This window comes from Pygoscelis adeliae, unplaced genomic scaffold (assembly GCF_000699105.1).
Source record: "Pygoscelis adeliae isolate BGI_AS28 unplaced genomic scaffold, ASM69910v1 Scaffold423, whole genome shotgun sequence".
Taxonomy (NCBI): domain Eukaryota; kingdom Metazoa; phylum Chordata; class Aves; order Sphenisciformes; family Spheniscidae; genus Pygoscelis; species Pygoscelis adeliae.
This window is the reverse complement of record NW_008824415.1, coordinates 31,811-102,794: the sequence shown is the minus strand read 5'-3', so window position 1 is coordinate 102,794 and position 70,984 is coordinate 31,811. Positions and strand designations below refer to the sequence as shown.

At 46.2% G+C, this 70,984-nt stretch overlaps 1 protein-coding gene across 1 annotated transcript; it reads right to left on the bottom strand.

The window, feature by feature from the left end:
• Positions 1-12,267: 12,267 nt before the first annotated feature.
• On the bottom strand, positions 12,268-44,708 carry DAGLA (diacylglycerol lipase, alpha). Its single transcript, XM_009320869.1, has 19 exons — positions 44,614-44,708; positions 43,865-44,076; positions 41,351-41,452; positions 40,610-40,748; positions 36,761-36,848; positions 32,236-32,370; positions 31,463-31,540; positions 30,090-30,214; positions 28,753-28,909; positions 28,346-28,429; positions 28,138-28,215; positions 24,053-24,133; positions 21,693-21,835; positions 20,051-20,119; positions 18,893-18,965; positions 17,605-17,801; positions 17,108-17,237; positions 15,719-15,900; positions 12,268-13,195 (listed from the first exon to the last, which is right to left on the bottom strand). The coding sequence occupies exons 1-19, from the start codon at positions 44,706-44,708 to the stop codon at positions 12,268-12,270; spliced, it is 3,096 nt and encodes a 1,031-aa protein (XP_009319144.1).
• Positions 44,709-70,984: the final 26,276 nt, after the last annotated feature.

The following is a 70,984-nucleotide window of genomic DNA, read 5'->3' as shown; positions in this document are numbered from 1 at the left end:
ACTTGTACAGGTTTCCAAGTTTTCCCTTACGCTGAGGCAGACTGACCTGGCTCCTGCTCTCTTTGTACTAATCTGGCCTGGTAAGACAAGTGAGCATCACCCTGTAATTGCAAGTAGCGCCTCTATTTTCTCTATTGTACTGTTAATTGAAAGCACTAGGTTAACCTGCATCAAAGCACTGAGAGCTAGAGACACCACCCAGCTAGAAATCCTTCCATACGTAAATTGGTTTTATTGCCCTTAAGCTTAACAGCATTTCCAAGAAAAAATCAGTTAGTCAAGTGAGGTTTTGTGTAACACAACTGACCAGAACATTACCTCTTCTGAGAAGTACAGACTAATTAAATAACCTTTCGTGGCACGATTTTTTAAAATATGCTTTCTGTACAATCACCTTCAGATCACTTTCTTAACTTTTTCTTTTTTCCCCCCTCTTCTAACTGAAGTACAACCTAGCATCCTTGAAAAAACTGATGAATTAGTTTGTGCAATGCTGGTTTCCATTTACAAGTAATTAACAATTAGATCACAGCTTTAACTACTTAAATATTCCCATTAGTTTTCACTCATTTTCTTTGCTTGCTTGGGAATGCGTCAGTCTGGCTTACACATTGTTTGAAAAAACTACACTCTTTTCTGGTGTAGTTCTGGATGCTTTATGGCCGATGGGTTGAAAAACACTTCTCTCAATCAGCTGGAAATCTCTCCTACAGCCACCAACATACCGAACAGCCAGAGAGTCTTCTTGGAAATAGCAACTACAGCCCTAGCTACATTCAATAGCTAAGGCTTTTAATAGTAAAAGAGGTTTTAAAGCAGCATCCACAATACCTGCTGTGTACACATTCATATATTTTTCTCCTTAGTAACTGTATTAAAACAGTCACTCCCAAGCGTGGATTACTTTATGTTTATACAAGGGTAGTATCCAGAGTTTTATGTTTTTCTTTCCCCATGAGAGGAAGCGTTTATAGAAGAGGCAATATCCTTTTATGAGACTGATAGAGTTAGAGGTAGGAAAAAAAACCCACAAAACAAAACCAAAGCATCAGGCAGGCACTTATACATACCAGCACTTTTTATAGGCATTTTTATAGGAACTCAGTAGTTCAGCCACCTTTGAGCTCTTAATTCCCTGATAGTACTTAGTCTCTTCAGGAGCAACCATAAAAACTGTTCCGTGCAGCCATTAATAGGATTACTTTCTTCCAGGCATTCCTTTTCCTGCCTGTATTTCTCATGGCTGGTCAGAAAGCTCCTGTGCCTCTCCTGAAGCTGTTCCACCGGCTCCCCTTATTCTCCTCCTCTCTGACCCTGTAAACCACAATTACCGCTCTCCCCTTTCCAGAATATGAATTGCTATAGCCATTATTCATCTGCACTGTAAACAGCACCAGGCATTGAGATCCTGCTTTACAGACCTACACAAAGATGTGTCCCTTGCTCTGCCAGGGCACTTACTTCTGTGAAACTCTTGCTCACCAATTTGAACTCACCTCCTTTGCTATTTTTCCATGGGTTAAGCTTCTACACTAGTCTTGCTTGCACTCAGTCCCCCTCTTCTCTCCCTGCCACCTTCTCACACCCTTCCAAAGAGTCCCTTGTAATCAACTGCCTTTGTTTGCACTGATGTAATTCTTTTATATGGCATGTTGAATTCAAGTACTTGGTAACTCAAAGCATCAAGTTTCTTCCTTAACTCTCTTCTCCACTGAAGAAGAGAGGTTGCTACAGCTGAGCCTCCTGCAGCTTCCACCCTTGGTTGCACGGGGCCAAGCGAGCAAGCGCTGCACAGAAAGGCAGGGCGTAGAAGCGTCAAGCCGATCTCAAGGGACAGATGTTCCCCAAAGCATTTTCCCCACTCCATCAAAAGCCGAGATCCATAACAGACAGAGCTAGCAAGGTGACGATCGGCCCCAGCGGCAGGCAGCTAAATTGTTCCCCAGAGCCTTCCAGAGAGCTGTAGCGATGCACCAACGCCATATTCTCCTCGTCCCTCTGCAATGAGAGCGCACAGTGCAGTTTCTTCCAACTCTCAAACTCACGCACCATCCTTTAGGACATAACCCCAGGCAAATCACAACTACCATTCTCCAGGTCAGACTTGGGAACAGTCACATACACCAGTCATGCTTCTACATCCATTTTATACACAGTGCCATACAATATACAGAAACTTTTATATACATATATCTTTATATAATATGCTATATTAATCTGTATCTTTCTTTACAGCAATATTAGTTTGGATCTTTCATACATAGGTACAAAAAGTCACATGAGAATGGCACATGAGGAGTGCTTTAGTTTCCTTGTAGTCTTCATGCTGGGGCAGCTCGGAGCAGGGATTCGGAGGGCAGCGTTCCCAGGACAGGCAGTGACCTCTCGGTTGAGCATGGGGACACAGGATCCTGTGCCGTCTCCCCCCGATTGCATATGCAAGTGCTCTAAGCCCTGCAAGAGGCAGTCAGAGCAGCTCAGAGCTGCCTTAGAAGGGCTGTTTCTCCCATAAACGCAAAAGGCTTTAGCTATAAAGAGGCAATTGGGGTCAAAGAGTTAATTCATAGCTACCCTACTCTGAGCTGCCCCAGCACACGACGTGAGATAGGTGACAGAAACAGGCAGAAGGGCTTTTCCATAGAGGCATTGGTGTCCGCTGACAGGGAGAGAAGTGGGAGGCAAGGGAGTTATTGTATGCCATTGCTGCGTGGAGCCCCCCACCAGCAGACAGCTCCTGTCACATGGAGGCCATCCAGCTGGGCTCCACCCAACACAGCTGGCACTAAAGAGCACAAAAAAGTGAGAAAGGAAATAGTTTCCACCAGTTCCTCCGGTCTTGCTGTCTCTGCTCGTTCACAGCCATAAGGGAGGACAGGCCAGACCGGTGGCTGTCACAGCAGGACACCGGAGCAGACAGCTGAGCCAAAGGAAAGGGTCTTAAAGGGCAGAGCGCTCCTCTCCTGCTGCCCCATGCACGCAGGCAGGGAGGCGCAACCCATCACCAATAATCCCTGTGTTGACATTAGTAATTAAGTTTATCACGAGGACAGGAGCTTGAGACTATTCCCTGGACATCACCTCTTCAGTCAGCTGCAGCATTTGTGGAGGGAAAGCTGGGAAGCTGTAGCCTCAGTAGCCGCAGATGATGCCACTTTGCCACCAGACAGTGGCCATCAGCAAGCGCTGTGGACATACCGATAAAGGAGTTAAGACCCAAAAAGGTGTGTTGGCAGTGGTCTAGCAAACACACCGTGATGTGATCGCTTTGCACACACAACATCCCCCAGAGTAGTGCATCAAGACAGGACAGACCGTACAGGCACGTGCCACCAAGCCAGCCCGAGCGCTGAGCGATGCACGCGCCGAGTTGGACTGCTCCCTCTTCCTGGTACTGCCACGTGCACCAGGTACCTCCGACTCTGAGCCATCAGAACTGCACAAAGCCCGTGATGTTTGAAAGCAGGGCAGTGGAATCCCAATAAAAACCAAAATGAAGGCTTGTTCCTGTGCTGCTCTACGTTTAATGATTTTGCAGAAATAAATAAGTAGCCAGATAGAGGTCCCCTCATCATACAGGTATGCTGAGCAGGTAGAAAACTTCAGTAAATGAAAGAGAGCACAGGATGACACGGTGAGGTCAGAGGTCTCAAACACAGCAATGAAAGCAGCAAAAATGCCCAACTCTCTAAAAAGAGAGCTTACCTTTGGAAGATGGCTGTTCCAGAGCCAGCGAGAGAAATGTCAGTAAATCAAAACCGCAGCGGACAGTTCAGAATACGTTAAGTCCCTTTCAGCATAAGTTCTTGCAAAAACAGAGTCAGATCTTGAAGAGCAGAAAGAGTTTTACTCATGAATAGACCTGAGAGGAAGTTTTACTCATGAACAGACCTGTTAAACACTGAGGTCACACACCCCGAAGGGAAGAAGTGGTAGGAAGTCTTCCCTTCCCACCACACAAAAAACACTCGCTTTGCACAAGATGAGGTTCTAGATCAGAGGGGGCCGGCAGGGTAACTGCGGTGTGCGTTCGAGGAAACAGCCTGCCTCAGGTCAGGCTTTGGCACTTGGATATGACCTGAGGCAGCAGGGGACGGGGTGGGGGGGGGAAGTCTGGCAAGTCCTAGCTGAGGCAGAAAGGGAGGGCCCGGCAGCAAGGGCAACTCTGAACCAGTCCTTGGCCACGCTGCATCCCCCTTTCATACACCCAGAGAAGAAATAACGCGTAGAAGTGGGAAAGGAAGCTGGCAGGCATCTGGTCCCAAGCAGGAGGCTTGGACCTCAAAAGCCAAAAGGAAAACAAAAGGCACAACAGGTATGAACTCAAGAAAATAAGCAAAAAAAACCCGCAACAACAACAGTAACGGAGACCGCAAAGGGCTTGGAGACAGCTGATGCTTTTTAGGACTTCAAGTCCCTACAACAAAGCAAGGAATTGCTCTCTCCTTGGTCATTTCAAATTTCCAGGGTGCACGCCCTTAAGCAGCCTAAGTTTAGGCTAGCAACATCCCGCGCAGAGCGTAACTGCTCTCGGGGAGCGCTGGGCGCAGATACAGTAGGGAGATGGGGAAGAAAGAAGCGCAGCAGAAGTTTGGCAGTTTGCAGTACTCCTGCCACACAAGGGAGCCAACGGCCTTGCTGCTCTGCAGAACACACTGCCCTCCGCACAGCGGGCTGTTGTTACAGTGAAGGATTTCCTTCCTAAAATGTTTCTCCGCTCTAATGACGCCGTTTACAAATTAATAGGGGTCAGGTTTTGGGCTCTGCCTGTCACAGATCTAACACCCACCCATCTCAGCAGTGAAAGCCCCGACTCTCAGAAGCTGGAATATAAAACTCGGAAGCAAAGCACAGGTCCCCAGGCTTGTCCCTGCCATCTAACCTGCCAGATCTCACTGCAAGGCGCAGGGGCTCCTCCCTTGAAGGGAAGAGAGCAGACACACAGCCCGCTCGGGAGCTGGCAAGGGGGAGAAGGACATCCATGAATGCTGATACACTCTATTTCACATATCTCTCAGACCTGACCCGTAACACCAGTATGACCATCTGACTGGAGAGCAAGGAACTCCCAGACCAAAGTCCTACCTCCCAGCTGCCATCTTGCTCTCATCCTTCCCGCAGCTGCCAAGAACAGGCAGCGTTTGCCTCCAGCAGGATGCACTCTGCCTGCGGCATGGAGCGCCGCCTCCTCCACGCAGGGGCACCACGAGGGAGCTTTGGCACAGGAGATGCAGTTCTTCCCTAAACCCAGCGCTGCAGTTCAGTACTGCACAGGCTCCGAGAAGAATGTGCAACAAGCCTGGTTCAGCCAGTGCTTTCCAGTACTTCAGGGTGATATATTCCTTCATTCAGAGCATCAGAGCAGTCCCGTGCAAAAACCGCTGCTGCATTTCCAACCCTCCCTTTCCTTCAGCAGGCTGAAGAGGCACCAGGTACACCTCAAGCAGGGAAGAAGCTGACATTTCACAGCTAAGAAACAACGACCATTTGTGTTAAATCTGTCTTGGTTTTTACACTGAGCTTTCAGGTTCAGTGCATTAGATATTTGGCCCATTTCCCTTTTACTTTCCTGTACTTCTGTAACTCATTACTGTTGCTGCTACAGAACTCTTAACGAGGGAGCCCTTAGCCAACAAATATCTACTCACCCTATGCTTTTCCAACTAGAAAGAGGATCGCAGAGATTGTCTATATACTTCCTAAAGTGCAGAGAAGCTCTGTGAGAGTCTGTTGGCAGCAGCATAATTAAACAACAGCTCTCAGCAAAAATCCAGCTTTAGCGGGGTGAATTTAAACAGAAGGGATGACAAACAAGTGACAGCATGGAAGGATTGTCAGCAAAAGCCATCTGAGGCTTCAGTTGTCTAAGCAGAAAGGAACAAGTGTAATGCTGCAGATCGGAGGAAAGCTGAAGGAGCTTTTAAGCAAAAAGCAAAGCTGCTAGGTTTGTTGAGGGCTAGAGGTTATTTTAAGTCTCTGCCAGTATTTCTGCATTACATTTAAAGACTTACAAACCACTTTATCAGCAAATTACTGACCTGCATGGCTTACATGCTCTGCAGGCAGTAGTTGCAACCACCATGCCTAAAAAAAATGGAAATCAAATGCTACTGCTACCCTTGCTGCAAAGCCAGAGTGTCCTCCTACTGCCAAGGGAAGGCAATATCCCAGCGGTGGGTACGCATAAGCACAAAGTGAAGCCAGCACCGAGCAGAGCTCCAGCCCAGCCGATTCCCAAGGCAAACACAGAAGGGCTTCTGTTGACCACAGAAATGCAGCAAGGTAGGCTAGAATGCCCTCCAGCATCATCGTTCTGTCGGGATTTAGATGCAGACCGCGTTGATGAGTATATGCAGTTCTTGTGTGTGCACGCGGCATCCACTCACCAGCAGAAACAAGGAGGAGCTCGTAGCTCAGCAGCTAAACTTTAAGACACTCCAAATTTCACCACATCTAGAAACCCATTCGTTCAGCTTGCAAAACGTGTAAAGGAACCCAAGTACAGCTTGCAGGGGTAATATGGATCCTGGTTTGCTATGAGAAAGATCTAACAGCTATCCTAGGAAAGGGGCAAGTATCAGGGCGCCGACACAACGGCAAATGACAAAGCATGTGTATTTTGGGCTAGCTAGAACTGATGCTCCTTCTCCCAGTCTTCCCCGTAGGGATATAGCCACAAAAGACAAACTCTAAACACACCAACACATGCATTTCAGCAATTATTAACCCCAACTAATCACCACTGCAAGGGATAATTCTGATTATTCACATGCCCCAAGTTGTAAATTAAACTGGGTATCTGTGTGGGCAATTCGATGAAAATATTGGTCTTTGCCTACAGGCAGATAAAAAAGCTGAGAAAACATCTAAGTGCATAAAGAATATATTAGAAGAGGCCATTTTACAAATCAACAGGATGCTCTCAAACACGTACAGATCTCATCGCCCTGTCTAAAAGCAGGATACGGGAAGGATTAAAATGAATTTAAAAGTGGGAAGCAGTAGTAACCAGAAACGTGGAAAAGCTTTAGAGAGCGAGCATTAGGACTGGGGCCCACATGAATCTAGAGCAGTGAAAAAAAAATCAAAAGAGACACTTGATAAAGAAACAAAATCACTTAAGATATTAAGGGAAGGTTTAAAAACCCCTCTTAATTAGGCCCAGATTACAAACAGTGAAACTAAGCAGAGGGGAACCTTATTAGGAGATGATATTTGAAAAAGTAATGCCATATTCATCCAGTTTGCTGCACTTGATACAGATCAGCCCTGTTCTGTTTCTTTTGATAGAGACAGGACACGGCAACAAGTCAGACTCCCACGGCAGAAGCAGCTCCAAGGAGCACACACTGATCCTGTATCCCCATGCTCGGTGCTTTTCCTTCTTCTTACGTGCCCTTGTTCATTGACAGCAACACCTACTTCCCACCTAAATCCTGTTCGGGACCTTCAGCTATTATTGCAATCTAAGCAACTACGTCCTAAAAGTATAGAAATAGGAGTCACTGGATTTGTGTATCTACACTCACAACCAGCTTTGCCATCTCAGTCCTCTGTAGAGAGCAAAATACCTCAATACAACTCCCATTTACTTTGAATAAAGTTCTTAAAAAGTTGCAGGAATTATGAACAGTGAAATTACTGACCACAGACCAGGTAAGCAAAAGCTAGAGACAGCTAAAGAACCTCTCGGTGTTGACAGTGCTTTGACCTTTCTAGATAGCCTTATCTGCCACAGAGGGCAGCAGCTCTCTCAAGTGAATCAAGACAGGAATCCCATTCAACTGTTCTGGGTCATCATGAGACCACGGGGAATAGCTTTCCCACGCTTAAGTGGTGCTATCGAGGATGTGAACTAAGACACCATCATCCTGAGACACAGCAACCAGAAGAGAGAGATAAGTTAGCTCCTGATTAGGCGACAGGAATAGGGAGCAAAGAAAAAGAGGAAAGGTTAGAGGGTGGCAGTTTTAGGAGAAAATGCATGTTCCAAATGGAAACAGCAGCTCCCCAGAGAAGGAGGGGGGAAAGTGGTAAGTATTGGAGAAGGGCTCTCTCTCTTCACCACTTGTACATACTCAGCACAGCAGGATCCTCTCTATGTTCTTGGCGCTGCTGCAATTAAAGCAACAACAAAAGCAATTATTATTGGTGCAGAAGAGCCTCCAAAACCACAGCCAGCCAACATTACACGCTAAGGGCTTGACAATCAAAACTCACTGGGATATTACCAATAGGATTATTTTATTCCACCTTGGGCACACCCAAAAGGGTCGGAGTGCAGCTTATAGGTGCAAAAAATGGGCAGCAGTACCAAACCCTTCACACCTTGCGAGTGCATTCGCAGCAGGGTCAGAGGCCGTCCCTAAGCTGCTGGATGGAGTTCAACACGCACCTAGTTAAAGGCCTCCCATGTTGCCCCCGAACGCTTCAAGGCTTCAGGATTACATCCCGCTACAGTCTGCTGAGAGTATCACGAACGAGCATGCAACAGCAAGCGCCAATTACACCGTCAGCTGAAATCTGCCGCACCAGGGAATCGTGGAAAGGGCAGAGAACCCGGATAGACTCTTTGGCAAAGCTGCATTGGTGTAGAGGGTTTCACTGACTGCGCTTTAATTTTAAGGCGCACAAAGCCCACTCTCTGCTCTCCAGGAGCTTCGTGGCCTCAGCTCCACTCCTCCACCAAAAAGCTCTTAGAGGGGATTTTAAGGACGTGCCATTGAACTGGGTGAACTGTTGGCAGCTTAGCTGGGGTATAGAGCGTCAGGCACTGTGAACTGCACCTCCAGCACTGCCTCAACGTGGGGTGGAACATCCCATTGAAATATCAAGGGAACATATAAAGATTAGAAGGCACGAAGCTCAAGAATAGGAACCAGAAGCCAAGAGATTAAGAAATCTGAAGACGCTTCATGTTTCCAAAGACAGCTGCGCATCAGAGTGGAGTGAGGGCAGAGAAAGCAGGCGATAGTCTGCAGTACAAACGAAGGAGGTAGCTATAGGCTTAGCATTTATTTCAACTTTCCAGATATGCTCTTCCAGGAGGAAATAAGAGATCAGCCTGTCCAAATGCTCTTATAGCAAAGGAGTGATGAAAATCAAGACGGACATTTAAAGCAGAAATAATGCAAAGAACGTGGATTTACTTTGCGAGGACTGGGAAAAGATCTGTTTGTCAAGAGAGCGCAACGGAAAACAGGAATTACCCATAATGTGATGCAGTAAGAACCTTAACTAAAAGGGCTCTTTTGCACCTTTGCTGCCTCGATCTACGACAAGCCCAGGTCACAAGCATTAGGTATCTCCAAGGCTTTTCAGAAGAAGCCTAATAAGAGAGTACAAACAAAGGGAAAAAAAAAATGCAGCATGCCAGGCTGTTTCCTGCTACAGCTGGTCAGGGCAAGGTAACCCCATTCCCCCAGGACACAGTTCCAATGGCACAGAGAAGGAAACAGTCACGCACAACGACTGCGTGTTCCAGGACATAGCGGAGGTACGCCCAGGTCAGAAGTGACTTTATAGTGCAATATTGCGACCCATTAAACATCATCAGGTCACTAGCGAAACAACAATTTTTTTGTTAAGAGGGAGGTAATCCACCTTCCTCACCTTGAGGCATCTCCCCACCATCCTCGGGTAGGGCACCAGTAGTTCCACCTAGTCTCAGAGACAGCCTTCTCCTAATACCTCACTGCCAGGGACAGAGATGATTCTTTCATTAACGTTTGTAAAGTGCTTTGCAGATATAAAGCTCTGCCTAAGTGCTAAGTGTTATTACTACCCATCTTCTGCCGACGATTAAAGGCAGAAATGAACTCCTTTTCCCCACTCTACCAACATGTGTCAGCAGTCTGCATCAGGAGGTGAGCTAGCCTGCTAGCCTCAGCCTCCCTACACTTCAACTCCCCTTTCCCCCTCAAAACTACCCAGTTTATTGTGCGTATTCCTGGACACCACCTTTTTAGTGTTTCTTGGGCGTGTGCAGCAATTCAGCCTTACCCTGTGGCCTGCAATAGTGGATGATCTGATGGCACTTAGACAGCTGTTCTGTATGAGCTCCTGAACCATACAAGCTCTCAGCAAGGGGAACAACACTGCTCTTTTCTGAAGGACCCACAAAGAAAAAAGTAACTTCTTGTTGCTCAGAATGAAAGCATTCTTTTACACATTACTTTGAATTCCGAGGGGCTTCTTCCCTTCAATTCAAGACAGTATAGAAAAGGTCACCTTGGGAACCTAAACCACAGGGACAATATTTTACTGCCCATTTAACAAAGCCCCTGCACTTCTGAAGGCCCTGTAAGGAGCAGGGGACACCGTATCCCACACTGAATTGTTGAGTGGGAGACCAGCACTCAGACACAAAGTCCAGTTCACTTCTGTGCACCCGAAGTCATTTACATCAATGCACACTGGCTATAAAGTGCTCCCATTCTGACTCGATGGCATCTGATACCACCCGTGCTCTGTTTGCGTGGCATCCAGGACAGCACAGCCCTGACCCATGCCTGGGGCTTCCAGAAAATACTCAATGAACACAGCTAGAGGCTAGGGATAACAGGAGCTGAGGGATTTGTCATGAGCTAAGCTCCTGGGAAGCACAGCATCCTCCCACAATGGAAATACCACAGTTAAGGAAGGGAAAGGAGGGCAATAACATCTCTGTGATTATACGGAAGTTAAAACAGGAACTTCTTTTCCAGTGAGGGAGGACAGAGCTCCAGTGAGACTGATTGGTAACTCCGCTGAGCTTTGATATGAAGGTGTTTTGTCAATTAAAGGCCTTCTACAGGTCACAGTACGTTTAGCTTTCTAGATAGGTAGTTCCTCTCCTGCTTCCATCATTGGAAAGTCCCTGCCTAGATAGGTCTATAGCAGGCTCCTCCGGGCACTGAGGCTCTGCACAGCAGTGCTCAGGTAGTTTTACTAGCAACTTGGTCAAGCTTTGCAATGCTGTGTTGTGCAACGGGGAGGTGGACGAGGGAGGGTAGGCAAGGGATGCACAGGGCTTCCCCCAGACTCCAATCCACTTTAAAAGCAGGGGACTTGCAATCACACCTGCCCATCCTCTCTCTCCCCTCAGTCCCCGGAGGGAACAGCACAGGAAGGAGAGAATGAACGTGCTTTTTGCTTAGGGAAAGCCTCCCTGTTTGCTTAATAAATACCTTCCAAAAAGCTTAGCAGCTCTGTAAACATACAAGAGATTTCAATACTTAGTAAAAGTTCATCCTTTTCCCTGAACTCCCAATGACAGAGGCTGGCACTGATCTGTGATTACTGCATATGGGTGGTGTGAGGACCCAGCGGAGTCCAGGAGAGGCTCCCAGGCTCCGCAGGGGCCTGGCAAATAACACTGGGTGTTGAGAAGCCTGCTAAATTTTTAAGTTGATCCATCCGTGCAGCTCTGAGATGAGAATCCTGTCAGTCCTGCAGGAATGTCGCCAGCTCAGAGTGGTCCAGGGAACTGAGAAGTGATGATGGTGACATCCAGGAGAACTTTTTCTGGCAAAGGAGGGACGTGGCAGAGGGCTTTGGCTCTTCAGAACAGTGTCCTTCCCTCTCAGAAGCAGCCTGGTGGTCACTCAGCACAGAAGTACCCAAGGGGAGAGAAAACACAGTGCCAGCCCCATTCTTGCTGCGCCTGGCCAGGGGAGGGGAGACTGCATTTGGGGAGAATACAGCCCCAATGGCTTTAAAACAGGAGAGTGTCCTACAAAAGCAATCCCCATGGAAGTGTGACGAATTGGATCTTGGGCCAGATCCGACATGGTAGTGCAATAGGGCCCAAAGTCTCAATCCGCTCATTTCCAAAACCACTGACACGGTACCAAGGGGGCGATCTGGCCTGGCCCCCTTGCTTCTGTCTATCCAATCCTCGAGCTTCAGAGAATCCACCCCTTCACCCCAGAGGATTCCCTGAAGGAGGGTATCTCACTCCCAAACTCAGCAGGTGCCCTAGGGCAAGAAATCTGCCTCTTAAATGAAATGAGACAGGCTGAGGTAGGGAACGTGCATCTACCTTTAGTGACTCAGACCCTCTTAGTGTAGCAGGCCTCGTGAGGCAATGCTTCTTCTCCCAGCTGCAAGCATGGGACTCGAGCACAATCCATCCTCCAGACACCAGTGTGCGACCACTGTGTCACCCCAGAAGGAATGTTTCCAGCTGTCTCCTCCGATCCGAACTGCCTGATGACCACCTCCTCCAAGTATTATCCCAGCACTCAGCCTACAGGATCAGCTCTCAGAGCTGCACCCCTTTACCCTGCACTAGAGGGCCGAAATCATGAGGTCGTCCTGCTTGGCAGGGCTGGTTACATGCCCAGAGGGGGTGGAAGTCCGGATTTTATCAGTGGCCAGGCACTCCTGGCTGCTCACGCCTGTGGGAGTGATGTCCATGAGTTCTCCGGATGAACTAAGGGGGAAAGAGGGTGAGACAGAGATGCCCGACGAAGGATCTGTTGAGCCTGCAAACAACCTCGGGGGCTTTGGGACTAGGTTGGGTTCATATTGTGCCCTCAACAGGATCTCCTGATCACTGACAGACTTGGGCATCTCTGCAAAGTCACTGGAGCTGTCCGACACCATCATGCAGTAGATGTCCTGGAAGGAGCTGCTTTTGCTATCCAAATTAAAGAGGCTGTCTATGAACTCAGCAAACTCCAGCACTTGGGGACTGGGAACATCAGTGAGCCGTCCGTTCTGGAGGGACAGCTCCTCACGAGGGGCTAAGGAAACGCGGTCCCCCTCACTGCTGGCCCCCTCCTCGCTGCAGCGTCGCTGGGGGGTAGTGCCACCACTGTTGAGCACATTGTCGGGGGGCTGAGTCTCCTGGGAGTGCTTGGAGAGGCTATCAGCAGCCAGCAGCTCTGTCCGCGAGCTGAGGGAAGGGTTCTCCTCAGGGATAACGGGGTCTATATAAAAGCAGTGCGTCTCATCCTTCTCCATGACAGCATGGAGGCTGGGGGAGCCCCGGATGCTCCGAAAACCAGAGGAACGCCTTGAATCAAAGCTATAGATGGATTCATTGTCCGAGAGGCTCTCCATGGTCGCGAGAGGGGCACGACGGTCCTGCAGCTCCACAGACAGGCGTTCCTTTGTATCCAGGAGAAGCAGCTCCACAGGGTCTTTCTGCACAGGAGAAAGTGGCTTTGTCTCATAAAACCCCTCCAAGCTAATTTCAGAATGGGACTTGCTCCTGCAATGAGAAACAGACAACGTGAGGCTGCACCACTCTGCAGAACTGCAAGCGGAACCAAGTCATGGGCACAGAGTTCCTCATACACACTACACTGAGGGCACGTGTTGTTGCTTTAACCAAAGCCATCCACAACTGCAAGAAAACTCTTATCTCTCCGTCCTCCCAGCTGAAAATATTAGGTACAGTTTCTTCCCTCTGCGAACTCAGCTTCTTGCCCTTCTCCCTTTTCTCCTGGCTAAAGGTCTTCCCTCCCGAGCACCATTTTCACTTAGGACCACGGTTCTGTTCCCAGTGAAGCTTGCAGCGCTTCTAACTGAAGTGCCCAAAATCATGGTGCAGTCTCCACACGTGCAGACAAACCCCTCTCTCACCCAACACCTCTGTATTAGAGAGGATTGAGGCAAGAGAGGTTGAAGGAGTAGCCTACAGTTAACCTACTACTTTCTTTCTTCTCGTACTCTGAACCACTCCAGTGTCATGCCTTCCCCTCCTTCTCCATAGTGGCAATCCCTACCTTACTACCAACAAATGCCAGGAGGCTGTTAGAGCATTGCCCGTGACCAATTAGGCTACCATTTCAGGTAGCAGACTTTAAAATAGGTAAAAAAGCAATTTACTCAGCTTAAGACAAGTAAAGATCTTTAGAAAGACCCCAGTCACACTAAGACTTTAAAGGATCAGGCAGGCTCCTCCAGAAAGACACTGTGTCAAAGACACAGGGAAGGAGCTCCCCACACCAGGCACACACAAAACCTGGGATTAGCCGCAGCCAAAGCAACAGCCCTAAAGACAAGAACTTAAGGAAATATCTGGGAAAAGAGCCTGAGCTTGGGAGAGGACTGCTGCACCGGCCAAAAGGACATTACGTATAAGGAAAGGCTTATAAGTTCAGCCAATATTTGATCCCTTTGTAACTTCAATAGAGTAATAGTGATCTGAGAACAGGTTTCAAGAACCCCCAAGAGAGGGAGTCTGACACAGTAAGCTGGCTCTAACCTTGAATTAAACACAACCAACCTACAACTGTTTCCACTCTAGCACCTCCCTTAAGCCTCTCTGCCCTCTCCCTCGTTCCTTTCCCTTTCATATCTCAGAATTCTCCCTCTGCTTTCACTCACCTCAAAGGGAAGCAGCTCCTTGGGTCTGCTCTGGCTATGGCACAGAAACCACCACTCCTCTCCCTGCTGCTTGACCTAGTTTGTCTTCTCAGTCTTATTGTAGCCTTCACAAACGTGGGCCGATCCCTGTTCCTGCTGTTTCATCACAGCTGCGGCTCTGTTTCTAAGCTCTCCTTCACTGTCTCTGACCATTCGCTCTCTCTGTGACAAGAACCTTACCGTTATCATATTATTTGCTGTCTTATCTTTCTTCTAAATTTAAATCTCACTCATGTTATCTCAAGGATACTCAGCTGTCCATCACTGAGCACAGACCATCTCACCCTGCCTCTTCCCACGCACACAGAGCTTCTTGTTGGGTCTCTCTACCTGAAATCTCCATAGAAGTGCTTCCCTTGCAAAGAAATAATCCTCTCCCACCCACAATGCCGTCTTCTGTTTCCACTCACAACTCCCATTTGCTGTCTCTGACTACAAACCATCTTCTTTCTCTCATCTTCCCTGTTTTGTCTGCAAACTTGCCCTATAAAATGCAATTCTGTGATAGAAGCCACGTGTTCCAACTTTGAAATACGTCTTTGCCCACATTTTTATATTTACTTTCTTTGTTTCTTGCAAGTCTGTGGTCCTGCAATGCCTCAAATGTTATCTGAAAATCTGCAAGGAGTCTCTGCCATTTGCTCCTGGAGGAAAGCTGTTTACGTACACCACAAAGAACGAGCTCTTCTCCAAACCACTCCTTTGTATACCTTCTCAGCGTTCCTCCACCTTTTGGCCTTTGCCAGACTACAGTGCTCAGTGATGGTCCGAGCTTTCAGAAAACCACCCCTTCAGCACTCAGAACATGCCTTTTCCCCTCGCCTGCCTTCCACTGGACTGAGCTTCCTGCTCTTGTCCTTCAGAAACAGGACACCAACTGCTCTCCCACGTTCCCAGATTGTCTTGTTTATAAGATTACACAAGTCACATCATAAGTAGCTTTAAATACCTATCTTCTGGTAAGCTTATGGCTTTCAATGCTTCTCAGCTTTTGAGAATCACCATACAGGCTATCTTTGGGCACATAAATCACACAGGCAAACAGAAATTTGGCTGCAAGATTGCAAGCTCTGCCTTTACAACAAACGGGAAAAACCCATTTGTCTCGATAAGGAGAAAAGGAAGTTTCTTCCATACCCTCAACTTCTAGGTTCCCCGACCTTGCTGCACTCAGATTCTTGAGCAACACAAAGGATTTCCCCCCCCCCCCAACATGACACGAGACATACTGAAGCTAGAGTCCCACAAAGGCAGCCCTTGGATCTATCCTTCCCACAAACATTGATCACAACGCCCCAAGAGAAAAAGAGGGCCCACACCTAGAGCCAGCAATCCTTCAAAGAAATCAAGGATATATCCTTACTTAGTACTGCTGTTCCTTCTGTCCACTGTTACGGCTCCAGTTCCGATCTGCACTGAGGGTCCACTAGGCAAGGGCTGACTCTGGAAGATCAATTCTGGGGTGAGATCCACTTCTGTAGGACTCACCATCACTTTGGCTGCAGAAAGTAAAGCTGTTTTCCCCTTGTTATAATTCTCCAAGACCTATTCAAGGCAAGCAGAGGAACAGTAGTGTTTTACTGGGGATGGCAGCTTTGCTGTTCTCAACTCAAGACTTGCAAACTCCTGGATTTGCCTCTGTTTATTACCAATGCCTTCCGCAATTCTGAATATGGCCCCTGGCAAAGCCGGGCTCTTCCAAACCTGTGAAATTATTGAACTGACAGGGCCAAACGGCCAAAAATCCTCAGTGCCATTCACAGGGCTCGTACACTTTGAAATTGGGACTGCCAAAGGGTCTGAAAAATTTGGGAAAATGGAAATGAAGGGAAAGCCGGGAATTTTAGCCATCTCTGCGCTGACAAAGATGGGGGTGGTGGTGGACCTGGCAAACCGAGTGCTGTTACACTGCCCCCAAAGTGATGCGCTTGTCATCCCGGCGAGCCACAGGGTGATGTCAATGAAAGCCCCCGAGCTCCTAGTCCACCCTGAGTGGGAGCCCGGAGTAAAACGGGTCACGGAGCAGTTCCCCCAGGTCTGGGCAAGGAGCAAGCTGGACTGTGGACAGATTGACGCTGTTGTGGCAGCCAAAGGGGCAGATCCCCCTCCTCCGCCGGAGAATCACCATATCAAGGTCTTGAGATAAAGGATTATATCAATGAATTCTGACATACGCTGGGGAGGTGACTGGCAGGATGCTGCCCAGAGCAGCCTTCAGACCAGCAGGGCAGGGGAGGCTTGGCTAAATCTCCACGGTAGGACCGCATGGCTAGGAACTGTAGCTTAGTGGCAGAGATCCATTCTACAACCATTACACATAAGCTCAGTCGCCCTTCAGACTAACAGAGGGGCTGCAGCCGCAGCGTGGAGGACTTCTGTTGCAGCTTGGATTTCACCTGAACTGCGCTCTGTAATGGGCAGCTTCTGAGAGAAGGAACCAAACAACACCCAAGCTCACATTATTATGACATTAAATTTGGAAAGACCACCTAGTCTGGGACTCTGGGTATTGGGTTGGAGATCTACATTCCGTTTCCAGACCTCATCATATTCAACAACTAATAGCTTGTGCATGACTGGTCCAGGGCACAATCTTATTTCCTCCTCCCCTCCAGAGTAAATGGTCTTGTGTATTTAAGCAGCCAGCGCTCCTGGGCAAGGACTACCTATCCTGTGTACATAAAGGCCCATGACAAAGCATTCATTTTATTAGGGCACCCAACTGCCCCTTGATCCTAATTCTCTGTGTTACCTTGTTGAGCCCTTCCATGACCACATACGGGAGGTGTTCATGCAACATCGCCGGCGAGATGATCACTTCATTAAACGCCTTATTGTCGCCCCAGATAGCAAAGTAAGTGGGATCCTCTTGCTCGCAGCAACTGGAAGAGGAGTTGGGATCCAGAGGGGGAAACAGGGAGCAGGGGATGAAAGAGCAGGCCAGTATTTTGGCATGCAAAAGGAAGAAACAGCAGGATGCAGAGACAGAAAAAGCAACAGGAGGAAAAACAGAGGGAGAAGATATTAAAGTACACATGCTACTGCCATTGCTCCAAAACTCTGCGCTAGCCAACAGTGACATGACTATCCTTCTATTCTGACAGCACAGACACAGTCACTGTCACCATAAGACAGCAAGGCAAAAAAATCACCTCCTTCATAGATGGGTTCCTGTCTTCGGGAGTCTTTTCCAAAAGAAAATTTTCACCCCCACCCATGGGCTGGCTCCGCAGCTCTGCTCACACTCACCAGCACTGCTCTGCAGGATGATTGTGCACCACGTGGATGATGCGGCCAGGCGGGTAGAGCGGTGTGCTTGCAGACAGGGCAATAGTCAGATCGCTGGGATGGGTCCAGAGGCGATTACTCGTTACTGAGTTTTCTTCCGTCTCTTCAGGGAGCTCTGACTTGGGTATGCACTTCGTAGCACCCACAATGATTCGCCACTGTCCAACACAAGAGAAAGGAGGGAGAATATTGAGAAGAGAAAAACAAAGAGCAGAGTCATCTCACAAGACACTTGGTAGGTTTAAGCTGAATACCTAATACCAGAAGAGAGAAAAACAGGTCTTGTGCCCTGACTGCTTCAATAACAGACCTAGAGACAAAGATAACCCTGCCCAGAAAAGCTGTTTCTTCCTTTCCCAATTTTAACCTTAGAAATGGCAACGTCTTCGTCCTTTTTTTGTGCTGGAGGTTTTTGTAGAGTTAGGGACCTAGAGCAAGCACCAACTTGTCCACCAACTGGTAACTTAATATCTTCCAGGATAAACAAGGTAGATAGAATCTGAATTTTTAAATGTACAAAAATAAGCAAAAGACTATACAACATAAACAGACAAGAATTCTGTTTAGACCTTTCTTTATGCACTAAAGGAAATTCTAAAAACCCAAAAATTCACCAAAAAACCCGTAAGCCAAAACACAAAACCCATAGAGTGCTAACAAGAAAAATAAATGTAAGCTCAGTTTTCTCCCTCTACAGGTCACTTCTATAGTATTTCACTCCTAAAAATCTTAACATCTTATGTTTTTTCCATCTCAGTGTAATGGTAAAGCAGCCTGGGGAGGAACAACTTTCCACATTTCCTATCTCCAAAACATTAACAGACCGCTTATCCTAGAACAGCACCACCCAGACAGCACACAGCAGTGTCTATAAGCAGACAACCGTTGTACTTCCTAGCCTGTTACCATTTGTTACTGGCCAAGAAAAGCTGCAGTTGGAACACAGACTTCAAAACAGGCTCAGATGAGAAAATTTCCTGCTCAGTTATTTTAGACCTGTGATGGTGAACTTACAGCACGTGAGCCAGAATAATCACGCAGCCTGCAAACAGAGTGCAGCCCTTTGCCCCGACCTCTCTAGCTGCCTTCCAGCTCTTGCCGTCACTCCTCTGGTTACCTAAATAGTAGTCACAGTAGACCTGAGGAGACCTGGAGGGCAGGAGAAGTCTGCAGTATTGCTATGTGACAGAAAGTTTACCATCACTGCTCAGAGACTCACCTTCAGGTGTCTGTTCATCTTTACTCTTACCTTTGGTTTGTTACTTCTTTGAAGAACATCCAGAAGCTGCCGGCGAAATCCCTCCAGCTGAGAGAGACCGATTCTGGAAAAGAAGGTGTGTTTACAATAGCTGGGCAGGGAACAGCAGGCAGGTAACAAGGACGGTAGGGACACACAGCACAGAACAAGAAACTATGCTACGAAAGATACTACAAGAATGCAACAATGCCATAATGCAGATCATTTCAGGGGTGGGTTGTGGCATCACCCAGGACCAGTAACCAGGGTTAAGAGGCCACAGGAAACCATCGTGACAATAAACAAGTATGAAATATAATAGCAGAATCAGATCAGTGAAGACAGATATGAGAGAGGTCAATGAACAGATAAGGAGGGAGATGATGCAAGCACAGAAACAAGTGAGCAAGAAATAAGTATAGGATGACACCAAACAGATAAATTAGAAAGGTGGCACAGAGCTATACGACACCACTAAACAGATTACAGGACGGACAAGATTTTGTCATATGGGTTACCAGAAGGCACATTCAATACCATGTAGTACTTTCCCTCCACTGAATTCTACACATTGTTACAGACAGAAGTGTCACCATTTATCTGAGGTCACACAACAGGGCAGAAGCAAAAGTAAAACCCAGGTTGTCTGGCTCCTAGTCCAATGCCCCGTTCAGCAGAACATGTTCCAGGAGACGATGAGAGGTGAGAAATGCCAAGACACAAGAAATGAGGGAGCTGGTTCAGAGATGAGAGATGATATGGAATAGGTATTCAGGGACAAACAGCACAAAATGAGATGACAGCACATCTAGTTCAGGGCAGAGCGTAAAGAGGTCCGAGATAACACGGGCAACCAGGAAGATGGCATCGACATGTCAGATACCACAACGAGTATAATTACAGAGACAGGATATGCACCCTTTTCTTTCATACAGGCAGCTGAGAGACAGGGAGGGATATGCCTATAAAAAGGTGTGCGAAACACCAATATAGGTGTCCAGGTAAAAGACACAGCAATACAGGTAACTAGGAAGACAAGTAAGAAGCATACAAGGACAGGTAAATGAGGAACCTGGAGACAGAGATGATCTAGGTGTTTCTGATAGGAAACAGGTGACTTTGGTATAGAACAGCAGATACTCATCAAGAAATAGACACTTCTCAACTTGCCTGGGCACTAGATCTTTGCCAAGCACGACTGCAGTCACAAACTCTTTTGAATACTCCATGGCATCCTCACTGGAAGAGAAACAGGACCAAGAAGAAGCAAACAGTGTTTCACTGGCAGCAAACTGCACTTCATTCCCAGTTTGCCACTGTGTCAGAGAGGTTACCGAACAGTGAACCAGGGTCATAAAAACCACAACCCAAGCTGCTCAAGGCTTTTGGGACTTGCACCCTGATAAAGAAAAGCCTGATATTCACATCCCACACCCCAAGCAACATTACCCTGCATACAGCTCTGAACATAATTGGAAAAGGAAGTACTCTAACTCAATGCCTCATAGTCATTTTCCAATAGTTTGGGAACAGCCAGGACAGCAGAAAGGAAGAAGATATTCCGTGCTCCTGAAACGACTTTACAAAGACACTGTAGAACTAAGATGGCCACTTTCTGCAGCAACCTGAGTACCAAGATAAGAGGGAATTAAGGCTTCCACTCTATGAGCTTGCTCTGCAATCAGCTATCTTCCTAGAGACCTTCTTCTGAACCAGCTACCACAGGCAGAAGCTGCATCATTGACCTACATATGATCCTGGGCATGACACACAGTGTGGCAGTCAGAGGCACCTCCTTGAACTCTGAAGCAGTTGAGTTAACACAGCACAGCTTGGCCCAAGCTATCAAGGGATCTTGGGAGTGGACACTGAGCAGAAAGCTGTGAAACTCTCACGAAACATTCTACAGAGCAACTCCTCTCTAGCTGCAGAAGACCAGGGATTACTATCATAACAAGGCATGCCAATATCCAGATTCATTAGTAGGATGGTTTAAAACCCTTGGCTGCTCTCCTGGAGCATGATGCAGTAACTATCACAAGAAGGTTCTGATAATACATAGCTGCTTTCAAGTGCCCCCATGATGTCTGTCACAACTAGAAAGACCTTATCTCACTTCATAGCAATCAAGTGGGATGTTTTTGTTTGGCTGCCATGTAAATAACATGACCAGCAGCTCTGTTCCTATTTACTGTGGGAGGAATTCACCATACCTCTCTTCAGAGATCTCTGAGGCAGCTACCCTAGATTCCCCCTATAGCCGAAGGAGAGAACCAGGCACCCAAGAAGCACAATCCCTCTGACCTATTTTAGGCAGCCACTTTAGAATGACAGAAATCACACCCCAGAAGTGCCAGTTTCTTTGTCAGCTGCAAAAGGAGTCCAAACAACTAGATCAACTGATTTGACTGAATGTAGATGCCTGCATATCTCCCTTACCGTACATCTATTGACAGCAGATGGGGAGAGGACACCCTGGCACCGTGCAGAGAATAAGGAAATTGCACCCTGTCCACTCAACTTGCATTTTCCACTAGTTGGGGTGAAATCAGAGCTATCGCCACAGACAACTAAGCCATAAACCAGAATATTTGGGAGAGCAGCCACCTACCATCATAACCTAAACTCCAAACTATAACACAGAGCAAAGGCTGCCAACAAGCCTCGGCTCCTATAAACTGCCCCTCCATTTTTCTGCATGCTTCTCAGGGCAGAGCCTTGTCTTACTGCTCCTCAAAGCATCACAAACAGGCTCTGATCCAGCTACAACTTCACCCCCCTCTCTCATCAGTCCTCCTGCCCCAACACCTACCTCAGCAGCCCACCTGGGGGAGAATAGGCAAAGCACTTCAGTGATGGGTACTGCGGACGCAAGAGGAAGGACAGGATGGCGGCTGTGCCAGCCCCTAGGGAATGACCAACCACAATCAGGCCATAGTGTTTTGTTCCTCTCCCCTGGAAACAAAAAACAAAACAAGAAGTTGAGGTCAGACTGAAAGGTAAGTCTACAACCCTCAAAAATCTGTCCCTTTCCCCAGCTGAGAGTCTTTCCTATACATGAGCACTCCAGACTCCAGCTAACCAGCTCCTCCACCGATGGGAACTAGTGAGGGTACGTTAGATTTTGAAATGGAAGCAGAGTTCTGGTTTACACTGTTTAGTCTAAGTCACAGTGGCAGTCCCAGCACACTCCTGCCCTGCAATGTTGCTTGTTCTGAAGGGATGCTAGAATTCATTCTCTTCTGGTATCCTCTCCTACATCTCCATCAGTCAGCGTTTGACCTACTGGGTCTTCCCTAAAAGAAAAGAGGCAGGAAGAAAAAGGAAGTGTACACAAACTGTTTTGAGTTCTTTTGGATTTGATATGAGCCTTTTACTCCTCCTCAAATCTGACAGCCTTCTGATAATATTGGGTCCAGGCTCACACATCTGAGGTCTCCTTGGCTCTAGAAATTACTTCGTTTCATTAATTCCACCACTTGTGCAGGCTGAAAAAACAGAAATCCTAACTAGCAGTTTGAACATTAGTTTTCTAAGTCCAGATGCTCTCAACAGCTGGCCACTGCTCAAGTAATTCAGAAACAAAGCTATTCTCTAATGTTTTGTACTGTTCTTGTTATTCAGAGGCTAGAGTGCTAGGCATGGCTTAGAACCTAGAAGTTCACTGAGACAATGTTTGAAAAGTTTCAGTCTTGTTTTTCTGCAGAGCTCTGCCAGTGCCCTGTAGGCTTTACACAGGGAGAGAGAATCCAGCATCCGACTCTCTACAGCCCCAGGTCACCACAGTGATGGCTATACTTGGACTTCTGCAATAAGATGAGAACACACACAGAACATAAGGCCGGGCCACAAGAATGAAAGATCTATCTTTGTGTCATTTTCCTTCTCAAACCACCTCTAAGCCACCACTGTGCCTGTTACAGTCAGTGAGGTGAATGCTGGGGGAGATTTCAGACTTTATACGCCTCACTTGTTACACTTTTTCCCTGAATATCTGTTGCTGGCAACCGTCAGGAACAATGTACTGGGCTAGATGAACCTTTGGTAGGACCTGAGATGGCATTTATGTTCTGGCCATAGCACTTTTTCAGATATTCTTCAGAGTTCAGCTTCAGACAGTACTTAATTTTCTACACACAAGCCCGTTGCTCCATCTCATATTAATCAACCGCTCTCCATCCTTGTGGGTCAGGTCCAGCTAGTTACACTATTTTTCATCCATTAGAAGTTGGACCCACCACACATAAGGCCAGCTTTCAAGCAGGACAGAATATGACACTTATTATCACACAGAGGAGACAACCAAAGTACAGAGCTTCGAACGTCACCGTATCCTTACCAGTCAGGTAGCAACTGAGCTCTATAGGACATCAGGAAAAATTCCTCATGACTAACAGCTCACTTAAGACCAATTTTCACTTTCTGGGCAGAGAGGAATAAAAGCACCATAGAAAGAAGTCCGATGCCTATGTATGTCTCTCTCCCTACATCTACCAAACATCACAAGGCAGACACGTCAGTGTTGACACTCAAGTTTCAGAAAACCATTGAGGCTTTTATCCCTCTTTTCTTTCTCCCTTGAGCTATTGCCAATTTCCCCACGGGCACTGCTCAGGCCAAGGAACTCTCTGGGCATGAGAAAAGGACAGCTGTCTGACAGCAGGGAATCAGGCAGTTCAGAAGCTCCCTCCCCAGTGGGGACAGACTGTGCTATTACTGACATATAAACTAAGGTAAGCTGCTTCCTAACATCTCTTTTGGGTTATCCGATAGCTCTCTATCACAAGAAATGTGCACACAGAGACAGTCAGCACAGCATCCCATTGCTGTCTCCAAAGAGAATCTCCGTAGAGATGGGATTTTAGTTCCTGTTGATTGGTTTTTAATGTTCCCTGTCCTGCATTGCCACCAAATGGGACTTCCTGCCTTAGCTGTGCCTGAGGGAAAAAAAAAGTCAGGAGCTCTGCAGTATTGGTGGTTTCAAAATAAAAAAGCCTTGGGGGAATGAGTAACTAGTTGCCTGTCTGGCAATCCAGAGGGATGGGAATTGAAGGAAGATTTGAGAAATTAGTACAACAGATTCAGGGACATGGAAGTTTCCCCAAAACCAGCGTTTTAGGGAAACGTCGTCTTCTGTATAGCCTGCAAGGATAAAAGAAAACTAATACTCACTAAGTCTCGTCCAAAAGCTTGAGAAAGCACCATTTCTTGCTCCAATTTCTTCTTGATGTACTCAGCAGATAGCACCATTCCCTGAGGGCAAGATGAAGGTAGAACAGGATGTAAACGGTTGCACATCAGCCCCGATCGAAACATCTAGCAGCAACCATACTGCCCTGAATGCAGTGTAAGCTCTAGAGTGCCACACAGCATGTGTCAGGGTCGAGGAAGAATACCCACTCCACATTTAGGAGTAGACTTCATTAGGCACACGTCTTGGCTCACTGATTACCAGGAGCCACAAACTGTTTAGAAGTAATGCCAGTTCTTAAATTAAGGTAATACCCAAAGGCCCTATTCCTGGGCTCACGGTGCAAAGTCTAGGAAAAAAACCAACCAACACAGAACAACCCACTTAAACACAAGGTTGTGTATCTGGTAGTTCAGCAGACACTGGGACCTGCAGTAGAACGGAGAAACAAACTTTGATTTTCTGCACGTCAGTGCCTTACCTGCAAAACTGTACTCTTCCATTTAAATCTGTGAATAAAAGCATGAACTAGCTTAACAGGTTCACAGGGAAAATAATACAAACACCAAGGAACTACTGGAGGGAAAAAGAGGCAGCACTATCTGTATAGGAAGAGTTATTGATGACTGGAGAAGGCAGCAACTATTAAGGGGATTCAGCTGTCAAAGGACATTAAATCACAATTATTGAAGGTTTTTATTCACTAGAAGCTAAGAACTGCTGGAAGATGGGAAACAAGCTGATAGTCTGGTTCTCTGAACACTCTGAAGAGTGTTTCTCCCTCTGTGTAATAATTACAAATGCAGTTGATCTGTTCTAAACAAGCAACTAGAATTTGGTCTGTTGCATAAATTCTTGGTTATGCCTTTACATCAGTTAAATTCAGTGGTAAGCAAGCCTGAACTACAAAGGCTGAACAACAGTGATGTAGTCCAGGGTGAACACGGGTAAACAGAAATCAGCTACTTCTAATTTGGTGACTACAGACCTCAAGTAATTCACACTGCCTGGGTTGGCCAAACACCAGGGAAAATCATCTCCTCTGCTATTTTCCATTACACCCCTACCTGAAAACACTTTAAGTACAAAGCGAACATTATTGAGCACTGTTTAATCTCAGAGACATAAAAGAATTCACGGCCCTCTCAAAAAGCAAAGAAATGTAGAATTTTCAAAGTCCTCCATATCAAACACACCACCAAAACCAATCTGACTACTGAAGAGAAAGAGCAGAACGCAGGTGATTCTGCGGAGCCTGGAAATGGGACATCTGTAATGCCGCCGTCATTATCAAAAAGCAGATGCCATGATACTTCATGCCTGTGTTCAGATCTCTCAGCAGCTAGCCAGCTTCCGCTGCATTCAGAAGAGTCTCCATTTCCCACTCTAATGAGAGGTGAACGGCAGACTACTTACATAAATTTCTAAGATGAATTTAGGATTCTATTTTTGAAAAGCGTGACCTAAATCCATGGTGATATTACTAATGGGCTGTTAGTCAGCCTTTTAGCTATATTTTTGATAATTACAGTATATTCTAATATAGACAGTGATTTTAATATTATGGAATGAGACCACTGCCAAGTTACATTTAGACTTCCCATTAAAGTGGACACTGTTTCATAAGTTTCAAAGGAATATAACTATCTGGGCTTAGTTTTCAAACCTCACATGTAAATAACCAAACAGACTGGAGATCTAGGGAAAGTGAAATGGAAATACTCTGCGTTGCTTTGCAGTTTGAAGGCACGAAACTGCTCTGCGATATTTGAATTGTGTGTGTGAAAACCCACAAAGGGGGTCTATTTGGTAGAGAAAAGAGCTTAAAAGTTATTGCTATTACTGACTGTTCTATCAAACTGGTGAGAGCTGTTATCACGGCTGAGCTTTCAGGGCTTCCTTCTAGCAGCTACTTCTTGTCATCCCGGCCGGCTCAACACCATGAAATAAGCCTCCATAACCATCACCATTTTAGTAGTTTTGTTCCATACAGGTTCAACAGAATTCAGTACGGATCCGTGCCCTTTGTTATAAAAACAGTGGATTTTATTTCAAAAATAGTGAAGCTAGGGGTTTTTTGGCAGTTAATTTCCTCTCCAAATTGTGACAATCCCTTTTTTTTGGCAGGCTAACCTATAAGCCATAGTTACAGCTATGTTTTTTGACCCAAAATAGCTCAGAGACCTAATATATATTTTAACTGTGGCATTCACAGCAACCCAAGCAATCAAACACTTTCAACTGTGGTACCAGTGGAGTGACGAGAAGGCTCATGTAAACATCAAGAGTTTTAATTTGTAGGATGTCTGATCAACACTGCGTGAAGCAGTGACAGGCAGGCTCCGCAGGTGGAGATAACAGGCCACGCCAGACTGCTGGGTGTGTGGGACAGAATCAGCAAGAAAAACAACAGAAATCAAACAACTTACAGGAAGCTCCCGAACAGCCAAGTACTTCTCTCCAAATTAAATGTGTTAGCAAGACATTTCATTTATTTTTGTATTAAAGTTGACTTCTGGACATTAAAAATGCATTAAGACAGACATTTTTAATTTCTATTATCTCCATTAGTTTCTCCCTCAGGAATCAACAGTACACTATTGTCTGAAGATTAATATTGATAATAATTTAAGATAAAGCTGTATTTCTGTACTAGTAACAATCAAAAAAGAGATAGCAAAGGCCAAATAAAAACTCAGTATAGAACAAAGGGAATGATCTGATGAATGATCTTTCACATAAGCCACTGGCATATGAATGTTTTCACATAAAGATCAAAAGAAAAGCCAACTTCTGCAAGGATCTATTACTAGCTTTTCTGCTTCCCTTTGGTTTCCTTTTGCGTTTCTTTCTTTGCATGAACTGTTGATCACACTGATTGTCACTTGTTTTTGTAGTAATTCATTTAGCTCAAAATGACTTTGCACATTCTCATTGACAGCAGACATAACGCTTCAAAAGTGTTAAACAAATAGTAAAGGTTCACGTAGCTAAATATCTGTTATGTGACAAAATACTCCCTCATCTATCTATGCTTCCATCAATGTCCTATGTAACTGCCAGGTTGGTTAACTTTTTCATTTTGGGAGAAACAAAGGAAATACCCATTAGCCAAACAGCAGGTACACAACATTGTTTTCAAAAAGACCCACTCTGGGAGACTTGGAGACCACAAAGCATCCAAACAACACTTTCTTAGGTAACCCCTTCTTTATCAGACCCATATCCAGCTAAGCGTTTGAGTACGCAGTTATCTATCGGCTACTAACGCTCTCCTTCCTAAAGCACAGAGGAGACATTTGGCATTCAGGCAGGACATCACGAATGAAGCAGGAGCTCCCACCTCACGGCTCCCAAGGAGTAACGAGCTCAACATCCCGCCCTGAAGGGACCTGACCAGGTGGATCAGCAGCATCTCCTCTCCCTGAGCAGCAGTGTTCCCAGCAGCTGCTACCTTCCTTCCAACAACCTCCAGTTTGTGGTTTTTCTTTCCCAATCTGGCACTGCATCTTGAGAGGCTGCCAAATTCCTGATCATCTTAAAACTCAGCGTGTGTGTCATTACTTCGCTGGACCAGGGCAAAGGTCAGCTCTGTAGTAAATCGATTTAGTCAGCCCAGTCCCGATCACTAACAGACACACAGTATCAGTCTAATTACACAGATGCAAGCCCTGCCGGCATCCTTTTATGAGGTTCAATGCCCGTCCTGTTGCAACAGAATTTTAAAGGCATTCTCAGGGTTTGACAGCAAATTCTGAAAAGGCCATTGGAAGAAAAAGTAATTTGAATGACTCCAATAATTTTGTTCTAGATCTCTGCAGATGCCTTTTACTGTTTGGTTTTTACTAATTGTATGGTTTTTTTAATTACATAGTGATTTTAACTGTTACAACTAAGGATTTTATTTTAACATCTCAAAGCCATTTCACTGCAATTATGCAACACCCTTCTTAAAAGCACCTCAGGCAATTAAGACCACTTTTTTTTCGGCCTATAATTAAAAAGTCAAAACATTAGAAAAAGAAGCGGGGTTTTTTTTCTTTGGTGTCTGTTTTCTTTTACACACCTTGTGTCCCAGCCACGTTCCATGGTGACCCTCAACCGGAAGGCGCTCTGCATCCCCAGTTAGGTCAGTCAGGGCATCCTGGAAGAAAAGCAGTCACCATGCTTCAGGCAAGTCAAACACCGCGTGCGAGTCAGGAAGGTCTGAGACTCTCCTGAAAGTTTGCCAGGGTGGCCCAAGGGTATGTGAGGCCACCGCAGAGTGCACTTACTTTTGGAGACAGAGTTCCTCGGATACTAATGACCACCTTCTTCTTATCATGGTCCACAGCCACATAGAAAGGCGTTTCATAAACCTGGAAAAGATCCACTACTGTAACAATGAGGTGAGACATTCCTGTTTAATTATTCTCCTGCTCAGGGAAAAGGAGGCAGAGCAGCCTGACAGGTTATGCCTTATGGGTAAGCACTCCTCTGAATGATCTGATTTTTGGCAGTAGCAAGTATTTCTGTCCAAGCAGCAGATTTCTTGATGGAGAGATAGGATGGGAAGCTCTGGGGTCAGAAAAAGGCTTAAGTTCCCTTCTTTGTACCACTACACCTCGAAACACGTAAATCCCATTAGGAAGGGCCTTAGGAGCATGCCCCAAATATGAAGGGGGTAGCAGAGTCTCCTTACTGCATCATGGCAAGATGTGTAAACAATGTCCACTGAGGTCATATTCTCATCCAAGAAGTGGCGCCGGATGGCAATGGCATTGCAGCCACAGCAGTTATCCTCTTCAATGGTGACACTAGGTGCATAGCGGGGACGTGAAGGACAGAGACAGCAACATCTGCAGAAGAAGAAAATAGCTTTGAGGAAGAGAGGAACATGGAAGAGACTGCTTTAGAGTGGAACGCCTAAGAGATAAGGGACAGACAGATCCTGCATGCCACACTGGCCTCATCTCAACAGCAGTGATTTCCTTCGCTTGTAGGAGCTCTTGCACAAAACAGCACACAACTCACGTTTCAGCATCAAAAAGGGGCACTGGGATCAGATGTAGTTTTCCTTCTGAGCACCAGAGAGAGCTACAGTGCAACCAGTCCCCGAGGAATCAATGCGTGGCGGGGCTGGGATCTCTCCTCAAAGGATACTACGCTTCATGGCACAGTCCTACATTGCTTTGACACACAAAGCAGCTAGCGTTTACTGAGAACTAGATCTATTTATAACAAAAAAGAAAACAGGTCTAGAACCATTCCAGAACAAAAACAGAAGCACAGATTTTTTTTTCCTTCTTTCCCTTATGAGACACTTCACAACTAAAAGTACTTAAAAGGAAGTATATTCCTCCCAATAAGTTCAGCACAGAAGTTGCCTGTATAAGTGCAAAAAGCTCAACCCCAAAGAGAATCTGATAACAGCATTATAGCAGCTGAAAGCAAACATTTAAAACAACGCAATCCTGAACTGAACTACAGCATTGCTACCATGAGGTGAGCGCTATACAGCATGGCAGAAAAACAATTAGTCAGAGAAAACACAGCACAAACTCTGGCCAAGTCTTGCCGATGCTTTAATAAAGACCCAAATGTCAGCTCCCTGCATATCTGGGCTTGCCGATAAATCCGATTTCTGAGCTCCAAGACAGCTATTTTGACTCAGAGTGAAAGCAGTCTTGCGCCAGATGAGTTCTTTCTGCTAGCTGTTCAAACTGCACAGGACTGGCACGATCCTTAGTGCACCAGAGAGGATAGAGCATAGGACAGTCTGGTTTATTTAACAAGACAAGCAGATAAGCAACTGTAAGGAAGAGACTGAGGAGAAAGACATTGGAGTATGAAGGCAAAGCTACTGAGAGATGGAAAGAAAAAGCATGAGAAAGGAAAAGAAAGAAGAGAAGAGGAGGAAGAATAGAGGGGTGATGAAGAGAGCAACCTGGTGAAAGAAAGGAGAATTCTAAACATGGGAGAAACAGAAGGGAAAAGGGAAGAAGAGAAGGCAGAGTGATAGACAGGATGGCCACTCACGAGCAGGATCTGGCCAGGCGACAGAGTCCACATGTGGGCTTCCTCATCAGGTATATGGGCCAGCCATAGGCAGCCAGGGCAAACAGCATGTAGTAACACACCTCTTTGTACCGCTGCATCTCTTGCTGAAAGAGACAAGAGACTCACTAAAGGTCTTATTCTCTTTTAGATAGTGAGTTTTTCTACTGTTTCCCTTTTTCCATCATAGACACATGCACCCTTCTTTCCGAGCATCAGCCTTCTCTCAGCACCAGCAGAACAGCACTGTCAGCATTTCCAGGTGACTGCAGGAGAGCAAGCTGCTTATGCTGGGCAAGATCCTCTCCCTCCCAAGAACAGCTCAGTATAGCTATGCCGGTTTTCCCGAGCGGAGGGGCCCCGCTAGCTGTTTAACAAAGCTAGAAGTCAGTTCTAGAGAAATTCTCCTCCGTGTATCAAACACCCTGCTGCAAAGGAAGGTCATCCTCTGCGGGTTTTGCCCCACCCTGCCCTAGCTGAGGAGAAGATAAACTAGTTTAAGTCCCAAGAAGATGAGCTCTCTAAATATACTGCTTTCACATAGTCACAGGCCATAAGGAAGATGCCCAGAGAGGACCATAAAGCCAGTCTGGGGCCACATGCCGCAGTGCTGTCTTCTATAAGCTCTGCTGACGACATCTCTCCCCACACACCTATTCAGGAGAGACAGGCTGAACGCGAGCAGGATGTATTAAACACAACGCAGTACAGCACAGCTGCAAGCAGGTTAATCACAGAATCACTTGATCAGAGATGCTGGGATGGGGTCAGTCTTGCCTCTCTTGCGGCAATATCATCTAATCAAGGGGAGTGAATACAGTTTGCCCAATGAAGGGCTGCAATAGCAGCATGCTGGAAGAAAAGCCAAGCTTAATTCACAGAGAACAGAACGGACTGCAGCCATCTCCATCCTGAGAACTGCTGACAATCAGCCCCAGGGAGGAAGGCTCCATCTCGCTCCAGGCAGCTCCCTGCCCTTATCAAGATGGAGCCCTGCCTGCTGGGCTCCGTGAGCTCTGCTGGTGGTACTTCCATATGGAGCTCTGCACGACACTCCTGGATGCAGCGCTCAAACTCATACCTCTGGCTTTGGAGAAACCTCACATTGCCTTCCCCCATCTGAGTGGAAGTACTACCACTTCCCACAAAGCAGAGGACAGAGATAATGCTTTAAAAGTGATCTGAAGACAAAAAGCCTCCAGAGAGCAAGTGTCATTATTATATTCTGTTATCCTAATGTAATTTCTTTGACCATTCCAAAGAGGGGCAGAAAGGAATAAGAGAAGCCACTGAGAAAAAAAACAGGCTACATGGGAAGCATGGTGAGTTTGCAAGATCACAGTCCAGTGACTTACCGCATTTTTCAGATCCAGATACTTTGTGTTCCTGGTCACTGGCATCCCAGACAGAAAAGCTAAAATGTCATTGTTTGCCTGTAAGTCACAAACATACATAAAAATTCTTCTCTGTGACACCAAGACAAAAATCTACACCTGAGAAACAGAAAGCACCATGTAACCTGGGACAAGATACTTCCAAGTATCCCAACCAGTCTCCTTGACTGGTTCCAATTCTGCTGTTCTTATTTCTACCTGACCTGATCACTGCTGTCTGAACCCCACCTCTGGGGGGAAAAAAAACCCTAAACAATTTTCTATGGGTTGACAATCCACAAATCTCAATGTCAGTAATGGCTTGGGAATTTAGGAATTTGACCCTAAAGTTCCTCCTGCAGGTTTACACAGATGCTGGAGTCTTCTCCACATCACTGTATAGGAGGAATGATCTTCCCATTCGCCTTCAAGTACCTACCACCTCCTTCAAGGCAGTTGCCCATTTTGGGTCAAGAACTAAATCTGTATGTATCACCTGCCTGGAAAAGACAACGGGTTTCACAAGCTTGACTCAGTGTCAGTCAGGCCCTTTGGGAGTCTCGGAAAAAGCTGCTAAAGAAGTTAGTATTTTTATTTTACAGCTCAGCGACTGGCAATAGCCCATCACACAACAGAAACAAGGTGGGCAGAGTCATGCACTTCTCGCACAATGAGTCACAAGAGCAGCAGGTAAGTCAGAGGCCAAGTGAGATGCCCACTGCCTCCGTGCACAGCGATGCGCCCCCTCCACCCACCTCATCCAGCACAGCATTGCGTTTTGCCCGCTGCCGTTGGCGCAGAAGAACCAGGCCTGCAATGATGTCAGATGGGACGATGTCAAGGTCTCGGAAAAACTCAGCAAAAAGGTAGGCGATTTCAGAGTAGGCGTCCTGCAAAATCCAGGGAGAGAAGAGTTTAGGAGGAGGAGTTTTGGGTGTGGGGAGCCTCAAAACAGGACACAGAATGAGAACCAATGCGGCAGCAATGGCCTCATTTCTGTAGCGCTCTCTCCAAAACATCCATGACATTCCTTCAGGGAACACCATATCTGATCTAATCATATTAATCTCATTTATTTTACATAGTCACACTCCGAGGCCTCAGCTGAGACTGAATTTATATTATGCTGTGTGCTTATGCGTGGGCAAGCAGACCACCTCAACATCAAAACAGACGAGGCAGACACTAAGGGAGAGAAAGGAAATGTTTTCATCTCTACATTGTAAATAAGACAGAGGAAGTAAGATGAGAACCAAGCAAATCCCAATCCAGTGTTATCTCAGTCATCCTTTCTCCTCAAAGCAATTTCATTTGAACAAAAGCTATTCAGGGAAAAAAAAGCGCTGATTTTGTCCTATTTAACAGCCTCTTCAATTCTGTAAACTCTGTCCTGGGATCATTTTGCCCATACTTAACCCAGATCTCACCATCCCAGCAACATCACAGAGAAAGTGACAGCTTTTGAATCCTGCCATTGAACAGTCTCTGTGGCTGCTCATTGTTCACCATCGCGCTCTTTGCTACCTGATTTCAGAGAGTTAAATCACAACAAGCATGTGTTACACATGGCAGCTCTTGGTACTGAAGGAGCTGACCAAGTTACCAGGCTTTTCCAGGTTTATCTTGGACTACACTCAAGCAAAAGGGCCTGAAAAGGAAAACCTGGAAAAAGATCCGGGTCATTAAATGCAGAGTTCCCAGAAGAGAAGGTGACCAAACCAAAAAAGGAAGACAGCACAGGAGGGACAGAAGTGGAATTGACCTGAGAGGGTCAAGCAAAAACTCTGAAGCAGCGACAAACAAAGATATTTTGAGGAGAAATGTTATTTTCCCTTTGGCTCTGTGCTACAAAAAAACCCAAAGACCTTACGTGAGAATGGTTTGGGAGGTTGGATATAGGCTGGACTGTGAGACAATGCTGATCTAGGCATTGCTCTGACCAGCAAGCTTAAAGACAAGGGTGACCCAGAGGTTGCATCAACAAAAAGTGGGACTGAGCAAGTGCTGTAGTACACAAGTGGTCAGTATTTTGACTCCTACCATCACTAAACCTTTCCTACCAAGGTCTGTCACAGCCTTATCCTGAACTTTTTCATAGCATCCTTTACTCAGCACCTAAAGCCACACGACTGCAGTCTTGTCTGTAGAAAGCCTGAGCCATGCACTTGAAGAAAGGCTGGTCTTCAGGACAGGATCTCTCCATCTCTTTGACAGGCAAGAAAGTAAATCCCATCTCTCCCTGCAGTCTTGCAGGAAATGACCTACATTCTTTTATCTCTGACAAACTCCCGGAGTGCAAGATTACTTTCTATCATTTTTCACTCGCCTACAAAAGCAAGTTAAATCACCATTAAGAATGGGGCTTCAGGTGCCAACTGTGCCGGTTTCCGTGCCAGCTGTGCCTCTGAAGAGCAAGTGGACTGGCATTAACCTCTCCAACATTACAACTGCAGTATCCTTGAAGTACTGACCCCATAAATCTTAGCACAGTTCTTATACGCACACAAGAAATACAAATAGCCTCGAAGTAAAATATGACAAGCGCCCATCAACCCAAAGTGACAGAAACACCCCTTAATACTCTGACCAAAGTAAAAGGCCGTAACGGAAGTTCAACATGTATGTTCTGTTCCAAAGGAAGAGTTTTTGCTGGAGCACCTGATAGTACATTGTAGGATTGACTGCAGCGTTCTGCTACAAACCCTGCAGGCTCTGGGGCTGGCAGGGCTGGGGAAGACTTGGCACTTCAGACTTCACTCCAGACCCATAAGAATAGATTCTTGCCCCAATGCCATGTCCACTCTGCAGAACTATTTTCCAGCCCAGAGGACAATGATCCTCTGCTAGAACATTTCTTCCATGAAGACTGGGAGAGACAGCAATGGATTAATTTCTGATCCATTACATACACATTCATTCCACACACTGTCATGCCAGGACACACAAAGTCAGAGCTTGTTTCTGCAAAGAAAAGAGCCTGGAAATTGCTCAGGCTGAATGCAAAATGGAAATTCAATAGCACAAGGAATTTGGAGATTCTGGTATCTGCTTTTATCCTGAACAAAAAAAAAGAGTAGAAACAGAGTCACTGCAGAATGAAAAGTTTGTTAAAAAAAGCTTGACATGAAGTGAAATATTTTGCATTCCTGAATAAAATAGAGTCGTTCAGAAACCAGGCCATTTGGATGCCTGTCAGGGCTCTCGAGCCAGGCTGTAGCACCCATGCTACGCCCTCAGGACAAGCGTCTCTGGATACCTGGGCAAGGCGACGTGGTTGTGCTGTCAGGGGGAAGGGAAGGTGCCTCTGCTGTGGTCACACAGGCAAGTGGAGGAGCAGAAAATAACCCCCAAGGAAATGCTGCTGTTTGAGCTGCCATGACACAAAGCTTGGTTTGTTTCGGTTTTCCAGGTGGATTTTCCTAAGCAGCTCTAGCTGATGATCTGTGAGAGCTGGCAGTCCTGGGCTATGGCTCCTCAGCGGGACAGCAGGTTGGGACTGGGACATTCCCTGGGAACACGATGGCATTTCATCCAGAACTGCAGGAGCGTGCCGCTGGGAGGATCAGCGTGCCAGTACACGTTGCTGGGTTTCTGCAAAAGGGCTATGACAATTCCTGCAGCCGTCCACACTTTGGAAACTGCACCCTGCGGATAACTACACAGCACTTACCAACAAACCCTTTTAATCTAATTCATACTGGTTGCCATCTGTGATGAACAAATGTTCAGGTAGCCTTCACCTGACTCTCCATTATTCTTACACAGCTCTTCATCTTACTACACCTTTCCCTTTTGAGGGTAAAAGCCCAGTCTCGCTTCTCTTCCTATACAAGTTCATATCCCCTCCAATATGCTCCTTTTTCTGCCGCATCTTTTAGGAGACCAAACACCAGGCTATATTTAGTGAGGACATCACTGATGTGGTCAGTCCCTTGGTGTTTTCCCTGTCATTTTCTATGCCCTTCTACCGAAGTAAATGTTTTTCTGATTTTTTGGCCACTGCTGTACACTTGAAGTGTCCTTGATAACTCCTAGCTTTCTTCCTGAGAGGCTGTAACTAATTCAGAGCCCAGTGTACGTAATTTAAATTGTTTCTTCAGATGTGCACGCCTCACCTCATCTTTCTTTATTACTTTCTTCTATCCTTGATAACAAATCCCTGGTTCCGGAATTGGTCTTTCAAGAGTTCTCAAAAACTCGTAATTCTGACCAACTTAAATATTACAAGTCATCAGCAAAATTTTCCACCTTAGTACTCAGCTCTCCAGCAGGTCCTCAGGAGTCCTGTAAGTATCACCCTAAGGCACAAACCTGCTCCCACTCCTTCCGATAAGAATGGACTGTAACTTTTGGGGAAGCAGTATCAAGCCCCTGACCCTTCCCTGCTGGATAGGTGACAGCAAGGGAAAATCCCAACTGTAGCACGTGAAAACTTAAAACCAGTGATCTTCATGTGAATCTATGGATTAAGTAGTAGTTTTTGACTGTTAGTAATCCAGAAGTATTCTTTTGCCGATTCTGACAGGTTTACATTTTCCCATTTTCCAAGAGACCTCTCTCCTCAAGTGTTTAAGACTGATGCAAACAATAGGAGAAACTGCCTAAGCAAACTGGCTAAGACAAAGGGAAACTGAAGCTAACCACAAAGTGCTGTCAAATGTTGAACCTAAACATAGTGAAAATATGCATTTCTTCCACTGGTATCTTCACTTAAAATTATTATCCCAGTTCACCGCAACAGTGAGGTAAACAACAACTTCAGGAGAAGAGTTTAACACTGACAACGCTGCTTTTCAGCGCTAACTTTACCTTCAGAGAGAGTCCTGTAATACTCAAGACCAGAAGGTTAAGACTAGTCATTTTGAAAAGACAACTGCCCTACTCATCAGTGTTACACCTGCAGCTAGAGGGAAACATCAGCTTCTGTTTCTGGATGGAATACCCAGGAACCCTACCACAGAAATGCAAATGCTCATTCAGGCTTCTTGGGCTGAAAGGAAGGAAAAGAAACTGTCATGCAGCAAAATTTCAAGCCTGGTCATTCTGAGGGTAGCTCAGCTTGCTGCTTCTTGGAAGGCATTTCCAGCCATTGCATGCACTACCGTCATGGCTCCCTGGACTCCTTGTGCCTCCAGATCTCAAAGAACGCTCACAGTGAAATAAGACACACATCATCCAAGCTTGACAGCAGGAACCCCACACTGCTACGCTCTGCTGAGTCCCATGTATGGACAGCCATACACGTAGCTTGCTCTCTGACAGGAGATGTTTGGCACCTACCGACTGAGAGTCTTTTGTCCGTGTGCAGCAAAGAAAAACTTTGAGTCTGCGTGTCCAGCTGCTGGCTTGCCCTTCTTCCAGGCGGTGTCTATAAACAAAGGGTAGAGTACGCACGTGAGGACAGGCAGGAGAACGTGACTGCAAGCAAACAGTAGGATCCAATACAAAGTCACACAGCCTACGCTATCACTGGTACAATGCATGCTAAACCATATTCTTATATTTATCCCAGTCTAGCAGAGACAAGGAAGCCACGTATAGATTAACAACTCTGCTCATTTTCTAGGATGGGAAGGTCATTTATAATCTAGCTGTTCCAGCCAGGACCAAGCCTCTGTATTTATACACATGGTGTCCTGCCTGAATGGGATGGCCACAATGAAGCTACTGTTGTTCTACGGCATCCGCTGGAAGCAGGACGTCCAAGAGCACCTGGCGCTCTGGATGGAAGGAGGGTCTACTGGTAACTTGGCAGCTGCATCACGCGCTAGGGTGTACTACCGCTCAGTAGGAAAATTCTACCTCGGGGCGAGGGGGTGGGAATGGTACAAAAGACCCTGAGCACTTAGTATGAGAGGAGCTGTGCAATTTTTTCCAATAAATAGCTTATTTGGAAAAATATATTTATTAAACATAATACAGTCTCAGAACTGAAACAATCTGCACTCTTTATTCAAGTATGGTGCATAACTAATCAAAAAAAGGAAAGCAAGCTAAAGGTTCTCTTTCAATTTAGAAAAGGTTAAAAAAGGCTGAATACAGAAGGTTTAGCTCAACCCACATTTGGTTTATATGGCATTTCAATTTCAGCTTCAAAATTAGCTAATTGGACAACCCTATTTAAAATGAACTATAGCTGAGTTCACTCCACTGTTGTGAGCTTGTCCTAGTTACTACATTTTGCAGGGTGACAGTCCCTTATTTTTGACTGGCATACCTACAAACAATCCTTGTATCAAGTCAGGCTTAGTGGCGTTGAAGTGGGTGACTGTGTGATTCTGTGCCAGAGCGCCATGCTACCTACATAAAGTCCAGAGCTCCTCTAATGCAGGGTCTTTTTTTTTTTAACATGAACACAGACTAACTCAACACAGGTCAGACAATCAAAAAAGACCACTTCTATTTTTCTTGGCAGGTGATCACATCAGGAAAAGCCCAAGCACAGAAAGTGGTTGCACCTGGAAGAAAAAGATGCTAGTAAAGGAGTATTCATCTGCAACAGAAGGAGCAGATCCCGCAGGGCAATTGTGCTGGTTTTGGCTGGGATAGAGTTAATTTTCTTCCCAGTAGCTAGTGCGGGGCTGTGTTTGGGATTTGTGCTGGAAACAGCTTGATAACCCAGGGATGTTTTCGTTACTGCTGAGCAGTGCTGACACACAGTCAAGGCCTTTTCTGCCTCTCACCCCACCCCACCAGTGAGCAGGCTGGGGGGTGCACAAGAAGTTGGGAGGGGACACAGCCGGGACAGCTGACCCCAACTGACCCAAAGGATATCCCACACCATATGGTGTCATGCTCAGCATATAAAGCTGGGGGAAGAAGGAAAGGGGAGGACATTTGGGATGATGGCGTTCGTCTTCCCAAGTCACCATTAGGCATGATGGAGCCCTGCTTCCCTGGAGATGGCTGAACACCTGCCTGCCCATGGGAAGCAGTGAATGAATTCCTTGTTTTGCTTTGCTTGTGCGCGTGGCTTTTGCTTTACCTGTTAAACTGTCTTTATCTCAGCCCACGAGTTTTCTCACTTTTACCCTTCCGATTCTCTCCCCCATCCCACCGGGGGGGGCAGTGAGCAAGCGGCTGGGTGGGGCTTAGTTGCTGGCTGGGGTTAAACCACAACAGCAATCCATCAACTCATGCCTGAACACTTTAAAACAACTATCCCTAACCTCCAAGGAAGACTCCAAAAGAGGAGTAGGAATACAAGTGTCCTAAGACAGAGCTGGCAGTACTCAGCTTACTCCACCAAATGCCAAAGAACTTGGGCAGCAATGCAAAGAACTTCACAACTTCACCGTGGGGGTTGAACAAGCAAGTGTGCTCTGAGCTATTTTCACTCCAACTTTTCCCAAATTCTTTCTTCCTAACACTGAACTTCCACATGCTTAGTATGAGCTCTAAAGCAAGTTTCTTAGAAAAGCCTCAGCACAATTAGCTGAGCCTTTTGTTTTGTTGTTTTATTTTCTTAGCTCTGCAAGAACATAAAAGCCCACACACATCACCATGCCACTGTTAAAGGAAAACCGCTGCGTAACAGAGTCCAATAGCTACCGCAGAGTACCACAAAAAGGAAGCCAAAGTTACATCTCCTTAATGTGACAAACAAATCAAGTTTTTTCATGAGTTAAGACAGAGGAAATATGGCTCAGGTTAAGAATAATAAAAAGGTCAAATTACTGCTGTACATGAGAAGGCACATATCACTGCAGACAGAGGGATTTCAGTAGGAATGGCTGGCCCTCAGCATCTTACAGGACCGCAACCCAGAAACAGGCAGAGAATTTCATAATATATTCTTTGGAAAGGATTGCTTTAAGCAAGTGGAGAATTTAAAAATATATTCTTTGAAAACAATTGCTTTAGTAGTGAACACATAGTAACACTTTATGTTTCCCTTTCACATTATAGCCCACAGCATTTTGCTTGTTAACATCTGTTAACACTCCCTTTTTAGAGTGGGAATCTGCAAACAGCAGGCACAAGCTCCCTGAAAATGTTACAGGCCTGGGGGGAAAAAACCTGGCCATGGCCCAAGGGACAGAGACCTTCACTCAGTTGTTTGGGATCTCAAAACGCCTCCCAGGGGAGATCATTTTGGGGTTTGTTTTGATTTAAGTCCTCCGGCAAAAAAAAACTTGGCAGTCTGTGGCACTCGGTTTCCCTTCGGAAAAATAACACGCTGAGCCAAACCGCTTTGATGTAGTGTGGGGTACTAGATCCACAGTACTGTCATAGCTTCTCATCCCGATCTCCTGGGAATGTCCTGATCACAATGCAGCAAGTCACACACATTAGGCTAACAGGGCACTAACTCCAAATATTCAAGCCTAGTGTTAGTAACATATTGGAAAGGTTACGAAGAATGTCTTGCACATTCTGCAATAAAAAAACAGGCTCCTTAAACAAAACTTGCTGCATCGTCCTTAGAAAAGTCTGTTTTCTCCTCAAAAAGACAACCTGAAGGATCCCATTTCAAGACATTGGAAGAGCATGTATTAAAGACACCCTTGAGTATACATTCCCAACGAGAAATGCAAAATTTGCAGAGTATTTTTTAAAAGCCTCATTTTTTAGCATTCAAAACCTAATGCCCTCAAGTCCTACAAAGCCACATTCCTTGCTGACAGTTATGTATGTCAAGACTGCATAAGAAAACAAAGCCTGTTTGTGTTGTCCTGCTACTGGAAAAAAAACTTCTGAAAAATGCCTTGCTTGGCGAAAAAAAGCTTTCATATCCCCATCTGAGTAGCTCAAAGATGCAATCAATTCTTAATTAAAAGATCTGACTGCCAACACAGAAGAAATTGCTTCTTGGCCAAGACCAAATACAAGAAACCTCAGGCCAAAAGGTCGTATTTTGAAGATAAATATAAAGGAAGAAAGGGGCTTTGGAAGAAGATGCTGTGTCAACCTAAGCACAAATCTAAGCACTGCCTCACTGTTACCAGGCAAAACACTGCTACAGGATGGACAGACAAGCCATTGTGGGTAGCACTTCCAAAATTCTTCCAAAATCACCCTCACCAGCAAAGGGAAGCAACGCCCGAAGCCAAATGCTCCCTGAAGCAAGGCAAGGAGAATGTCAAGGATCAAAAAAAGCAGGGCACCCTTCCAGAAATGCCGCTTTACCGCAGGTTGTATGTCCTCAGGTTGCGCTGTCTCCGCTTTGTGGCACGCAGTTTGACAAAGGTCCGGCCTGTCGGGTCGAAGACGCACAGGACAGTGATGCAGACGCTCAGGATGACAACCCAGTTGCACACCACCATTCCTGCAAAGAAAGAAGAGAAGTCAGGTGCTCTGCCCGTAAGTCTTGGCAGCATCGCTTCCCGCTTTTCGCCACACACAGACCCACTTCTCCATTGCTGCAGGGCAGACAGAGAAAGCTACCCCAAATACTCTTGCAGCCAGCTGCAGCAAACATAAATCCACTGGAAAGGCTTCCAAACCACAGCTAGGTTTTCCAGCTGTTTTAGGAGATTGCCCATGCAGAAAGCCATTAAATACTCACTGAGTATCTAGGGGGACTGCAACATTAGCATCACCCCAGCAGGAGACTGGCCAAGATCGAAAAGGATTTCCAGGAGAACAGTAAAGCCTTTTTGAACTGAAGAAGGGGAACCAGGTCTTACAGACTCCCCAGCCAGACCCTTCCATGGGAACGTGAATTCTTGCCTCAGTGCAGACAGCACAAACAAATGAATAGAACAACTGTTCTGAGCAGTAACGTCTCGGGAAAACAAGCACCACATTTACAGCTACAATCCACTTCCAACAGTCAATCCCCACATGCACAAATGAATTAGCTCTCCAAGGCAAGAGGATGTCTGCGCATACACAGGAATGCACACAAACCACATTCCGAATACATACCCAAAGTGACACTCTTTGCTGTGATATCATTGCAGGAAGCGTAGTACTGCGTTAGCCAAACGATGCCCACAATAGCATACACAAACTCAATCACCAAGATAGCTGAAACAAAAGGAACACAATGCATAGTAGCAGCATCTCCCTAAGGATCAACGACTGCCTCTCCCCATCTTCTGGAGAGGAAACCCAAAGACAGGTTCTTTAGCAGGACAGTTGCACAGAATAAGTGACTGCAGCACTGGCACCCAATGCTTTGGAAGGTGATAGTCAAGAAAATGAACCAAAAATGTAATGTGTCCTTAACACTAACTACTCCTAAATGACACAAGGACCACATGTGCACAGAGCTGTCAGTGCCCTTGGCTGTATCAGAGGTGTGAATCAGATAGCCCTACGTTCCACCCACGACAGTGGAAAGACTCCCTTAGGTGACAAGAATCACCATGTAACAGTACCTAGGTCTTAACCACCTCAGACAGCTGGCCTGACTCAAAGACATGAAATAAGTAGTAGCACGTATCCAGGATTAATCCTGCTTACTACACTTAGCAAATGTTCCCAGCACCTCTGCCCTTTGCAGTCCTTCCAGTAATAGTTCCCAGGACACAGTCCTTAAGGAGTCATTTACTGGCTCCTCAGTTTTGCATGTTACCGTGGTAATGAACAAGAAACTGGGGGTTGACAGTGGCTCCCTGAAACAAAAAAGTTGGGAAACACTGCTCTGAAATGCCCATCCTCACACTTTCTCTACACATTACAACCCCAAAGTACAGGTGGGCAATCGGGTATGGAGAGGGTAAATAGCTTGCTTAGTAATGTCTAGCAAGCCTCTGGTGGAGCCAAGACTAAACCCACGTTCCAGCCTAGTCGACTAACCATCCACCCTCCCTATCTACACACTGGCACAGTATCTTTCCATAAGTGGCTTACTACAGACTCTCACCATCCTGGAAAGACCAGTTCAGAGAGCCCCATGACAAATAGTTTTCAACAGCAGTGGGCAAGGAACCAGGGCTGGACCTGGTTCCTGATCAGCACAATCTATGTTCTTAAACTGAGCTAGGCTTTGCCTACCTCGGCTTGTCTCCCCTCTGAGTCTACCTGCTGCAGGACAGGAGCAGCAGTAGCACGGATGAGACTTTCCTGGGTTCACGTTGGAACACTTTCCCTAGATTCATATGCACTAAACAGCACATGCTTAAAACGGGACAGTCACACGGACCTTGCCCACACGACGGTCACGCTCCTATTTCTATCATCAGAACTGATGAAGCCACTAAGAGTAAAAAGCCCCATGAAACAAGCATATGCAAGACCCAAGATATAGTATAAATACAGATCCTGAACACATGTATAGTTTAAGGCAGACAAGGAAGAAAAGGGGATGATTCTCGGGTAGGAAAAATGGCCATTTAGATTCTCTCTACCTCCCTTGCCCCATTTAGTCTGGTTCTAACAGTGTTACTTAAACTGTCAGGCTCTATGTGCTTCCCTAGGGAGGCTGCAGTGTGTCTGGGAAACTGGAAAGATATGTTTGCTATTCATGTTAATGATTTGCACTTAGCACTCAAAGGCGGAAATGTCTCCCAGACAGAGCTTTCAAGCAAGGTTACCCGTATTTTAGCAAATTCTGCATGAAAACAATCCAGCAAAAACAGAGATGCAAAAACATGAGGTGCTTTGTTTGGAACGAGCTTGACTCTGCATCTCCAAAAGATTTCTCTCCTAAAATCTTCACTCAGGACAGAAGAATGTGATCAGTTTTCTGTACCTGGAAGACAACGGAACAGAGGAGGGAAGACAAGCTAAAAAGGAAGCCCTCAATGAGAGACCAAGGAACAATCTCTTTTCTGATACAGTTCTTGGTGGGGGAGTGAGACAGGAAATGTTTTTAAGAAGACAAGACAAATATGCACTCTGAGAGGATGCAACCAGTGAGCAGGTGGTAAACCTATTTAACTCACAGTAGCTGGAGGTGGAGTATCAAAGCACAGGTTGCTGGATAGAGAGATGCATCACATGTGAGTCAAGAGGTCAAGTATAGGTCTCAAGGTAGGTGGGTGTAGACTTAAGCGTCCCTATGACAGGCAAGGACATGCACGTGCCTCAGGGTGAGAACCACCATGACTTACACAGACATATGCCTACATCATAGGAAAACGTGTGGAAGAGAGGTGGGGGAGAGGTGTAGATGCATCTCACTGTGGCAGATCTGTGTTGCAAGACAGAAGGGGAGCATATTTTGTTAGAGGAAAAGGATGTACCTGCATCGCAATGAGGATGACAAGTTAAAGGTTTGCTAGAAAGATATTTGGGGCATTGCATGAGAGTCTTACAGCAATGACAGGGTGCAGTATGTGTGATGTATTCAGATGCATATCACATACAAGTGGCCATCTGGATGTCTTTCAGAAGCTGTGTGTTTGTCAGGGTGTGGGGAGAGAAGTCTTCTGCGATAGCAGATGGCAGTGTGGAGGCTGAGTCATTGGGAGGCCTCAGGCCGCTGCCTCTTACCCAGTCTGACATAGAGCACATACTGCATCGAGTCCCGGGGCTCTGTGTACAGGATACTGCCTCGCATGCTGAGCCAGATGATTGCCACCTCTGCGATCATACAACTGAGCAGGATGCCCAGGTAGCCTCTGCCGTGGTCCACCAGGTTAAGCGAGCAGGTCTCGTTGGGGTTGTACACCAGCCCAAAGAGCACCACAGAGAGGATCACAAACCTGCCAGTCACAAACCAGCTTGTTACCAGCAGTAAGCCAAAGAAAGCTGCATGTAATATCCCACACCTGCTCTCCTCACAAAACTACTGAGGATCCTCAGTGTCCCATAGCTATTTACAATTAATATTAATTTGTTCTGGAAATCTCCTCCCCATAAGCCATCCAGAGGCCCTGCTACCCCGGTCAGAAGAATTTGATGATCCATGTCAAGTCACATTATCCCATGGGATCTGCCACTCCAATTGTTTTTCCTGAGCCCCTGTACAGAAACACAGCCCCAAACTCCAGTGGACAACCTTGAGTAGCACTGGAGGATGCAGGTAGCTCTGGTCAAGCTCCCTCTTTGGAACTAGAGCTTAGAATAGAACTTATCCAAAGAACCAGAAGCTGGAAATATGTTGGTGTCTGTCAGAAATGCCCCAAACAAGCCTTCCAGCCGCATGTAAAAGCGCAGGAAGAATTACAGCTGCAAGAAACAGGAATAGCAAGAAGAATTCATGGGAGAATTCAAACCATCATTCTGCCTTTCTCACTTACCAGGTGGTATGCAGGAGGAAGAGGAAGACGGCTGGCAAAACCAGGTCATCGCTGCCTACAGACCAGCGACGGCGGAACACGACAATCCCTGGCATGGCTAACGGGGCTGAGGAAGGTTTTTTTTTTTCCTGGAAAAGAACAGAACCAAAGATGGTGCCGACCCTCTTCAACCCCCTCAAGGAGAGCCCCACACTAGCAGAGGGACTGCACCTGAGAGCTAACCTATTTCACACCAAAGATGGCAGAGCTTCTTCCTTCCAGCACCAGGGGGCATGGCATGCTCGAGAAGGAGAGCACAAGAGAGGAATGTACAGTTTAAAGAGTAGGAAGTATTATGTGAAGCAGGTGTGTAACTCACTGAACATAATCACCACTCACCCAGCTCCACTTCACAAGATTACCTGGAATCCTGTTAGGGCTGCATGTTGGCAAGCAGCCACCGTGGGGTGCTCTGGACAGGTTATACTGGCCTCAACTCTAGAGAGGGCCCTATTACCATGTTCTTCCACAGGCTCACCTGCTGCCTGCCTCTTTTCTTGTTGTCCAACAGTTCCCTCCCTCACTTGGCTCGGGAAGCCAAAATACCCATTAGCAGTTAGTGGTAGCATCTGGGAAAGCTATTGACTGGCTCCCAACAGCAAGCACTTACAGCTGAGGGAGCAAGCTCTTAGGAGATCTCTCACTCGACCATCAGTTACACAGAAGCACCCTGCCAGCTCCTCATCTCCTTTGTGTTCACACTGGCCCTGACAGGTACTAACAATTAAAAGGTCGAAGATGGAGGAGCTGGCTGTTCCTCCCCACATTTTGTTTGTTCTCCTATTTTTAAAGCTTCACAAACCCTTTAAAAAAAGAAACAGCAGTGGTATAAGTCACGAGACTCCACAGGGCTATCCAGACACCTCCTCCCAACACAGCTCTCCCACACCATTTCAGTTCTGCTGTACATACTCCAGCCTGCTCCAGTCCAAGTCCACCACATCAGAGCAGCTCAGTCCTTTCCTGCAGCACACCCTATCTCCCTTCTGCATTTCTTGTACAACACACTTCAACCACAACCCGCAACCACGACTTCTGTTTGGTTTTGTCAGCCTTTGGTTTCTGAGATCATGTCTATGTGGTGTGCCCACAGCCACCGGTGATCTCCTGACTGCAGCAGTCGTTCCTGTTCCTCTCTTCCGTGCCCTAAACCCTGTCACACTTCTTACCTGTGCCCTCCTGCGCTACCACAGACCAGGGGATGCCACACAGTGGCCTGTGCCTCTCCGCTCCGAGCCACCATCTCAAGTGTGCCAAGTTCTCCCAACTGATGCATCTCAGCCTCAGATCATAGCACTTCTCCTATTCTAACCCCACTAACCTCCCAGTCTTCATGTTCACGCACTGCTGCCAGAGCGTTCTACCCGTGACCTGCAGTGACCACACTGCTCCAAAGCTGCATTGCCGAAGAAATAACTGCTCTTTGTACTGATCTGGCAATTTGCTGTTAGGCTTACAGAGGCAAAAATGTAAGTGTCCACATTTGTTACTTATGGCGTAATCAAGATTTCCAACAGCATTTCAGAGGGAATATCATCTGCCATACCGCATGCACCAGGCAAAAAAAAATCAAACACATATATGATGTCTCTAGTTTAGCGCTCTGGGTAAAAACAAAAGGGAGGAGTGACATGATCACATTTAAACTAATTTGAACCTTCAAAGTAACACAAGTGTTGGTTTTGTGACAGACCACAGACTGTATCACAGCACCGATTGCTGCAGTAACAGAAGCTGCCTCATCCTACCAAAACCTATTCACCAGTCAGGTGTGGTTACCCCATCACTTACCTACTGTGCAGACCATCCCAAAACAGAGGAGTCTCCCCTCCTGTACAGACACCCACGGCCGGTGGACTAGACCTTCCTACCAAGTATTGAAAACCTACACAAATCTTTCACACTTTCCGGGAGATTCCATCGTTAACGGGCTGACACACTTCCAGTTACTCACTTGGTGAAGGAAACGCTCTATTCCACAAACAAAGCAAATGTGAAATTACACCACCATTTGGATTCACACTTAACGCATAACAATCATAGCACTGAGTACATCGCGGCTCTACCTTTCAAACTGCTCACTCCTCTGGCCATCTGGCAACTCCTTCTAGCCTTGCTGTGAATAACCCGCCTGCCTGTCATGCGCCGCCCATACGAAGCACTTATATCTTGAATACTGCTAACCCTGCTCACTATATGCGGACACACTTTCCAGCATGCTCGTTCACTCTGCCTCTGGCCACCGCAGCACCTCCCAGCCAAGCTCCGACCTCAGCTCCCGTCATCCCTCGGCTTACGGCTGCATCCCCGCCAACGCGCTTTCCACAACTCTTCCACCTCTCCAGACGCAAGCAGTTGTGCTCTGCCTGCTTTCACCACCCTCCGCCAGTTTAAGAAGCAGGGTATCGGCAAGAGCAGCAAACATCTAATGTGAATTCCTTATCCACAGCAACAGATGGGGACGGAGCAGAGCAGCCTGTCACTCACTGTCATACACGAGAATACTCACTGTGGGACTGTCACTCCTAGCTGCATGCTTACCAGCCTCCCGGTGCACCGCAGAAAGAGTCCCAATTAATTTTCAAAGACTGTCTATTTAAAATCTAACCCATGAGATCTGGGGCCTCGCCCCCGGTTTGGAAAGAAGGAAGATGACAGAAGGCCTGAGACCGTAAAGCCCACCAAAAAAAAAAAAGAGAGTAAAGCTCTCAGGGTGAGGACTCTTTGGCTTCATCCCAGGGTAGCAGATCCCAGGAGTTACATTTTAAGATGAAGATACAATCTAGCAGAGAAATTGGGAGGAAAGTGGAAGGTCAGAGTGCAAACAGCCCTGAGACCACCGACCCTAGTTTTGCAACAGCAAGAACCCCTTGCACTGCCCCTAAAATTGCTGCAAAGAGTGAAAAATTCCCAGGACCTTGAAGCCTGAACCCCAGTACGAGAAGCCCCAAGCTCCCAACACTGAAATTAGGGGGAAGCACATGCAGGCACAAGCTTTGTGTGCAAGGAGTCCAGAGCCCCTGACCCTCAGATCAGAGAAAGATCTATGGAAGCAGAAATCTTACATGGCACGTGGTCCAGCCGCTGCACATTTTTCTCTCCCATAAGGGTATTTCAGGAAGAGTGCATATCCGCGGAGACAGACATCACAAGTGCAGGAGGGAACAGCAAACTCTTCTTGCAGCCATTGAAAATCCCACTCGGCAAAGGGAAGGACGGTGTGGCGGACTGCCTGCCGACAGAGCCGGGCATCATCTTCAGAGCAACTCCCTCCCCTCCAAGACGGCAACCTCATTTATTCAGCGGGGCTGCTGAGAGCCACCGAGCCAGGGGTCGTGACTCCCCCCTTCCACACCCCCGGCACCCTCTGGAAGGAAGTGACATCATCCCTGTTCTGAGGAGACTGTATGTGAATTGTGGGAAGGAGGACTGGGAGCGAGAGCGGGCGATGCTGTCAGAGATGCACAGCGACGGGAGCCAAGCAAAGCCCTCCAGCAGCAAGCGCAGCAGCGCAAACCTCCTCCCTCCGACCGCCGGGATGCCGGCAGGACCGGGAGCGCTTGCGGCAGCGGTTGGGGCTCATCCCGGAGCTCCGGCTGTGCGCGGGAAGCCCCTCGGCTGCAGCGGATGGCATCAGGCAGCGCTGCCGGAGCCGGGCTGGGAAAACCTCAGGGCCGGGAAAGGCTCAGGGCCGCTGGCCTCTCCTCTGGCATGTACTGAATGGCCAGGGGGAGGGGAATTGGACGGGACACAAAAGGGGCACTGAGAGGGGGCCACCCCGGTCACAGAAAGGAGAGACTGTTCCAGAGCTGCAGCCTCTCCGGGGCCTTTTCAGCCGTTAATTCCTTGTGACATGCTCTGGGGTATGACAGGATGTGGGGGAAGGGGAGAATTAGCTGTCTGTAGGGGAAGGCTTAGAGAAAAGAGCAAAGGAGAAAAATGCTACAGCGAGACAACATTCCAGCTAAACCTAGGAGATTTAGTCTAATCCAACATCCCATCACATCTGACATTAGCCTCAGAAGAAGGTATACAAGTAAATACAAGCTGAACACAGCCATAGCTGAAGGAAAAGGGCTGTGCGTAGATCTTGCACCACAGGAGACCACCCACACCACGCCAACACCCCAGGAGAGAGTCAGCTACTCCCCACTACCCAAATCCACAAGCAGGATTTGCTTTAAGCTCACAGCATCAGGCGGACACCCGAGGCACACTTGCACCCACATAGCGCAACACGCTAACCCCCTGCTAAACCCTCCCCAGAAACTCCTTATCCCTGGATCCACAAGGGCTTGCAGACTTACTCAGCATCCCCACCTCGATCACCCAAAAACCTCCTCCTGGTCCCCACCCAACCACCTGCAGTTCAGACCATCGCTTGCTATTGCTGTCAAGCAGAAGATGGGAGGCCAACACCACACTGAAATCAGATCCTCCGGTGCCAATAGTTTCTTCTCACTTTGACAGACGACTGGCGACCGTCAAAGGCAATTAGCAGGGGGAAGCCCTGCTAGCCCAATACATTCATCACGTACCTTTCCCCTCCGGCCGAGACAATGACCTGCTTGCAACTTGAGGTGACCCAGGTATGACAAAGCAATCCCATCTCATCTGTGTTTCATATCTGTCAGCACCTTCCTTCAGGTGGTCTCCGCAAATTCTGCCTCAACTCTAGAGTCCTACAGTATTAGTCACCCAAACTCCCTCAAAATAGTAACTGTTCAAAGCCCAGCAACCAGACCTTCATCTTCACTGCTTAGGGCTACAGGAAGCCCAAAAGAAAGGGGATTTCTAGGTCTTAGTTCTGTAGACAGTTGCAGGAGTCACTGCAGGATAAAGCCCTTTGCTGTTCCACGAAAACCCAGCAACGTGTACTGGCACGCTGATCCTCCCAGCGGCACGCTCCTGCAGTTCTGGATGAAATGCCATCGTGTTCCCAGGGAATGTCCCAGTCCCAACCTGCTGTCCCGCTGAGGAGCCATAGCCCAGGACTGCCAGCTCTCACAGATCATCAGCTAGAGCTGCTTAGGAAAATCCACCTGGAAAACCGAAACAAACCAAGCTTTGTGTCATGGCAGCTCAAACAGCAGCATTTCCTTGGGGGTTATTTTCTGCTCCTCCACTTGCCTGTGTGACCACAGCAGAGGCACCTTCCCTTCCCCCTGACAGCACAACCACGTCGCCTTGCCCAGGTATCCAGAGACGCTTGTCCTGAGGGCGTAGCATGGGTGCTACAGCCTGGCTCGAGAGCCCCGAGAGGAGAATAGGAGCACCTCCACGGTAAGCCCCGAGAGTAGCCCAGGCAGGCACAGGACAGCGTCTGAGCATCCCCAGATTAACTCCATCCAGTTAGGTCCTCTAGAACTGCCTTCTGCCTCCTACCACACAGGATGGCAACTGCAAGTACTCCTCCACAGCACTGCACGACCTTCCCTGTCTCCTTCTATCAAGAGAACCATGTTCTGTCCCTTGCCAGTATATCTGCATTTCCTCTCTCTTTCTGAAGTTATTTATTAGAGCTATTGAAGCTCTCTACTTCCTGCAGATGCCAGAGTGGTTTCTACACTGAAGTGAACTAAAAAAGCAACAGCGTTGTAAAATAACCACATTTGTCAAATTCGGGTGACCAAAAATTACATTCAGCATGCTTAACCATACAGCTCCTGACCCTTAAACATCTGCTGGTTCATAAAATACAAACCCTTCCCCTGAAACAGCACTTCACTAACAGACAGGATTCCAGCCCCGTCAAGTCACCCCTACCTGAACCCCACATTCTTCCTTTCCTCAAAGGATGTCCCACATGGGACACAGGCTTTCTACCCCAGGAGGCATTTGCTTGCCTATCTCCGCACGCATACAAGCCCACCTCTCCTCCAGCACCTCTTGCAGGACCCAGCGTGCAGTGTGAACTGGATGGCAAGGTCTGTTGCTGTCTCCCCTGTACAATTTACCCATAACCACCATTAGCAAGAAACAGCAGAAACAAGTGGTAGGACAGATGAAAAAAATACCCAAACCTTCAAAAAGTGCCCTTCCAGGGTGGGAATATCTCAGAGCATCTTATAAGAGGGATAAATACCTACTCGACACACACAACGTGGAACAGAGGCTCATAATATAAAGTAGGGACAAATTACGCAGCACCAGAGGAAGACGAGCCCTTCCAAGCCGGGGCTGCCTTTTACAAGTGGCAGAAGATATCTATTGCGAGCGATGCCTGCAGGAATTGCAGGGAAAGCTCCTTCCCTGAGGGGAGATGGTACAGCAGCTGCCAGAAGGTTGTGAGGATAGTTCTAGCATGACTGAGTATGATTAAGGGAACAGATCTGTACTTTAAAAGAATATTGTATGCATTAATGTAACATCTAAGAGCCATACTTACAACCAAGCTACAGACTGCTCAGCATGGGCAGGGAACCCTGGCAAAAATCAATGGGGTCTTTAATTTTGGAATATCAATTTCACACCTACTTTTAAGATTCTCCCATTTTCCAAGGAGAAGGAAATAAAATGAGTCAGTGCCAGAGCCATGGGACTAAGCCATCGGGTTTGAGAAAGGAAAGGTTCAAAAAGCCTCTTGTGGCTTGGCACATTTCAGATGCAGCTCCCCCAGGATAACGCCACCGCACCACAATCATCTCACTACAACACCGTCATTACAGAACTAATATGATTAGGTTAGATCTGGAATTACAATACTGCCCACTGACACAAATACCCAAAATACATCTTGAGTATAAACTGACCTTCAAAACCCAGCGGACAAGATCTTACCTGTATGTCCCACCAGCTTAAATTAAAAATGCTGGCATAAATACACCCTTGGAAGTGCAATGGTGATGGTCACAAGAATATATTGGTAGTAACAGGAACAGACCGGCCAGTTGGCCCAACACTGGCCCATCTACACCTCAGCTTATTCCTCCCTAATATTTCTTCACAAAGCCCCTTTTGCCTCAGGCAGCATAAACACATCAAGATGTTTTGTAAGTGTGTGTGCTCCTTGCTTAAATCCATCCCCTTTGTCCCTTACTCCAACCACCTCTTGCCTTGGGTAGAAATAGCTCTCATGAGTCCCACACTATCTTCAAACACAGACAACATCTCCTACCCGTTGCCTTCCTGAACCTCACAGCCTTATAATCTATACCCTTGAATTTCAAAAGCCTCTTATCAGAGTTTTCCTTAAACGGTCCCTCTTCTCTCATGACAAAAAAATAAAATCAGCTCTCAAAACCTTACTACTAACGCAGCAGATTTAGTATCACATTTGCTATTCACTCCAAACTGGTTATTTTCCCGTAGAACAATGCTGTGCACAACACGCCACAAAGGTCCAACGCTGACATCTCACCTGCTCTTGAGCAGTAGTATTGATAAATCCCAGGTAGTCTAAGCCATTGAGACGTCAAAATTCACCAGTATTTTTAAAAAGAGGTGTTACCATTAAAATATTTAAGTTAGATTTTGGGGCTCTGCACACAAAGGGTTCAAGTTTTCAAGCATTTTTCTGCAACTGCAAGAATTAGTACTTTTCGCCTAACAACAACATGAGAGAAAGCGATCGTTTAAGAAAAAACCCAACAAATACACTGCACCTCGGCAACATCCATTTGCCTCCATTCAACAGAGGCACACGCAAACATACAACACACACGGGGAAACCAGGTAAAATTCTCGCCTTTAGCCTGCGACTGGCTCATTTGCTTGTGGAGGGCTGGCTAGCCATACCACTGCTGCCTTCAGGAATAAAGCTATTCCTTGCAAAGTTGAATACATTTTCTGAATGATTATTTTTTATTATAGAGACACCGGAATGACCAATGTATCTGCTTGGCATGTACTTGTCCACAATGTTGTTGTTTTCAGGAAAAAAGTATTATCTTGCAAATCTCATTGTTTTTAGTGCAAGAGTATGGAAAGGTCCTAAGCAGAGTTAAATGATACCAAAACACTACTATTCACAGCAACTGGTTCACAACCTTACAACCACCAGTTAAAAGCAGGATAAGGGATCCAGTGGATTAAAGAGAAGACAAAGAAATTCTCTACTTTGGAATACGCCTCCTCTAATCAACTGGCATCAGTTCAGAGCCTACAAACCTATGACACTGTAGATCACAACGGTTCCCTCCGGGAGGATATCCCCTGACACCCCCCACCCGCCATCTCTGCACCACCCTCCGTTTCATGATATACGAGCTGAACACCACTACCCTGGCAGCACGCTCAGCACCCCTCTCACGAGCAGAGTACACATTTCCAGCAAGTGCACTTAACAGGGGGATTTGCCAAGGGTGCCGCCTACCTTAGTTGCGGTAAGTTGTGTGTGTGAACAGGGAAAAAAAACCCAAACCAGCAGGATCTGAAGTCTCCCCTCCCTTTTTTTTTCCAGCTGGGATACCCCACAGGCCAGGATTTGTCCATGGGCAAAAAGGAAGAATTTTGTAGGGATAAGCACAGTCCTCCTCTTAAAAGCACTTTCATTTTAGTACATAAAGACAGTGATCACCGTGAGACATTTCAACTGCCCAAATTAAAAGGAGGAATAATGTTCTGAGAGAGATGAAAAGAGCCTCACCCTACAGCTCCCAAGATTATAGTACTTTTCTCCTTGACCTCAGCAGGAGCACAATTTAACCCCAAGCTTCATACTTGTCAGACTACAGAGAATTCAAAGTCTTCATGAATAACTGGTCAAGAAACAACGAAGTTGACAGATAAGCTTACCTTAAAATGAGCCACTTTATTGAAAACCTAGGAGTGGAGAAGCAGCACAATCCAAGTCTGCTGACACTAGTTTAGTTAAAAACAACACCCAATCGTTGTATCAATGCCGACATATCTGCAACCACCTACATTTTGTGCTAGCGAAGCCCACAATCTGAGCTTTCTGACAATTCCAAGCTTGAGCAAAAATAATGTCCAAGTTGCTAGGGGGAAAAAATGTATTAAAAAGTGAAACTGATTTTGTATTTTAAGTAGAACTTACTGTTCTACTGGGTAATAAAATCTGGGTAATAAAATCTGCTAATGTTTAATAGTCAGGAACCGGCGACAAGAAAAGCTTGGCGTGAATGGGGCAGGGAAAGGATGTGGAAAGGTAACATTCGGATGAGTTGACCTAAGTCTGTAGATACAGCAAGCACCTCACTTTCAAAAACGCTGAGCAGCTGGGCACCCCAAATCTGACTGGCATCAGCAGGCAATGCAAACAACCCTGGTCAACCCCTCCGCTCACATATGTGGTACAATAGTTAATTTTTCCTAGACACAATTATTGGGGATCAAAGTTCTTTGTTTTTATTGTAATATCCCGTGGCTATATTCAAAATTTGTTAATTCATGGTTGTAAACTACACAACCATTAATTTGTCTATAGCAACAATAACAAGGGCTGGATTAAGTCAGCCAGGGCAGAATGAAGTGGGAAATGGTACTTACGAAAGGAGTATTTCAGATGTAGCTGACTGGTGCCAATCTGACAGCCTCATTTCTTTAGGCAAGCTATTTTTCACTACAATACTGGCAAATTCAAATCTGTCAGTTTTACTCCACCCTGGAATGCTTATCAAATCAGCCACCTTAAAAAAACAGGAGGGAAAAAAATCAGGAGGAGCGTATTTCAAGGTAAAAAAAATATATATATTCAGCCACGTACCCCTGCTACAGCTGATCTTGAAGTGACCTACCTTTAGGAAGAGAGAGGACAACCCCAGCCACACCAAAAAGTAATTACCTCTCTACGATACCACAGGCAGGCTCCCTGGCTTCCTAGTTTACGTTAGTGGGCAAACAGTTTTCCCAATAACTTGACTCATTGCTTCAGGAATTCCCTAGAGGATGAGTCACATACAGGGAAAGCCACCAGTCATTCTACGGGAGCTAAACGGACCACCGCTGCCAATACGAGAAGAGTGAAAGAAGTGGGAGAACAGAAGATCAGTGCCAAACTCGGGAAAACTGTGCGGTCAACAGCACTCCTTGGCAGTCCTTCCCTGCTCCCCTCCCCAAAAAGCGTGCCGGCGAGCAGAAGCACGCCCGTTCAAGCAGCGGAGAGGCAGCACCAGGCTCCCGAGCGAAGAGAAATCACCGTGGAGCGGTTTCCTCCACGTGCAACTGCCAGGACAGAAGGAGGAAAGGCTGGCTCTGCTCACATCCCGGGACTGCTCGATACAGGAAGGGAAGGTGTCTCTGGAAGGGAAAGATGCTAAGGAATTAAAAACAGCACCTCTTCTCCCTCCCCCCTAGCACTGAAGGGGATATTAGCAGGAATAATAGGGGCACATGCAAAATTTCAGGGCCTCTAGCTTCTCGCTCCACACTGCAACCCCCTGTTCACCAGGGTTCACAGATCGCGCTGCTTTTTCTGCTTCACAGCCCACTACAACTCAGCCTGTGATTTTTCCTTTTCTCACATCCCATTACTAAGTGGTTAGGCAGGTATATGCCCAGTTGCAAGTCAAAAATGCTGAGAATCACGGCTATGTGGCAAGCTCTTTGGTAGACTAAACCCTAATGCACCTTTTCTTAATACAATTTGTAATCAGTTAAATGTGGATGCTAACTGTGCGAAACTGCCAGGCTCAACTACATTGGAAATGGGCTTCAAACAGTCTGAACCTTACTTGGATACAATCTATTCTCATTCTGCTGGGGCTGCCTGTTTATTTTGGCGATTTCCCTCAATCACGTCCCTGATCATGGGACCCTGGGCTGACAGCTCTGTTTCTAATCAAACATCTGGCCCCTACATTGCTTCTCTGGTCTCTGACTTTTACATTTGCACTAAAATGCATCTGCTGATCTTGTCGGACAGCTTGTGCCTCCACTTGGGTTCAGATTGCCACTTCTGCTTCATATTCTTTACTTTGGGCAAGGACACGCCTGCATCTTACATTCCTAAAAAATCAGACTGAAAAGGTTGGGTCATCGAGGTCATACACCCCAAAGGCCATGCATGTTCTGTCATGTCCTTAAATCACTCAGGATAAGAGCTGAATTTGAGAGCTCTCCCTAGGTTATTGTAAATGACTCAAACAATTAAGCTGTCACTGTTTTTCCATGTCATTCACCACTAAGGATTGCTTCTTATAACTCACAACAAATTGCCCTTTGCTAAATGTTCTCCCATTACATCCCTACTCCCACAAACAGCCCCACGAATGCGGTTAACCTATTCCACAACTATCTTTTCACGAGGTCACTCCAAAACCATGAAATCCTAGAAGTCCACCTCTCCTACCGGTCCCCCACGATCCCCGACCCGTTTTCTTCCAATGTTCAAATGAAACTCCCAGTAGACAAACACACTATTCGAGGGGCCCACCTCATTCTGCAGCAGTACTTCAAAGAGGGAGTATTCTCAAGTGCTGTGATTTCCCTGAAAATACCGCGTCTGTATTTCACTGCAAATGCACGTCTGCTTTCTCCCGTTACTCCCCAAACCTTCCCAGGTTCCCACTTTCCAATAGCTTATTCCTCCTGAGAGCATCAGCCTTGCACCTTAAGCAGAATCTCTTCTATTTCTTGCCCACAGCTCCGCATTTCTTAGAGCCTTCACTGAAAACTAATCTAACATCAGGATATACTGCAAGCAGAAGTATCAGTTATCCTTGCAAATGCATTTAATAAAACAGAACCTAAAGCAGTATTTATGGCATCCTATTTAGAAACCTAACTCTATGTTGCCATCATTCCCCATCCTCAGTATAACTCTGACTTCACAGAAGTAACCTCAAAAAAACACCCCTGAAGCCATTTTTTTTCCAATGAGATCTTGTGAAGTCTAATAGTCTCCTAACATCCAGGGGACTGCTGCCTTCCAGAGGAGGGCTTCCCTTGGCACGAATCCAGGCCACATGCCCATGTCACGGAGCGTATCTACTTTCACTTGAATGTTTACCCTGGGGCATTAATGAAGCAAAGATCAAACACCAAAGTAATGAGCTCTGTCTGGTGAAGGGCATATGCGTGTTGCTCAGGCAGGTATTTTTACCAACACAAGTGTCAGCACAGCAGTGACTACCTTGAATGTACACCCCACGTAGCCTAAACACCACATCATATTTGCTAAAATCCTATAGCAGAGAATTGTGAATTTCAGCTTGGCATTTTCCTTGACTTGGATAATATCACTTACATATATACACTGTAAGAGGCCTTACAGCATGTGACAACAGAGCACTGCCACCGTCTGTCACAGAGACACAGGTATTAGCCATCTGTATCTGTACACTGACCCTCCGCTGTTCTCAATCCATCACTTTGGGTAGTCAAAAGGAAGCTTTTCAGATTTTAAAGGAAACAGGCTTTCAAGGTAAGTGACAGTAGAACAGCTTTGTATTGACTAACATGCTTTTCTCATCCTAGACCAGCCCAAATTAGAATCTTAAAAAGATTCTTCTCTTGCTCCTAAGCTCAAAGCGAACATTTAAAGCCTAACTCTTGAGTTTTCAGATGCTGGCTCCCGCTGCTGCAACTTCAGAAGAAATGTGGTTCTGCCCCTCCCATCTCGTGGCTTCCACCTCAGTGCACGAGAACAGCCCTTGAAATAAAACAAATGATTAGGCTAAGTATTCCCAGAAGAAAAAAAAAATTTTTTTTTCCTTATTCCTGCCTGGAGAACACAGTCTTCTAAAGAAAGCTGCAGCTCTGACCCGGCTCATGTAAAGCTTGCTAATTACAGTGAAAATCTGAAGAAAGCAAGAGCAGGAGGGAGGGAGAGCTACTCCAGCTCTCTGGCTCACACAAATGACAGCTTGAGCAAACTTTTCCTGCCTCAGTGGTTGCTGCTATAAATAACAGCCTCCAGGGCTCAGGGCTGCAGGAACCCAAATCCCAGCCACCTCACAGACCCTCTGAAGTCTGCACCGCTCTGTACACACATGAGCTTTAAGAGCAGCCTCCTTCCACAGTTATGCACACACCAACATGCTTCTCCTACACGCAGCTCTTCTCTCATCCGTAGTCCCAGACCTGCTAGTAACAGCACCTTCCTGTGTTCGGAGCAGTCCTGTTCTCACACACACACGTACGCACACCACCTTCTGAAAGCCTCCCTTGTCTCTTCACCCAATCCTTTAGATTTTATGCATCTTTTCTCTCCTCTGGCAACCCACTCCCCCATTATTCTGTCATTCCCTCACTCCCTTTTCTTTTTCAGTCTCCACATTTTCTGTGGCTTCCCTTGATCACATTGCTTTGTAGCCCTCGCATCTATTTCTCCACATTTGTGCTGCTAAGATGCCCTGGTGTATCTTGAGACAAGCAGAGCTCCTCCCTCCAGCTGCTGACAGCTGTTCTCTAGCCCAAAAGGCTTGTCCGTTAGGAACCCAGAGGAGATCACTGAAGGAAGAGCGCAGCGTGCCTGCAAGAAGTAAAATCACCAACTGTTCAGTGCATGCAGCTCCAACTCCCTCCTGGTTTAGGAAATTAAGTCCCCAGTTCAGACCCAGTGGAAATCAAATCCAGGCAGTTCCCCTGCGACTTAGTTTGCTTTCCCTCTAGCCACTTTCTCCAGCTGGTGCTTCAGATAAAGATGCTGTAACCACACGTGCAGCACTGCTGCAAGAGGCACAAGAAAGCAACCAGCAGCACAGGTCCCACATCTCTACATACCACCACTCACTGGGACAAGCAGATCAAATGCTTCCTCCTCTTCCTAGAAATTCTTGCCCGTCCAGTGCTTCCCTAATGACACAGCAAGACAAGCCTGAAATCCCGGGCTGAATCCTGCCAAGTTGAAGTAGCTAGACCCTTCCCGAATCTCAGATTTGGATGTGTGTGATAGAAGGCAGGAATCCTATTTTCATTTTGCTTATATAAGCAAGGATGAATCAAGCCCAGGTTCCTCTGATCTTGTGTCATATTTAAGCCTTATATATATCTGTCCATAGCCCAGAGCTAAAAAGCCCTTCTCTTCAGACAGAGCCCCCATCAGCTACACTTCTAAACACCAGCACACACATCCCTCCTCCGCAACACCCACGCACAGCACCTTCTGCACACACATACAGCATATAAGCTGCATGCGTAGCTCATCTACAAACCCTCCAGGCCCTTGGGGGCTGTGCCTTGCCTGGCAGTTGCATAGCACAGGCACCCTCAACCCACCCCTCGCTAGCAAGTATCCCTTCCTGCTGCTCCCCAGGGAGAGCCAGTAGACAAGTAGAGAATTCAGTTTCTAGCTCAGTAGTTATTTAATTAGACAACTCAATTTTAGAAGATCTCCTACTTAAGTTCTCTAGTCCTCTAGTTTTCCAGCTATGAGTCCTGCAAACACTCTTATACATATTTACTCAAACTTTTTTCCCGTTCTGTCACAGAGCTTACATAGACGACTTCTGCCTATTTTTCCTCTGTGGGTCCATCACTATAGACCCTGGAGTCGGAACAGCTAATTACCATCTCATCCTCTGCTCCCCAGTGTCTGACAAACTCAGTGCTACAGGTAGCACAGCCACACATTTCTGTCTTCAGCCAGGGTACCACACATCTCCTTCTCACAGCATGCCCAAGTTTTCACACTTACTTCCCAAATTAGCACTCCCCCATTTTCTTCAGGTGTCTCCTTGATATACTGACCATCTATACCTTTCTACTCTACCTTACAGCTCTTCCAAAATCCCAGTTGCAGGACACTTTCCAGCTGACTTTCCTTGGGCCTCTAACAGGAACATCACATAACAAGCTATTTACTGCTCATTTCATTACTCTGGCTCCAGAAGGAGGTTACATGAAGGGGCTATACGAAGCAGACTGCGGGGGTTACTGTGTATGCCTTCATACAAATGCACGCATGGCACAGCTTCTAGCTAATTGTCCAAGATCCCAATGTAAGCAAAGTGTTTCTAGCTTGTCCGAAGGATTGCCTTGATATCTTCATGAAGACACATTTTTCTCCCTGTTGCCACCATCCTCCTTGTTTCCATATACTCCTCACTTTGTCTCGTTAGCAGCTGCTGGAGAAGTCACTAAGCACACATTGGTAGGAGCTAGAAGAGCCTGTCACTACAGGGACAGCATCGCTACCCTCTTGGCCATCCAGCTCTGGATGAGTTTAGCAAAGATGGACAAAAGTGAGGTGAAAGGAGGTGAGGCAGAAGCAGACATCCCGCGTGACAAGAGGAGAGCTGCAGCAGTAGAAATACCCTGAAAAAGCACTCCTTGACTTCAAGCAGCTGTACAGACGTGAACTGAAAAGCACAGATTGCAACTGTCCGTTTCTGTGGCTAACGACTGGTTCTACCAAAAGAAAAGCAGGAACAATTCTTCCCGAAGCTAATGGAGTGCAGGAAACATGAACTAGCCACACACAGGAGTCCACCAACTCCAGTGTTGCGGACTGCTAGGACTATGGTAGGAGGTACAAAAAAAGCAGCAGGAGACTATTCAGAACATAAATCAAAACCATGGTTACTAAAATATAGAGAGGAGAATCACAAAAATAAAGATGAAAGGGATCAGAGATCACAAAAGAGGAATTGGGAAGGGAGCTAGGTATTGTCTTTGTGCCAAAGAGAAGTGGACAAAATTTAGGTGCAAGCTCCGTCTAAATGACATCAGGTTGGTGCCAGTGAACTGCAAAGGAGAAACAAGACTAGCCATCTTACCTGTGAGCAAGTAACACAGATCTGCCAGACAAAACCACCCAGCCACACAGCTCGCCTGGCACTCAGCTACAGACCCTCCAGGACAAAAAAAAGCATCCTATTTTCAAAGTTGACTCAGCTGTGCTATTCTCTTTTCAAAAGAGGGTGGACTGGCATAATGTGCGCCTCCTTAAACTATCACTGAAGTCCATGCCTGTCTGAATTGAACAAGAAAAATGTCATCTTTCCTGAAGAAAATCAGCAGGGTCATCCTCAGAGCTGTACACAGCCTTGTTATCTGCTCCCAGGTACAAATACAAGAGCTGTGAGGATGAAAGCTCTGGGACCCGGCTGCTGTACGTCCTGGATAAAAGCCAGGTGATCCCAGTTCAAACCTCTCTCCATTGAACTAACTTCTGTTGGAAAATTAAGACACCGATAACTTAGCAGTTTTTGTAAAACAAAGGAAAGCAATTTCACTTTTCCATTAATGAGAAAAATAAGGAACAGAAGTTGACCCCAAACCTCGTCCAGAGAATGTATTAACAGAGGCAGGCTCGTACTCAGAAAATGGAAAGGATCACTACTCCAACAGCTGTTTGGAAAAGGATGCATTTTTAAATTGATTTCTATAAGAGAAGCCACCTTTCCTCTAGTCTAGCAGATAAGAATTTCAAATGCTAAATGAGTCTTCACACAAATTTATAATCCAAACAGGATTATAAGAAAAAAACAAACAAAAAAGCTGTTTATTCAGATGTACTCCAGGACAAGTGACTGGCTCTGAGCCGACACAGTTTTAGCCTATTAGAAGAGAAAGTACTTTTTCCTCTTATGCTGCAGGCAATGCATCATTATCCCTGTAATTAAATTTAGTGCCTTTGTGGCAATGCCTTCTGCAGGATTTATCTAGGTGTGGACTTTTTTCCCCTTCCTTTAATTATATCACAATTAACCATGAAGTGTCCATTCATTTAAAGTTTTTCAGTTGGACTTCAGAAGTAAATGCCTGAAGCAGTCCTTGGTGAGAATGCTGTAATAATCTTGGAAGAGATCACAAGCACAAGATCTGGGGTTTGGCAACTAATTCATTTATTATCCTTGCCAGTGAATGTTCAAAGCCTGCAAAAAAACAAATTTTATCTTTTTCAGTTATAGTACTTGATTCAGATCCTCATCCTTGATTAGAGCTCAAAGGCCTCAGAGCAATATTATATTGCAATTAACCCAGCTGATTAAGGCATAATCAAGCACCTAAGTATCACGCCTAGTCCAGGTCTGAGCTCTTCTGCATCATAATCCTATGCTACTTCTTTTCCTCAATTTCTTCACTCAGTCACTTAAATTCTGAACACAGGCACATTCAAGCTGAGATTTCCTACAGTTCTTTTCTGTAATGTAGAAAAGGGCAACGCAGGAAAACATTCCCAGCCCTTTTGAAAAGGAATTACAGGAATTATGCCTGCATTCTTGCAGAAGGGTTTTGTTCGACTTAAACTCTGCATGGTCCTCACAGACCACCAAGCATAGCCCACAGGACTAGCAAACTATGTTATCTTCAAAATACAGCCCGAGATCATCTGTGTGTACAACAGTATGCGAGGACAAAAGCTACAGAAGAGTCTTGTCAGATGGCTCCAATTTGTTTCCAAAACATGACTCTAATCACAAGCTCTTTGGGAAGGGGATCTCTGGAGTACTCAGTAACAGATCGCATGACAATTGCATTTAGATGCCAGGTAGCTTCTCGCATACCTCCATGGCATTCTTGCTGACAATCTTTCCCACGCTGCACAGGCAACACACTTTCTCCAGTGGGAAAAAAAAATCTATGCCTTCAACATCCGACATTCAAATGCTGGTGACCTCTAAAGAATCCATGCTCGGTCAAGCACTCGCCTCTCTCCAGCCTTCCCCCTGTGCAGCTGCCCATCATCAGTTCAGTTTTCTGCATTCCTCCCTTGAAACTTGTAGCACTGGGGGTACATGTCAAGAGGTGCGTTACAAAAGGGTGGCCGATGAAAATACTGCAGTGTTTTCACTGCGTGAGGAATTCATTATCAGAACCAGTTAGCAATTAGGTTACTGTTGGAAGCAAGATAATGAAGAACTCATTTATACATATTTGTGCTGCTAATGTTCACTTGAACGACCAACCTTTTTGTATATCTTAGGATGCACAGCATCCCATATATCATGTGGCAGAAAGCTGCACAGATAATTTATTATTTTATTTTCATTGCAAAGAGGAAAACAGCAGAGCAGAAAGACCCAGAAAGCGTAGCCTGCTACAGCATCCAGTTTTGAGCAATGACTTGCCCAACACATGACGAATTCAAGCATTCTTTAAACTGAAAAAAATGAACGTCCACAGGCTTCCTTCCTCCACTGTACTCCTCAGTCACAGCTAGGATCAGAGTGTCCAGCAGCAGCGCACGCGCTAGCATACAGTAACCTACTTCAATTGAACAAATGACACCAATAGGCCAAAATGATCACTCTGGAGTAAGGAAATAAGAATGCTGGCAGAATGACACTATGAATAATTCACCATCAGTTCAGTGATCTCTCCTGGCACCATGGAAACTTGAAAGGTGTTCCAGCTGCCAGACTGAAGTTAATCTGGAAAAGGAAAAAAGTATACGAAGGACACAAGAATGACCCCGCTCCCTTTCCACAAGTAGGTTTTAAATTGCAACACCAGCAGCCTACACACGCCTTCTTCCCTCTCTCCCTCCTCCTCTCCCTATGCTTTACCCTAATAAGCCAGGGAGGAGACAAACGCAGCAACATGGAAAAATTATGCATTTCCACCAGTGATAGGCTGTACATGAAAGCAGCAGGGGAGGGGCAGAGAGACAATCTGGTCTCTGAAATGTGCTAGGTTATGGAATAAAGCGCTCATCTACACACACAGGAGCACAGAGGCACAATGGCAAGTGGGGGAACCCAAATAACACCCTCACCCGGCTCCTCCCAGGCCCATCACAGGAGCCGTCACCCCACCAAAGGCCCCACCACGAGCACAGAGGCACTACGGCGGGCAGGGGAACCCCATTAACCTAGACAGAGAAGCAGAGCCCCTGCCCTGGCTCCTCGCCCGGCTGTCACAGCAGTGTGTATGTATATATATATATATGTACATTCACATATGTATGTGTGGGCCTACTAGGACTTACGTGCTCAGCCTCACTTTTGGCTGGATCTGGGCCACAGCTCTGCAGAGGCCTCGCCCCCGTTTGGCTACCACAACTGGCAACCCCTAACAAAATGTACAATAACAACTTACTTTCTGACCCAGTCAGTTGGAAAATGATTTAGAAACAAAAGCATTATCAGGATGGGAGTCAAAGAATCCAGGTGTAAAACAAAAAGAGGGGGGGGGGGGGGGGGGGGGGGGCAGAAGTTGAAGACACTGAATGAGTACAGCAAGAACCTGCCACTTTAACACCCCTCCCTCAGCTGACAGCAACCAGGCATCATGTTCCTGCTCCAGGCTGCCAGCAAGGGCTGCAGAGTGACCTTTGCGCTATCCATCTCTGCAGAACACAAGAGCCATGCACCAGGAGCACACAATTAATATTTAGTTTTTCTTCAAGCGCCTACAACTTTGACACACCAGTTTTTGAAAATCACAAAATTTTATGTCAGATTCCCTCAGTCAAGAACAGAAGCTCAAAAAAACCCCACATTTCTAGGGTGGGCTTTCTCCCCTCCACAAGGAAGCTGAAATCATGTTCCCTAAATAGTTCCAAGTCTTCAGCAAGCACCCTCAGTATAAAGGCTACAAAGAAGGCAGAGCTATTCTTTAACTGAAGCACTTAACTTGTCTGCACACCCAAGTGATCTTAATTCAAATTGCATTTTACAATGTTGCTAACACAGAAAATGTAAGGACTATGAAGAAACAATATTATTTGCACCTAAGCACAGCGGAGTGAAGTTTAAGTACCAAGCAGGTATCATATTTAATGGCCAGCTACCAACTAATTGAAAACCCATAGTTTTGGGGGTAGGGAAGACTTGACACCTTATAATAAAATGAGAGACAGTAACCTACAGGCAGGAGTCCCCAGATGTGCTGATCGCAACCCAGCCACAGCGCAGTTCCAGTGGCAGAAGCTGCCCTGGAAGCTCCCAAAGGGAAAAGCTCCACCGAGCACAACTGCTTCTGGTCATGGCCCCAACACCTCTTTTTATCACCGCACCAGCGAACAGTACTCACCGCGGCGCTGACAAAGCATCCCTGCACAGTCTCAAACGCCACACCGACCGCTCACATGATCGGCAGCTGCGAGCCACAGTCCTAGCTTTGCTCACTGGCCATATTTGTGTTGACTTTGTAACAGTCAAAGAACCAGGATGTGCAGCTAGAACAACTATGTTTATATAAGAACATCAAAGAACTTTTTTGAAGAGGTAAGTGCAAAATGATGGGTTTTACTCACCTGACAAGGCCCATTTTAAGGCCAACACCCCTTCTTTCCCTGAGCCTTTAGCTACCCTGACAAACTGCCAAAGCCACCAGATTCCTTCTCTTTAAAAAAAAAAACACTGTTGCTGGTGACCAGGAAGTGCTCCCATCCAAGAGCCAGCAAGGCACCACCCCTAGGCAGGTGCCTGCTTTCCACCAAATTTAGCTGGAAACAAGACACTTGCTGTTAGAAACCTAAACCTCTTCATTAATCAAGCTCCTTTCTTTTCTGCCGTTTCCTTTTCAATTTTCAGACAGAGCAACCTAATTCTGGGACTGCAGTTCCTCTTAGGTCACACAATGCAGCTGTTTTCCTTGATAGACCATGAACTTTACACCACCCAACCTTCCTGAACAGGGAGAACCTACTTACGGCATGTCGGCTGATCTCCCCAGGAAGAGAGACGTACTAGACAGGACTGGGCAAAGTCCTGCATTTGCTAGGAACTGCTTTAACAACAGGCTGCAGCTCAGCGCAGTGGAAACAAAACCGAATGTCTCTGCCCTGAACATCTTATCTACTTTAAATGGGGTGGTAGAAGTGGATTCAGAAATAGTTTAGTCTGGAGCATTCATTCAGACCGGGTTACTAACCCTGCTCCACAAGCACCGCTGCCATGTGGAACAGAGCTGTGTTTGCATTCTCGTCCAGCAGACATGTGCTGTCTTTTTGCCGCCCCTCTCCGTACAAAGAGAGCACCAAACTGCTGAGTCGGTAAAATAGCAGCAGGGTGGACTCATGCATCTCATTGTCCGACTTGTAATTAACTCTGTGGCCATAGAGCAGTGAAGCAGCCTTGAAGACACTGCACAAGATCCTGTCTCCTCTTCAGCAGGGAGAAACTTGCAGTCAGGAGCCAATCAGGCAGAAAATGAATATTAGTTTCCCACTCAAATCAGAAATTAAACCCTTTTCCCACATTTCTTGACAAATCCCCTTATAGTTGAGAATTCAAGCCCTTGCATCTCCTATCTGTTCCCATAGGAACGTAAGAGCCACAACTGCTTCCAACCTCATCTCCTTTCCCAATAGCAGAAATATCTAATGAAGTCTTGCTCCTCTGCAGCAGGAACACTAGGCATATTTGAAGATGCACTATGCACACCCAAGTGATCCTGAAGGTGCACTATCTTGAAGAAAAGATAAAGATAACACTTTTCTCATCTCTTCTACTCCTGCTCCCTACAAAAAGGGAGCAGCAGCTCCTGAGGGCCACCGAGACTTGGGTAATCATATCTTCCTCCCCCTTCCTCTCTCCTAACTGGCATTCGTCACTTTTTCTCTTCAAAAAATCTAGAGTTTAAACAAAAACTCCATTACAAAATGCAAACTCCTGGAAGACTCCTGCGCAGAGGCAGTCAGGTACAAGGCAGTTGAGCAGCCACCAGCATATTCATCTGAAGTACAAGGAAACAAATGGACAGTTTCTGAAACAGGATCTCCTGCTTCTCCAGGCTTGGACAACCAGCAGCTCCAGTACCCCCCCCCCCACCGCACGTTCTCCACAGTGAGAGGCTCGCGCCTCCAGATGCGAAGGCAGAAGACCAATCTGCAGTTCACACTGTCAACACAAAAGCTGTGAGCCCAGACATACTAGAATTATGAAATTAGTCCAGAACAAAACAGGAAGAGAAAAGGGGGTTCACTCGCACTCCTCACCCAAAAGACTTCCTCAAATATCAACATAAATGAAGCAATTTACTGAAATGGTGCCTGCTGAAAGAACCAAAAGTTCAACTTACTCTTTCTTCGGGAGCGTTTAGCCCTTGTGGTCTAGACCAGAGGCTCAAGAGCTGTATTTTCACATGCTAGTCAAGAGGGAGTGTTTTGGCCTAACACCAGGTAACTTACAGTCGAATGGTTCGCAAAACAAATCTGTTAACATTGAGATTTTCATGTCATAAATCAGGTAATTTAAAGTGAAGAGAGTCCTGATTGCTTTAACCACACCCTTTCATGCTTCTGCACTCAAAAGGATTTCATTGCAGAGCCACAATATACAGCGCAGTGACACAAAATGCAAGAGACCTGCAGCTACAGCACCGGGAACCAACGCGGTTTGTTCCCTTTCAGTTTACTCTGTTACTTCCCAAAAAGCATGGCTCCTTGCCTAGTGCTGCAATCATCCTTTATTCCTTACGAACGCATTTAAGTGGGAAGCAAGACTAGAGCTTTGTCTTTTGCTGTCCTCTGTTCAATTAAAAACCCATCCATTCTAGTGCTTTCAAGTCTGTGTTTATAACAAATTAAAAGAGTTAACTAGAAGAGAAAGATGAGCAGGGCAGCTGGAAAACCATTTTTTCATCGGATAAATGCAACAGCAGCTGGGGACATAAAGGACATTGCAATGTTGTGCAACAGACAAGTCAATGTTTTAAGAGAATAATTAGCTCAGGTACCTCAGGGAAGGACAGTCCAGGATACTCAGTGGTGGAGAGACTTCCATGTTCCCTTGGGAAACTCCGTCCTCTTCCTCAGCTTACCCGGGCAACTTACCTCAGAGGAGCTAACAAAAGCACCCTGTACATCCAGTAGCAGCTGTCACATAACTTAAAGTAATCTAACACTTCATATTAGCATGCGTACTCATTTCAGAGAATAAACAGTACATTTCCTTCCACTCTCTTGACTCAAGAAATATTTTTGAGAGTTCAGAGTCATTAAAAGCAGCCTCAGAGCAGATCATCTACTCCACCTCCCCAGCTTCTACAGCATAACCTCCAAATGCAGAACAGCAGCAAGTCCTTATTGGGCTTTCAGTTCACATTGTGCCAAAAAGTTCAAGTTCCGCAGAGGTTCATTTCCGTTTCTTGTCCCCCGATACTGGACACTTCCTTCATCAATTTATTTCTCTGCTAACGCCTACTGTCCTGAAACATCCATTTAACCTCGCCCGGCCACCCCCAGCTCCTCCATCAGCAGGCCCAGACGCACACAACAGCGCAGGAGAACAAGGATGTGACAATCTGTCAGACAAAGAACAACACACAGCAGCGGGCTGAATTCCTCTGCCCTTTATCACCCCCAGTAGAAGGAAAAAAAAATAAATCACTATTTCTGCGGTGATATCATCCCCTTGGGGACCCGGTCAGGATAACTCATCACAAAATAAGCATTGCATGTCCCAAAAAATAAAGGTTAGATGCAATATACCTCAGAGTTCCTAACCAGAGGCTTTCAAGCCGTTCCAGGGAACGAACACACAAGGAGCCAGTAGAACCAGGGACACCAAAACCATGGGTTCCTTACACTATGAAGGGCATGGGTAGAGTTGTTCCTCTCCCCAACGCGCGTCTAACCACTCAAGCACGTAGGCCTCCACATACACAAACAACGTCCTGCAAACTTGCACACTAGATTATAGAGAAACTGCCAAAGTATGCATATTAATGTCTTTTCTCCCCAGATACCTGCTACCCACCTCACAGTGGATTTCCAGGCTTTCTGCCCACCCCTCCCTGAACTTACACACACACACACTTCGCTGGGGCAAATTAAACATACTTGACACTTCCCGGGCTTGCATGCAAGCTCATACACCGCATACTCCAAATTCACAAACTCAGTAAATATTACCAGCAGGTTCCCATGAGGCACTTCAGAGGCATGCACCACACTTACTCAGCCACCCGTTCACAGAAGAACGAGCATTTTCTGCAGCATCCTACGTGGTTCCCACCTCCAAAACCGCCCGTACTAATTCCTCCACCCTCATCCATAAGACAAAGCCTCAGAATCAATAAATTCTCTTCCCCACCAGCAGAGCTGGAGTCCTATAAAGCAAGGTAAACTAACTAGTTACATGCAACCAGCAAAGATCTTTATCTGAGACTCTTCCAGGCCAGTACCATTTGGAAGCACCGAGGACAATGCTGCATTTGTGGATGTCCCCATTTCCTATTGAGTTAAATTCAGTTACAGCCCCCAAGGTATTCAAAAGGGTTTGCTCTCAGCTCTGGAAGAAAGTGTGTTCCTTTTTGTGTTTAAAAAAAAAAATCAACGAGGATAAAAGACTGTTTTCCAAAAGCAAAAAGTATTGAACCAGGAACAGTCATGAAATTTAGAGGGGAAAGGGCTTCTGGAGAAAGAAGCCTATGGCTTCCTGCAGAATGAAGTTTTAACACCACTATTATGCAAAGGCATTTTGCCCTGCGCTCCTCTCATGTCACTGAAGTTCGAGGAAAGCTCTACTCTATCCGATTTTAGAACATGCACGTAACATCTCGGGAAAGGCATCTCTCGCTTCCAATGCACTTCATTATTCATGTGCCAAATAGTTTTAGCCCCATATTAACCTCAGAAGGAAGACTTGAAAAGAAAGAGCAGTCCCTTTCTCTGCTAGAAAATAAGTGAAAATGACAAAGGTGAGGGGAAGAGCAATCCCACAGCACACAGAGACAATCTCAAAGAAATCTGTCATTATCCTCCATTTATTCAGGGAAGAAAGGGCATCCACTACAACAGGAACTTGAGAGAAGTTGCAAATTACTGCTTCTTCATTTTCTTTTAAGGATGTATCTTATTCACCATTCAGCAGAGCAAATGAGAACTTTTTTTTTACTTCCTCTGACAGGGGATCAGGACACATGTTTCCCCTCCAAGCAAAAATACAGAGGTTCATATCCGAATACTCTCATTTAGCAAAGCGGATGCTTGGATACCATGGAGATGGTGACAAACAACCAAATCGGACAGAACACAGTCACAAAAAGGGTACTGTAGTTTAAAAGGTTAAATCTGGCTGAGAGGCGAAGCAGTCACACAGGACTGTTGAAATGGACGGACACGTTGTCTTCGCAGGGATATCCCGGAACAAGAGACAGACCACTGGGCTAGAAAAACTCTGCCATTTCCAGAGGGTCTGAGGCTGAAGTTCTTGAAGACTGGCTGGTGCACTTTTAAAAGAGGTCTTGTTTTGAGTTCAACAAGCAGACAAGCAACAAAGTGGTCCGCTTACTGTTCCAGAGCCATTTAGCGATGGAGAGTTGCACCGAGTTCGCTTCATTTACTACTTCTCACATCTGAATTTTCAAACACCAAAATCCGAGTTGTGTTTCAAAAAGGAAAGAACACACTTTTTAGACGCTAACAAAGACAAGCCAGGCATAAAGGGAAGTTATTAGGCAGCACTAGGTTGAATTTCAATGAACAACGCTTTTAAGGGGTCCTGATATGACCAAGAAATATAGTATGCAAGACAACAAAAGGTAGGATCCATTTTATTCCGCAGAGTCACAGGCTGGCTGAGATGCTGCAAACTCACAAGAAACATCTGACTTGCTCTGATTTTATGGGAGGTGAAATAGTTAATTTCCCATGAGAGAAAACAGCACAATTTTTCAAGATCATTTGGCAGATCACATGGGGAAAAGACAAGCCTCCAGAAGCTCAGACTTTTGAGCTGGAATCTATATTCCAAAAATACATCAAGGCTGTATCTATGGCTGTAAACACCAGCAAGCACATTACAGAGATCTGTGCCGAAAAGACAAGCCATGACATAATATTAAATTTCATTCTTTGTTCTAAAAGATGCAGAGCAGTGTAAATTCCAACTTCTAACAGACATGGAGCAGCATTAACAGATCTGAATGGAAACCTTTCTGGGTAGAAATGCACTGGAGCTTCCCCCCCCTCCATACCAGCCTCACCATTTCTGTTGTACTTACTGCAATGAAACTGTAATAGCAAGATCCTGAATTTCCCTGTTTCTTCCTATTATCCAGTTCAATTTTAAGGTGGCCTAAGGGATTCACCATTTTATTTGCACATTTGTTGTTCTTCAGAAAAGAAGGACTCAGTCTAGAAGCCTGCCCGGATCTAAACTCAGGATCTCTCAGGTCTGTGCCGATAGTCATACCTCTAGACCAACAAATCACAAAGAAGAAACAGACATTACAGAGGAAGAGAGACATGGCAAATGCATAGAGCACCTATTCATTTGAGGTAGCCTTCTCCTATTTATCGATTAGCTAATTACTCCTAGTAACCATAAGCACTGTTTAAAATTACCTTACCGTGTCTTCAAGAGGAGAATCTCATACAATCAATTTCAGTATCAGCAAGTCTCTGCTCTCATTCAGCAAAGAGTCACAAGCTCTTCAATAACATGACACTCATTGTTTAGATGCTCCAAGCAAATCTTCCCATCTCACATATCACAGAGCACTAAACTGGTATCGAATAAGCTATCCCACCAGCAACGGTGGGAGAACAAACTCCTGAAAAGGGTCATCAGTGCTTACTCACCCCCTAAAG

Bases quoted from the DNA above. Each gene is read 5' to 3' on its own strand.
- DAGLA (XM_009320869.1), bottom strand. From the start codon at position 44,708: ATGCCAGGGATTGTCGTGTTCCGCCGTCGCTGGTCTGTAGGCAGCGAT. The intron at 28,430-28,752 runs GTAAGGAGACTC...GATCTTTTCCAG, and splicing joins ACACATCTTGCCATGATGCA to GTTTATGAAACGCCTTTCTA. The intron at 13,196-15,718 runs GTAAGGATATAT...TTCTCATTGCAG, and splicing joins AGAAGGAACAGCAGTACTAA to GAGCAAGTCCCATTCTGAAA.